Consider the following 51,870-nt stretch of genomic DNA (forward strand, 5'->3'; position numbering starts at 1 on the left):
GAGGAGAGAGAGGATGGAGGCGAGAGAGGATGGAGGAGAGAAAGAGGATGGAGGAGAGAGAGGATGGAGGAGAGAGAGAGGATGGAGGAGAGAGAAGGATGGAGGAGAGAGAGGATGGAGGAGAGAGAGGATGGAGGAGAGAGGATAGGAGGAGGAGAGAGAGGATGGAGGAGAGAGGGGATGGAGGAGAGAGAGGATAGAGGAGAGAGAAGATGGAGGAGAGAGAGGATGCAGGAGTTGAGCAAATCTAGTGAGGTAAGGACATTGACATTATGGGCCGCATTTGTCTCCAGCTGCCTCTGGGTGGCGACATTTACCACCGTTTCATATGAATGGCAGGAGAGACACCAGGACCAGGAGAGACACCACTGTTTCATATGAATGGCAAGGAGAGACACCAGGAGAGACACCACTGTTTCATATGAATGGAAAGGAGAGACACCAGGATATGACACCAGGAGAGACACCAGGAGAGACACCAGGAGAGACACCAGGAGAGACACCACCGTTTCATATGAATGGCAAGGAGAGACACCAGGAGAGACACCACCGTTTCATATGAATGGCAGGAGGAGAACACCACCCGTTTCATATGAATGGCAAGGAGAACAACCACCGTTTCATATGAATGGCAAGGAGAGACAACACCGTTTCCTTATGAACAGCAGAAGACACCAGGATAGACACCAGGAGACACCACCGTTTCATATGAATGGCAAGGAGAGACACCAGGAGAGACACCACCGTTTCATATGAATGGCAAGGAGAACACCACCGTTTCATATGAATGGCAAGGAGAGACAACACCGTTTCATATGAACAGCAGAGGAACCGTTTCATATGAACACCAGGAGAGACACCAGGAGAGACACCACCGTTTCATATGAATGGCAAGGGGCAAGGAGAGACACCACCGTTTCATATGAATGGCAGAGGAACACCACCGTTTCATATGAATGGCAGGAGAGACACCACCGTTTCATATGAATGGTAAGGAGAACAACACCGTTTCATATGAACAGCAGGAGAGACACCAGGAGAGACACCAGGAGAGACACAAGGGGAACACCACTGTTTCATATGAATGGCAGGGAGAGACACCAGGAGAGACCAGGAGAGACACCAGGAGAGACACAGAGAGACACCACCGTTTCATATGAACAGCAAGGAGAGACACGTTTCAGGAGAGACACAGGAGAGACACAAGGAGAGACACCACCGTTTCATATGAACAGCAAGGAGAGACACCAGAGACACCAGGAGAGACACCAGGAGAACACCTGCGTTTCATATGAACAGCAAGGAGAACACCACCGTTTCATATGAATGGCAAGGAGAGACACCAGGAGAGACACCACCGTTTCATATGAACAGCAGAAGAAGACACCAGGATAGACACCAGAGAGACACCACCGTTTCATATGAACAGCAGGAGAGACACCACCGTTTCATATGAACAGCAGGAGAGACACCAGGAGAGACACAAGGAGAGACACCACCGTTTCATATGAATGGCAGGAGAGACACCAGGAGAGACACCAGGAGAGACACCACCGTTTCATATGAATGGCAAGGAGAACACCACCGTTTCATATGAATGGCAAGGAAGAGAACCACCGTTTCATATGAATAGCAGGAGAACACCAAGGAGAACACAAGGAGAGACACCAGGAGAACACCACCGTTTCATATGAATGGCAAGGAGAGACACCACCGTTTCATATGAATGGCAGGCACCACCGTTTCATATGAACACCAGGAGAGACACCAGGAGAACACCACCGTTTCATATGAACAGAAGAGCACCAGGAGAGACACACCACCGTTTCATATGAATGGAAAGGAGAAGACACCACCGTTTCATATGAACGGCAGGAGAGACACCAGTTTTATATGAATGGCAGACACCACCGTTTCATATGAATGGTAAGAGAGACACCAGGAAGACACCGGGATATGAACGGCAGGAGAGACACCAGGAGAGACACCGTTTTCAGGAGAGACACAAGGAGAGACACCACTGTTTCATATGAACAGAGGGTACCAGGAGAGACACAAGGAGAGACACCACCGTTTCATATGAGCGGCAAGAAGGAAGACACCAGGATATGAATGGCCAGGAGAGACACCACCATTTCATATGAATGGCAAGGAGAGACACCACCGTTTCATATGAACAGCAAGGAGAACACCAGGAGAGACACCAGGAGGAGACACCACCGTTTCATATGAATGGCGAGACACAAGGAGAGACACCACCGTTTCATATGAATGGCAAGGAGAGACACCAGGAGAGACACCACCGTTTCATATGAATGGAAAGGAGAGACACCAGGGAGAGACACCAGGAGAGACACCACCGTTTCATATGAAGGAGGACACCAGGAGAGACACCAGGAGAGACACCACCGTTTCATATGAACGGCAAGGAAGAGAGACACCACCGTTTCATATGAACAGCAGGAGAGACACCAGGAGAGACACCACCGTTTCATATGAATGGCAAGGGAGACACCACCGTTTCATATGAATGGCAAGGAGAGACACCACCGTTTCATATGAACAGCACCAGGAGAGACACACAAGGAGAGACAACACCGTTTCATATGAATGGCAAGGGAGAAGACACCAGGATATGAACAGCCAGGAGACACCAGGAGAGACACCGTTTCATATGAATGGCAAGGAGAACACCAGGAGAGACACCAGGAGAGACACCACCGTTTCATATGAATGGCAAGGAGAGACACCAGGAGAACACCACCGTTTCATATGAACGGCAAGGAGAGACACCAGGAGAGACACCACCGTTTCATATGAATGGCAAGGAGAGACACCAGGAGAAGACACCGTTTCATATGAATGGCAAGGAGAGACACCAGGAGAGACACCGTTTCATATGAATGAGAGACACAAGGAGAGACACCACAGTTTTCATATGAACGGCAAGGAGAGACACCAGGAGAGACACCAGGAGAGACACCACCGTTTCATATGAATGGCAAGGAGAGACACCACGTTTCATATGAATGGCAAGGAGAGACACAGGAGAGACACCAGGAGAGACACCACCGTTTCATATGAATGGCACCGTTACATATGAACGGCACCAGGAGAGACACCAGGAGAGACACCACCGTTTCATATGAATGGCAAGGAGAGACACCAGGAGAGACACCAGGAGAGACACCACCGTTTCATATGAATGGAAAGGAGAGACACCAGGAGAGACACCACCGTTTCATATGAATGGCAAGGAGAGACACCAGGAGAGACACCAGTTTCATATGAACAGCAAGGAGAGACACCACCGTTTCATATGAACTAGGAGAGACACCAAGGATAGAACAAGGAGAGACACCACCGTTTCATATGAACAGCAAGGAGAGACACGTTTCATATGGAGAGACACCAGGAGAGACAACACCGTTTCATATGAATGGCAAGGAGAGACACCACCGTTTCATATGAATGGCAAGGAGAGACACCACTGTTTCATATGAATGGCAAGAGACACCAGGAGAGACACCAGGAGAGACACCAGGAGAGACACCACCGTTTCATATGAATGGCAAGGAGTGACACCGTTTCATATGAATGGCAAGGAAGAGACAACACCGTTTCATATGAATGGCAGCAAGGAGAGACACCAGGATGAGACACAAGGAGAGACACAAGGAGAGACACCACCGTTTCATATGAACGGCAAGGAGAGACACCACCGTTTCATAGAAGGCACAAGGAGAGACACCAGGAGAGACACCGTTTCATATGAACAGCAAGGAGAGACACACCGTTTCTTATGAACAGCAAGGAGAGACACCAGGAGAGACACCAGGAGAGACACCACCGTTTCAAGGCAAGGAGAGACACCACCGTTTCATATGAACAGCAGGGAGACACCAGGAGAGACACCACGTTTCATATGAATGGAAAGGAGAGACACCACCGTTTCATATGAATGGCAAGGAGAGACACCAGGAGAGACACCACCGTTTCATATGAATGGCAAGGAGAGAAACCAGGAGAGACACCAGGAGAGACACCACCGTTTCATAGACACCAGGAGAGACACCAGGAGAGACACAGGAGAGACACCACCGTTTCATATGAACGGCAAGGAGAGACACAAGGAGAGACACCACCGTTTCATATGAACGGCAAGGAGAGACACCAGGAGAGACACCAGGAGAGACACACCGTTTCATATGAACGGCAAGGAGAGACACCACCGTTTCATATGAATGGCAGGAAGAGACACTGGACAAGGAGAGACACCACCGTTTCATATGAGCGGTAAGGAGAGACACCACCGTTTCATGGCAAGGAGAGACACCAGGAGAGAACCAGGAGAGACACCACCGTTTCATATGAATGGCAAGGAGAGACACAGAACAGGAGAGACACCACCGTTTCATATGAACAGCAAGGAGAGACACCAGGAGAGACACCACCGTTTCATATGAATGGAAAGGAGAGACACCAGGAGAGACACCAGGAGAGACACCACCGTTTCATATGAATGGCAAGGAGAGACACGTTTCATATGAATGGAGAGACACCACCGTTTCATATGAACAGCAAGGAGAGACACCACCGTTTCATATGAACAGAATGGAGACACAAGGAGAGACACACCACCGTTTCATATGAATGGCAAGGAGAGACACCACCGTTTCATATGAATGGCAAGGAGAGACACCACCGTTTCATATGAACAGCAAGGAGAGACACAAGGAGAGACACCACCGTTTCATATGAATGGCAAGGAGAGACACCAGGAGAGACACCAGGAGAGAACACCGTTTCATATGAACGGCAGGAGAGACACCAGGAGAGACACCAGGAGAGACACCAGGAGAGACACCACCGTTTCATATGAATGGCAAAGAGACACCACACCGTTTCATATGAACAGCAAGGAGAGACACCAGGAGAGACACCACCGTTTCATATGAATGGCAAGGGAGACACCAGGAGAGACACCACCGTTTCATATGAATGGCAAGGAGAGACACCACCGCTTTCATATGAATGGCAAGGAGAACACCACCGTTTCATATGAATGGCAAGGAGAGACACACAGGAGAGACACCAGGAGAGACACCGTTTCATATGAATGGCAAGGAGAGAGACACCAGGAGAGACACCACCGTTTCATATGAACGGCAGGAGAGACACACCGCTTCATATGAACGGCAGGAGAGACACCACCGTTTCATATGAACGGCAAGGAGAGACACCATCGGATATGACGGCAAGGAGAGACACCACCGTTTCATATGAATGGCAAGGAGAGACACCAGGAGAGACACCACCGTTTCATATGAATGGCAGGAGAGACACCAGGAGAGACACCACCGTTTCATATGAATGGCAAGAGAGACACCAGGATATGACGGCCAGGAGAGACACCACCGTTTCATATGAATGGAAAGGAGAGACACCAGGAGAGACACCACCGTTTCATATGAATGGCAAGGAGAGACACCAGGAGAGACACCACCGTTTCATATGAATGGAAAGGAGAGACACCAGGAGAGACACCACCGTTTCGAACAGAATGGAGACACCAGGAGAGAATGGCACCAGGAGAGACACCACCGTTTCATATGAACGGCAAGGAGAGACACCAGGAGAGACACCAGGAGAGACACCACCGTTTCATATGAATGGCAGAGAGACACCAGGAGAGACCACCGTTTCATATGAATGGTTGGTGAACACCAGGAGAGACACCACCGTTTCCATATGATTGGAAAGGATGAAGACACCAGGATGGTTTAAGTACAAACACCGTTTCATATGAATGGAAGTACTCAACACCAGGAGAGACACCAGGAGACCAACACTAGGGATGGGTTCCGCTTGAATATGAATGGCAGGAGAGACACCGTTTCATATGAAAGGAGAGACAACACGTTTCATATGAATGGTTTAAGGAGAACAACACCGTTTCCTATGAATGGCAAGGAGAGACAACACCGTTTCATACCCAACGGCTAGGGGAGGGTTCACCAGGAAGACACCAGGATGAACCCAAGGAGAGACACCACCGTTTCATATGAACAGCAGGAGAGACACACCGTTTCATATGAATGGCAAGGGAGACACCGTTTCATATGAATGGCTAGGATGGACACCAGGATAGACACCAGGAGAGACACCTAGGAGGAGACACCACCGTTTCATATGAACAGCTAGGAGAGACACCATCGTTTCATATGAATGACACCAGGAGAGACACCACCGTTTCCATATGAATGGCAAGGAGAGACAGGAGAGACACCACCGTTTCATATGAAGCAAGGAGGACACCAGGAGAGACACCAGGAGAGACACAAGGAGAGACACCACCGTTTCACTCCTAGAATGGCAAGGAAGTACAACACAGGGATTGGTTCCCACCATGAAGTTTCATATGGATGGTTTAAGTACTAAACACACCTAGGGATTTTCATATGAATGGAAGTAGAACACCTAGGATGGAGACACCAGGATGAGACACCAGGAGAGACACCAGGAGAGACACCAGGAGAGGTTTAACACCACCGTTTCATATGAGCGGAAGGAGAGACACCAGGAGAGACACCAGGAGAGAAGTACCAACACGTTTCCTATGGATGGTTTCCAAGGAGAGACACCAGGAGGACACCACCGTTTCAGTATGAACACACCTAGGAGAGACACCACACCAGGAGAGACACCAGGAAGTAGACACCTAGGAGAGACACCACCGTTTTCCTAGGGATTGAGACACCAGGGATGGGTTCCATGAAGTACTCAACACTCCTGAATGGGCTGGATGAAGTACCCAACACTCCTAGGGATTTCCAGTACTCAACACCCTAGGGGATTTCATATGAATGGCAACACTTTAGGATGGACACACCAGGAACACTCCTAGATGGTTTCATATGAACAAGGATGGTTCCTGATGAAGTACACAACACGTTTCATAGGGAATGGTTTAAGTAGAGACACCAGGAGAGACACTCCAGGAGAGACACCAGGGATATGGGTTCAAGGAGAAGACACCAACACACCAGGGATGGGTTCCCTATGAAGCAGGAGAACACCTAGGATGGACACCAGGAGAGACACCACACCGTTTCATATGAATGGAAGGAGAACACCAGGAGGGACACCACCGTTTCAGTATGAACAGCAGGATGGACACCAGGAGAGACACCACTGTTTCATATGAATGGCAAGTAGAGACACCAGGAGAGACACCAGGAGGTTTCCCAGGAGAGACACCAGGAGAGACACCAGGAGAAGCACACCAGATGGTTTCATATGAATGGCAAGCAAACACCAGGGATTGGTTCCTGAGGAGACACCTAGGGATGGCCACCAACACTCCTAGGGATGGCTGATGAAGACACGTTAGGATGGGAGACTAAACACCAGGGTTTCATATGAAGTACTCAACACTCCTAGGATGGTTTAAGTACACCAAGTTTCCAGGAGGTTGACATGATGAAGTACTCAACACCTAGGGATTTTATAGTAACAACACTCCTAGGGAGACACCAGGATGAAGTACAACACTCGTTTCATATGAACGGCAAGGAGGTTCCTGATGAAGTACTCAACACACCTAGGATGGCTTCAAGACACCAACCGTTTCATATGAATGGTAAGTACTCAACACCTAGGAGGACACCTGATGGAGTAACACCCTATGATGGCACCAGGACTCAACACTCCTAGGATGGTTCATATGAAGTACTAGGAGAGACAACACCGTTTCCATATGAATGGCAAGGATGGTTCCAGGAAGAGACACCTGGATGAAGTAGGTGACACTCCTAGGGATGGTTTGATGAAGTACTCAACACTCCTAGGGATGGGTTCCCTGATGAAGTACTCAACACTCCTAGGGATGGTTTTAAGTACACCAACACTCCTAGGGATGGTTTAAGTACTCAAGGAACACTCCTAGGGATGGTTCCCCTGATGAAGTACTCAACACTCCTAGGGATGGTTTATGAAGTACTCAACACTCCTAGGGATGGGTTCCTGATGAAGTACTCAACACTCCTAGGGATGGGTTCCCTGATGAAGTACTCAACACTCCTAGGGATGGTTTGATGAAGTACTCAACACTCCTAGGGATGGGTTCCCTGATGAAGTACTCAACACACCTAGGATGGTTTAAGTACCCAACACTCCTAGGGATGGGTTCCCTGATGAAGTACTCAACACTCCTAGGGATGGTTTCTGTGACCCAACACTCCTAGGGATGGGTTAAGTACTCAACACTCCTAGGGATGGGTTATGAAGTACTCAACACTCCTAGGGATGGTTTCCTGATGAAGTACTCAACACTCCTAGGGATGGTTGAAGTACTCAACACTCCTATGGGATGGATGAAGTACTCAACACTCCTAGGGATGGGTTGATGAAGTACTCAACACTCCTAGGGATGGTTTGATGAAGTACTCAACACTCCTAGGATGGGTTCCCTGATGAAGTCAACACTCCTATGGGATGGGTTCCCCTGATTAAGTACTCAACACTCCTAGGATGGGGTTCCCTGATGAAGTACTCAACACTCCTAGGGATGGTTTAAGTACTAAACACCTCCTAGGGATGGGTTGAAGTACTCAACACTCCTAGGAGGGATGGGAAGTACTCAACCGTTTCATATATGGGATTTAGCAGACGTTCTATGGATGCTACAGTCACTGACAGATGGGTGGTCCTGGGAATTGTAAAGACCCTGGATGGTTTATGGTAAATGCAACATTCCTAGGAACACTCCTAAAATGGTTGTGCACCCCAGTCATCACAAACGCATTATCAGTGCCAACACCCTGAAGAGTATCTTTTTAAGGTTACACTTACCTTACCGCCTTTACTATTGGGATGGCATCGCCCCCTTCCCCCTCCAATTCAACCAGCCCGGGAAATGGACACAACGGTTCGTTTTTTAGCGTTGAAATACCAAATCACCACACCCAGGTATTTGAGGACATCAGTGGTTCCAAAAGGAGACTGAACTTCATCCATCCCCCTCACATCTGATGTTACCCTTTTCAGGAAAATAAGGAGCCAGTACTCCCCTAATCATTCTGTGCACTTGGTGCGGTCCATTTGAAGTTTGTTGCTGCCACAGAATCTGAAAAGGCAGCTTTGCAAGCCATACTTTAAATGGTCGTCCTAGCATGGAATAAATGATGAATGCAGTGGCCATTGCTATCGTGGCTTCTGCAGTTCTCCACTTTCTTAACCACCTGTGGTAATGTAACACGGCGTTGACACCAGGGGTTGAAAGGTTTTGATTTATTTATATACTTTGCTGTAGCACAATATTTTTTGATGTCATACATTTTTTTGCAAAGCATTTCTAGGGATTTTAAGTACGAAAGGATTGCCTGATCAATCATCCCCAATTACCGGCTCCAGACACCCTTTAAATTCAGGTACAGACTCCCACTCCTTTCTGTACAATTTTGATTGAGACATGTTGATTGATGTTGTAAGTTATGTCCAGGATCAAAACATTTGTGACCATCTATATTCATTGGGTTTTGTCTCGTGGAAGTACTACCACCACCACCACCACTACTACTACTGCTGCAGTCAGGGATGATTAAGTTTGCAATTTACCGAAATGGCTGCTGACGTCACTCACAACGCATTTTAGCAGCCAGACACGTGTTGTGACCGAGAACATCGTTTTTTTTTCATTTAGAGGAAAAATGCATTTTAGCGTTTGAGTCACTCATCAAAACTCCTAAAATTTTTTTTTTTTTAAGTATCTAAATTTGTTGCTAGGTGCTACATTTTGGGATGGTACCCTGAAAAGTTTCTAAATCTAGCAACAAAATTAGCTAAATTGGCATCACTGATCTCAATACTGCCGGTTGATGAGATGGTTTGCAGCCTCTTTATCCGTTCATCTGTGCACGACAATCAATCACACTATAAGATCATTTTCCATAACAATTTAACAGAAAACGCGGACAGTTTGTTAACATAACATTTATAAAGGATTTCAAAAAAGGTAAGGTAGCAACAACAACATAATAAGGTCTGTGGATATATTATCCAACTCTAAACTTAATCAAGTATCTAAAAACAGCTAAATCAGTGCTCGGTAGCCATCTTGTTGTTGTCGACCGATATAACTCTTAATAACCCGTGTAGTGTCTTATTATTATTATTATTATTGGATATAACCCATTAATACACCAGGATGTCCAGACGAGGCCAACCGGTCCGGGATGGCCCGGAGTGAAACGGGACACGGAGGAGCACCGGAAGGAGAGAAGACGGGCTCTGCAGGCCCGACACCGGGCCAACCTGGCCACCCTGTTCGAGACGCTCAACACCGTGGTCTGTCCCACATCCGACAAGATGCCTGCCAAGGTGAGAGAAATATAGAGATGGCTAAACAATCTGAAATTATCTTCCTCAGTTCCCTCCTTCATGTGGGTGTGATTAGGGGCCAACTGGTTAACTGTTGCTGGGTAGAGAGGGTGTGATTAGGGGTTAACTGTTTCTGGGTAGAGGGTGTGATTAGGGCCAAACTGGGTAGAGGGGTGTGATTAGGGGCTAACTGTTGCTGGGCAGAGAGGGGTGATTAGGGGGCTAACTGGTTAACTGTTGCTGAGAGAGGGTTGTGATTAGGGGCTAACTGTTGCTGGGTAGACAATATTGTTTTAGGGCTAACTAGGGATGGTTAACTGATTTTGCTGCAAGAGAGGGTGTGATTAGGGTTAACTGTTTCTGGGTAGAGAGGGTGTGATTAGGGGCCAACTGTTGCTGGGCCACCCTTGTGATTAGGTACTCAACTTTGGGTTAACTGTTTCTGTAGAGAGGGTGTGATTAGGGTTAACTGTTGCTGGGTAGAGAGGGTGTGATTAGGGGCTAACTGGTTAACTGTTGCTGGGGTAGAGAGGGTGTGATTAGGGGCCAACTGTTTTGGGCAGAGAGGGTGTGATTAGGGCCAACTAGGGTTCCCACCACCACTCCTAACTGTTTCTGCAGAGAGGGTGTGATTAGGGGGCTAACTGGTTAACTTTTGCTGGGAGAAGGTGTGATTAGGGGCTAACTGTTTTGGGTAGAGAGGGTGTGATTAGGGGTTAACTGTTGCTGGGTAGAGAGGGTTTGATTAGGGGCTAACTGTTTCTGGGCAGAGAGGGTGTGATTAGGGGTTTAACTGGTTAACTGTTGTTGGGTAGAGAGGGTGATTAGGGGCTAACTGGTTTAGGGATGGTGGATGAGGAGGCTAACTGTTGCTGGGTAGATTTGTGATTAGGGGCCAACTGTTTCTGGGCAGAGAGGGGGTGATTAGGGCTCAACTGGTTAACTGTTGCTGGGCAGAGAGGGTGTGATTAGGGGCCAACTGTTGTTGGGTAGACTGGGTGTGATTAGGGGCCAACTGTTTCTGGGCAGAAGGGTGTGATTAGGGGCTAACTGATAAATTAACTAACTGTTTCTGGGTAGAGAGGGTGTGATTAGGGGCTAACTGTTTCTGGGTAGAGATTTGTGATTAGGGCTAACTGGGTAGAGAGGGTGTGATTAGGGGCTAACTGTTGTTGGGTAGAGAGGGTGTGATTAGGGTTAACTGCTCCAGAGAGGGTGTGATTGGGGCTAACTGTTTCTGGGTAGAGAGGGTGGATTAGGGGGCTAACTGTTGTTGGGCAGAGAGGTTGTGATTAGGGGCAATAACTGTTAAATGCCATAGAGAGGGTGTGATTAGGGCTAACTGTTGTCTGGGTAGAGAGGGTGTGATTATGGGAAATATAAGTTGTTGGGTAAGAGGCCATGATTAGGGGCTAACTGTTTTGGGTAGAGAGGGTGTGATTAGGGGCTAACTGTTGTTGGGTAGAGAGGGTGTGATTAGGGGCCAAACCCTGGGTAGAGAGGGTGATTAACTGTTGCTGGGTAGAGAGGGGTGATTAGGGCCAACTTTAACTGTTGTTTTAGAGAGGGTGATTTGGGCCTAACTGTTGTTGGGTAGAGAGAGGTGTGATTAGGGGCTAACTGTTGCTGGGTAGAGAGGGTGTGATTAGGGTTAACTGTTTCTGGGTAGAGAGGGTGTGATTAGGGGCTAACTGTTGCTGGGTAGAGAGGGTGTGATTAGGGCTAACTGTTGCTGGGTAGAGAGGGTGTGATTATTGGCCACTGGCTAACTGTTTCTGGGTAGAGAGTGTGTGATTAGGGCCAACTGGTTAACTGTTGCTGGGTAGAGAGAGGGTGATTATTTATAACTGTTGCTGGGTAGAGAGGGTGTGATTAGGGGCTAACTGGCTAACTGTTGCTGGGTAGAGAGGGTGTGATTAGGGGCCAACTGGTTAACTGTTTCTGGGTAGAGAGGGTGTGATTAGGGGCTAACTGGCTAACTGTTGCTGGATAGAGAGGTGTGATTAGGGGCAAAACTGGTTAACTGTTGCTGGGATAGAGAGGGGTGATTAGGGCTAACTGGCTAACTGTTCTGGATAGAGAGGGTGTGATTAGGGCCAACTGGTTAACTGTTGCTGGATAGAGAGGGTGTGATTAGGGAAAAACTGGTTAACTTTGCTGGGTAGAGAGGGTGTGATTAGGGCTAACCTAACTGTTGCTGGGTAGAGAGGGTGTGATTAGGGCCAACTGGTTAACTGTTGTTGGGTAGAGAGGGTGTGATTAGGGGCTAACTGGCTAACTGTTGCTGGGTAGAGAGGGTGTGATTAGGGGCTAACTGTTGTTGGGTAGAGAGGGTGTGATTAGGGGCTAACTGTTGTTGGGTAGAGAGGGTGTGATTAGGGGCTAACTGGTTAACTGTTGTTGGGTAGAGAGGGTGTGATTAGGGGCCAACTGTTGCTGGGTAGAGAGGGTGTGATTAGGGGTTAACTGTTTCTGGGTAGAGAGGGTGTGATTAGGGGCCAACTGTTGCTGGGTAGAGAGGGTGTGATTAGGGGTTAACTGTTTCTGGGTAGAGAGGGTGTGATTAGGGCCAACTGTTTCTGGGCAGAGAGGGTGTGATTAGGGGTTAACTGTTGCTGGGTAGAGAGGGTGTGATTAGGGGCTAACTGTTGTCTGGGTAGAGAGGGTGTGATTAGGGGCTAACTGTTGTCTGGGTAGAGGGTGTGATTAGGGCTAACTGTTTCTCCTTCAGAGAGTGTGATTAGGGGCTAACTGTTGCTGGGTAGAGAGGGTGTGATTAGGGGCTAACTGTTGTTGGGTAGAGAGGGTGTGATTAGGGGCTAACTGGTAACTGTTGCTGGGTAGAGAGGGTGTGATTAGGGGCTAACTGTTGTTGGGTAGAGAGGGTGTGATTAGGGGCTAACTGTTGTTGGGTAGAGAGGTGTGATTAGGGGCTAACTGGTTAACTGTTGCTGGGTAGAGAGGGTGTGATTAGGGGCTGGTTAACTGTTGCTGGGTAGAGAGGGTGTGATTAGGGGCTAACTGTTGGGTAGAGAGGGTGTGATTAGGGGCTAACTGTAACTGGGTAGAGAGGGTGTGATTAGGGGCTAACTGTTGTTTTGGGTAGAGAGGGTGTGATTAGGGGCTAACTGTTGCTGGGTAGAGAGGGTGTGATTAGGGGCCAACTGTTTCTGGGTAGAGAGGTGTGATTAGGGGCTAACTGGTTAACTGTTTCTGGGTAGAGAGGTGTGATTAGGGCTAACTAACTGTTGCTGGGTAGAGAGGGTGTGATTAGGGGCTAACTGTTGCTGGGTAGAGAGGGGTGATTAGGGGCTAACTGTTGCTGGGTAGAGGGTGTGATTAGGGGCTAACTGTTGTTTCTGGGTAGAGAGGGTGTGATTAGGGCTAACTGTTGTTTGGGTAGAGAGGGTGTGATTAGGGGCTAACTGTTTGCTGGGTAGAGAGGGTGTGATTATGGGCTAACTGTTGCTGGGTAGGTGTGATTAGGGGCTAACTGTTGCTGGGTAGAGAGGGTGTGATTAGGGGCTAACTGTTTCTGGGTAGAGAGGGTGTGATTAGGGGCTAACTGTTGCTGGGTAGAGGGTGTGATTAGGGGCTAACTGTTGCTGGGTAGAGAGGGTGTGATTAGGGGCTAACTGTTTCTGGGTAGAGAGGGTGTGATTAGGGGCTAACTGGCTAACTGTTGCTGGGTAGAGAGGGTGTGATTTGGGGCTAACTGTTGTTGGGTAGAGAGGGTGTGATTAGGGGCTAACTGTTGCTGGGTAGAGAGGGTGTGATTAGGGGTTAACTGTTGCTGGGTAGAGGGGTGTGATTAGGGGCTAACTGTTGCTGGGTAGAGAGGGTGTGATTAGGGCTAACTGTTGCTGGGTAGAGAGGGTGTGATTAGGGGCTAACTGGCTAACTGTTGTTGGGTAGAGAGGGTGTGATTAGGGGCTAACTGGCTAACTGTTGTTGGGTAGAGAGGGTGTGATTAGGGGCTAACTGTTGCTGGGTAGAGAGGGTGTGATTAGGGGCTAACTGGCTAACTGTTGCTGGGTAGAGAGGGTGTGATTAGGGGCTAACTGGCTAACTGTTTCTGGGTAGAGAGGGTGTGATTAGGGGCTAACTGGCTAACTGTTGCTGGTAGAGAGGGTGTGATTAGGGGCTAACTGGCTAACTGTTGCTGGGTAGAGAGGGTGTGATTAGGGGCCAACTGGCTAACTGTTGCTGGGTAGAGAGGGTGTGATTAGGGGCTAACTGGTTAACTGTTGCTGGGTAGAGAGGGTGTGATTAGGGGCTAACTGGCTAACTGTTGCTGGGTAGAGAGGGTGTGATTTGGGGCTAACTGGCTAACTGTTGCTGGGTAGAGAGGGTGTGATTAGGGGCTAACTGTAACTGTTGCTGGGTAGAGAGGGTGTGATTAGGGGCTAACTGGCTAACTGTTGCTGGGTAGAGAGGGTGTGATTAGGGGCTAACTGTTGTTGGGTAGAGAGGGTGTGATTAGGGGCTAGCTGGCTAACTGTTGCTGGGTAGAGAGGGTGTGATTTGGGGTTAACTGGTTAACTGTTGCTGGGTAGAGAGGGTGTGATTAGGGGCTAACTGTTGCTGGGTAGAGAGGGTGTGATTAGGGGCTAACTGTTTCTGGGTAGAGAGGGTGTGATTAGGGGCTAACTGTTGCTGGGTAGAGGGTGTGATTAGGGGCTAACTGTTGCTGGGTAGAGAGGGTGTGATTAGGGGCTAACTGTTGTTGGGTAGAGAGGGTGTGATTAGGGGCTAACTGTTTCTGGGTAGAGAGGGGTGTGATTAGGGGCTAACTGGCTAACTGTTGCTGGGTAGAGAGGGTGTGATTAGGGGCTAACTGGCTAACTTCTGGGTAGAGAGGGTGTGATTAGGGGCTAACTGTTGCTGGGTAGAGAGGTGTGATTAGGGGCTAACTGTTGCTGGGTAGAGAGGGTGTGATTAGGGGCTAACTGTTGCTGGGTAGAGGGTGTGGGGTAACTGTTGCTGGGTAGAGAGGGTGTGATTAGGGGGCTAACTGTTGCTGGGTAGAGGGTGTGATTAGGGGCTAACTGTTGCTGGGTAGAGAGGGTGTGATTTGGGGCTAACTGTTGCTGGGTAGAGAGGGTGTGATTTGGGGGGCTAACTGTTGCTGGGTAGAGAGGGTGATTTGGGGTTAGCTGGCTAACTGTTGCTGGGTAGAGAGGGGTGTGATTTGGGGCTAGCTGGCTAACTGTTGCTGGGTAGAGGTGTGATTTGGGGCTAACTGGCTAACTGTTGGGTAGAGGGTGTGATTAGGGGCTAACTGGCTAACTGTTGCTGGGTAGAGAGGGTGTGATTAGGGGCTAACTGTTGCTGGGTAGAGAGGGTGTGATTTGGGGCTAACTGGTTAACTGTTGCTGGGTAGAGGGTGTGATTGGGGCTAGCTGGCTAACTGTTGCTGGGTAGAGAGGGGTGTGATTGGGGCTAACTAGCTAACTGTTGCTGGGTAGAGAGGGGTGTGATTGGGGGCTAACTGTTGCTGGTAGAGAGGGTGTGATTGGGGGGGCTAACTGTTGCTGGGTAGAGAGGGTGTGATTAGGGGCTAACTGTTGCTGGGTAGAGAGGTGTGATTAACTGGCTAACTGTTGCTGGCTAACTGTTGCTGGGTAGAGAGGGTGTGATTTGGGGCTAACTGGCTAACTTTCTGGGTAGAGAGGGTGTGGGATTAGGGGCTAACTGTTGCTGGGTAGAGAGGTGTGATTTGGGGCTAACTGTTTCTGGTAGAGAGGGTGTGATTTGGGGTTAGCTGGCTAACTGTTGCTGGGTAGAGAGGTGTGATTAGGGGCTAACTGTTGCTGGTAGAGAGGGGTGATTAGGGGCTGGCTAACTGTTGCTGGGTAGAGAGGGTGTGATTTGGGGTTAGGGGCTAACTGTTGCTAGAGAGGTGTGATTAGGGGCTAACTGGACTTTTCTGGGTAGGGTGTGATTTGGGGCTAACTGTTTCTGGGTGAGGGTGTGATTAGGGGGGCTAACTTTTACCTGGGTATGCAGGTGTGATCTTAGGGTTAACTGGCTAACTGTTTCTGGGTGAGGCAGTGTGATTAGGGGCTAACTGTTGCTGGGTAGAGGGTGTGATTAGGGGCTAACTGTTTCTGATCTTAAAGGGTGTGATTAGGGGTTGACTTTCTAACTGTTTCTGGGTAGGAAGTCTTGATTATGCAGGCTAACTGTTGCTGGGAGAGAGGTAGATTAGGGGCTACCTGGCTAACTGTTGCAGGTAGAGGGTGTGATTAGGGGCTAACTGGTGATGCTGGGTAGATCTTGATTAGGGGTGATGCTGGCTAACTGTTGCTGGTAGAGAGGTGTGATTTGGGGTTAGCTGGCTAACTGTTGAGGGTAGAGTGTGATTTGGGGCTACTAGCTACCTGGCTGGGAAGAGAGGGTGTGATTTGGGGTTAGCTGGCTAACTGTTGCTGGACCTAGAGAGTGTGAGCAGGCTAGCTAGCTAACTGTTGCTGGGTAGAGAGGGGTGATTTCAGCTACTAACTGTTGCTGGGTAGAAGGGTTGATTTGGGGCTAGCTAGCTAACTGTTGCTGGTAGAGGCAGTGTGATTTGGGGTTGGGCTAACTGTTGCTGGGTAGAGTGGGTGTGATTTGGGGCAGCTAGCTAACTGTTGCTGGGTAGAGCAGGTGTGATTTGGGGCTAACTGTTGCTGGATAGGTGTGCAGGGCTAGCTAGCTAACTGTTGCTGGGTACAGAGGGTGATTGTGGCTAGCTGGCTAACTGTTGCTGGATAGAGAGTGTGATTTGGGAACAGCTATTAACTGTTGCTGGGTAGAGAGGGTGTGATTTGGGGCTAGCTGGCTAACTGTTGCTGGGAAGAGGGTGATTTGGGAACAGGGGCTAACTGTTGCTATAGAAGGGGGTGATTTGGGGGCTATTTAACTGTTGCTGGGTAACAGGGTGTTATTTGGTCTAGCTGGCTAACTGTTGGGTTAACTGGTTAGAACAGCTGGTTAACTGTTGCTAGGAACAGGGGTTAACTGGTCTAGCTGGCTAACTGTTGCTGGGAACAGTGGGGGTGATTTGGTCTGGCTAACTGTTGCTGGTTAAGAGAGTGATTGGGGCTAGCTGGCTAACTGTTGCTGGATAACAGTGTGATTGGGTTAGCTGGTCTACTGGAACTGGGTTAACTGGTGATTTGGGGAACAGGGGGTTAACTGTTCTAGGAACAGGGTGATTTGGGCTAGGAACTGTTGCTGGGTTAGGGTGATTTAGGAACAGTGGCTAACTGTTGCTGGGTACAGGGGGTGATTTGGGTCTAGCTGGCTAACTGTTGCTGGGAACAGAAAGTGTGATTTGGTAGGGAGGGTAACTTTTCTGATTCAAAGTTACTGGGGTTACTTTCTCTAGTGGGTTAACTGGTCTAGGAACAGTGGGTGATTAACTGGTGATGAACAGTGGGTTATCTGGTTAGGAACAGTGGGTTAACTGGTCTGGTGAACAGGTTGTTAACTGGTGATGAACAGTGGGTTGAACAGGGGTTAACTGGTAGGAACAGGGGGTTAACTGGTGATGCAGGAACTTCACCTACCTGGTGTGGGTTAACTGGTCTAGGTGAGTGGGTTTGATCTTCACCTACCTGGTCTAGGAACAGGGGTCTTCATACAGGTTATCTTCTACCTGATCTTCACCTACCTGGTGGTAGAACAGGGATCTTCACCTACCTGGTGAGGCAGGTAGATCTTCAACCTGGTGATGCAGGTAGATCTTCAACCTGGGTGTATTATGGAGGTGGAAACCTCAGTTGAATGTGTTGTGTAGGTGTGGTTAATGTTGTCTGGTCGGTCAGTGGAAGATCTTGGACCACGCCAAAGGATTTCTGAAAGAGCAGGAAGCCCACCTGAGCAGACTGATGCTACTGAAAGGTGAGAGGGCCCAATGCCCTTTTGATGTGTACAGAAAAGCTCTGGATTAAGGGCACGGTTTCTTATTGACCGACATGTGTTTTAGGGATATTCCTCGGTCTAGGAAGACGGGGTGCAGCTTGGAGGAAGTGAGGGCAGGTAACAGGAGGCTGCAGTCACACAGCAGGTACACTACTACCATTGACATACACCAGGAACCCACTGTTCCTAGGAGTCAGTTAAGAACTAATTCTTATTTACAATGACGGCCTACCGGGGGAACAGTGGGTTAACTGGTCTAGGAACAGTGGGTTAACTGGTCTGGGAACAGTGGGTTAACTGGTCTAGGAACAGTGGGTTAACTGGTCTAGGAACAGGGGGTTAACTGGAGGAACAGTGGGTTAACTTGGTCAGGAACTACCTGGGTTAACTGGTCCAGGAACAGTGGGTTAACTGGTCTAGGAACACTGGCTACCTGGCTGGAACAGTGGGTCCAACGCTCTAACCACTAGGCTACCTGCTGGTTACTGGGTCCAACGCTCTAACCACTAGGCTACCTGCTGGTTACTGGTCCAACGCTCTAACCACTAGGCTACCTGCTGGTTACTAGTCCAACGCTCTAACCACTAGGCTACCTGCTGGTTACTAGTCCAACGCTCTAACCACTAGGCTACCTGCTGGTTACTAGTCCAACGCTCTAACCACTAGGCTACCTGCTGGTTACTAGTCCAACGCTCTAACCAGTAGGCTACCTGCTGGTTACAGTCCAACGCTCTAACCACTAGGCTACCTGCTGGTTACTAGTCCAACGCTCTAACCACTAGGCTACCTGCTGGTTACTAGTCCAACGCTCTAACCACTAGGCTACCTGCTGGTTACTAGTCCAACGCTCTAACCACTAGGCTACCTGCTGGTTACTAGTCCAACGCTCTAACCACTAGGCTACCTGCTGGTTACTAGTCCAACGCTCTAACCACTAGGCTACCTGCTGGTTACTAGTCCAACGCTCTAACCACTAGGCTACCTGCTGGTTACTAGTCCAACGCTCTAACCACTAGGCTACCTGCTGGTTACTAGTCCAACGCTCTAACCACTAGGCTACCTGCTGGTTACTAGTCCAACGCTCTAACCACTAGGCTACCTGCTGGTTACAGTCCAACGCTCTAACCACTAGGCTACCTGGCTGGTTACTAGTCCAACGCTCTAACCACTAGGCTACCTGGCTGGTTACTAGTCCAACGCTCTAACCACTAGGCTACCAGGCTGGTTACTGGTCCAACGCTCTAACCACTAGGCTACCTGCTGGTTACTGGTGCAACGCTCTAACGGGTTAGGCTACCAGTGGAACTGGTTACTGGTTTCCAACGAGTCTGAACAGGTGGGAGGAAAAACCTACCTGCTGGTTACTAGTCCAACGCAGTCTAACCACAGGCTACCTCCCTAGGGCCCTAACCATGGCTACCTGGGTTACTAGTCCAACGCTCTAACCACAGGCTCCCTGGGCTGAGTCAACGCGATGACCGTGGGCTACCTGGGTTAAGTCCAAGCTCTAGCCCCCAGGGCCTACCTGCTGGTTAAGACAGTTAACAACAAGCCCCTGGGCCCCTACGTGGGTTACTAGTTAACAACAGCAGCTCCCAGGGCTACCTGCTGGGTTAAGGCAACGTTAACCACAGCAGCTCCCTGGGCCCCGATGCCGTGGGTTAAGGCAGTTAACAACAGCAGCTCCCAGGGCTACGATGCGTGGGTTAAGGCAGTTAACCACAGCAGCTCCCTGGGCCCGATGACGTGGGTTAAGGCTGGTTAACAACAGCAGCTCCCTGGGCCCCGATGCGTGGGTTAAGACAGTTAACCACTAGCTCCCTGGGCCCTGGTTACGTGGGTTAAGACAGTTAACAACAGCAGCTCCCTGGGCCCGATGACGTAGGTTACCCTGGTTAACAACGCAGCTCCCTGGGCCCTGCTGATTACGTGGGTTAAGACATTAACCACAGCAGCTACCCTGGTTACCCATAACCGTATTGATCATCAACAGTTCTATACCACTAGGCCCCCATGTGGGTTAAGATCAACAGCAGCTCCCTGGGTTATGCGTGGTTATCTACCCACGTTAACCACAGCAGCTACCCTGTTATTGATCATTTACCCAGGTTATTGAGTTCAATCTCCCTACCCATGGGTTATTGACGTTAACACAGCAGCTCCTGGGCCCCGATGTTATTGATCAGTTACCCATGTTAGCTTGATCCCGATGAAAGGTTGTTATTGATCAGCTACCCGATGGCGTGGGTTATTGATCAGCTCCCTGGGCCCCATGACGTTATTGAGCCCCTGCCCCTACTGGGTTGAGCCAGCTCTGGGGTTTTGGTTCACTGCCCCTCTCTGACCCATGAGGGTTTGAGCCCATCTGCCCCATGTTATTGATCCAGAGGGTTTGTGGGTCTAAGTTATTGCCATTTGATGTTCTGAGTCAGTAGGGTTTTGGTCATCTACCCATGTTATTGATCATTTCATGTTATTGATCATCTACCCTTTATTGATCATCTACCCATGTTATTGTCATACCCATGTTATTGATCATCTACCCATGTTATTGATCATCTACCCATGTTATTGGTCATCTACCCATGTTATTGATCATTTACCCATGTTATTGATCAACTACCCATGTTATTGCTCATCTACCCATGTTATTGATCAACTACAGTTGTTTAAATACATCTACCCATGTTATTGATCATCTACCCATGTTATTGATCATCTACCCATGTTATTGATCATCTACCCATGTTATTGATCATCTACCCATGTTATTGATCATCTACCCATGTTATTGATCATCTACCCATGTTATTGATCATCTACCCATGTTATTGATCATCTACCCATGTTATTGATCATCTACCCATGTTATTGATCATCTACCCATGTTATTGATCATCTACCCATGATCATTATTGATGATCATCTACCCATGTTATTGATCATCTACCCATGTTATTGATCATCTACCCATGTTATTGATCATGTTATTGATCTACCCATGTTATTGATCATCTACCCATGTTATTGATCATCTACCCATGTTATTGATCATCTACCCATGTTATTGATCATCTACCCATGTTATTGATCATCTACCCATGTTATTGATCATCTACCCATGTTATTGATCATCTACCCATGTTATTGATCATCTACCCATGTTATTGATCATCTACCCATGTTATTGATCATCTACCCATGTTATTGATCATCTACCCATGTTATTGATCATCTACCCATGTTATTGCTCATCTACCCATGTTATTGATCATCTACAGTTGTTTAAATACATCTACCCATGTTATTGATCATCTACCCATGTTATTGATCAACTACCCATGTTATTGATCATCTACCCATGTTATTGATCATCTACCCATGTTATTGATCATCTACCCATGTTATTGATCATCTACCCATGTTATTGATCATCTACCCATGTTATTGATCATCTACCCATGTTATTGATCATCTACCCATGTTATTGATCATCTACCCATGTTATTGATCATCTACCCATGTTATTGATCATCTACCCATGTTATTGATCATCTACCCATGTTATTGATCAACTACCCATGTTATTGATCATCTACCCATGTTATTGATCATCTACCCATGTTATTGATCATCTACCCATGTTATTGATCATCTACCCATGTTATTGATCAACTACCCATGTTATTGATCATCTCAGTTGTTTATTGATCATCTACCCATGTTATTGATCATCTACCCATGTTATTGATCATCTACCCATGTTATTGATCATCTACCCATGTTATTGATCATCTACCCATGTTATTGATCATCTACCCATGTTATTGATCATCTACCCATGTTATTGATCATCTACCCATGTTATTGATCATCTACCCATGTTATTGATCATCTACCCATGTTATTGATCATCTACCCATGTTATTGATCAACTACCCATGTTATTGATCATCTACCCATGTTATTGATCATCTACCCATGTTATTGATCATCTACCCATGTTATTGATCATCTACCCATGTTATTGATCATCTACCCATGTTATTGATCATCTACAGTTGTTTGATCATCTACCCATGTTATTGATCAACTACCCATGTTATTGATCAACTACCCATGTTATTGATCATCTACAGTTGTTTATCATCTACCCATGTTATTGATCAATTTCTATTGTTATTGATCATGTCAATTGTTTATTTTCATCTACATGTTATTGATCAACTACCCATGTTATTGATCATCTACTCCTATTTCATCTACCCATGTTATTGATCATCTACCCATGTTATTGATCTCTACAGTTGTTTATATACATCTACCCATGTTATTGATCAACTACCCATGTTATTGATCATCTCCCTCCTCCCCTCCCTACCCATGTTATTGATCATCTACCCATGTTCCCCTCCCTACCCATGTTATTCTCTCCCAGTTGTCCCTCCCCCCCATCCTTGATCCCCTACCCCTGTTATTGATCATCTACCCATGTTATTGATCCCCTACCCTTATTGATAAACCCCCCATGTTATTGATCATCTACCCCTGTTATTGATCATCTACCCATGTTATTGATCCCTACCCATCCCCTGATCATCTACCCATGTTATTGATCATCTACCCATGTTCCCCTCCCTACCCATCCCTTATTGATCATCTACCCATGTTATTGATCCCTACCCCTCCTCCTTCTCTCCCCTCCCCCCCTTCCTTCTTGATCCCCTCCCTCCCTGATCTCCCCATGTTATTGATCATCTACAGTTGTTATTGATCTACCCCCTGCTCATCTACCCATGTTATTGATCAACTACCCATGTTATTGATCCCCTACCCATGTTATTGATCAACTACTCATGTTATTGATCATCTACCCATGTTATTGATCATCTACCCATGTTATTGATCATCTACCCATGTTATTGATCATCTACAGTTGTTTATACTCATCTACCCATTGTATTGATCATCTACCCATGTTATTGATCATCTACCCATGTTATTGATCAACTACAGTTGTTTATACTCATCTACCCATTGTATTGATCAACTACCCATGTTATTGATCAACTACCCATGTTATTGATCATCTACAGTTGTTTATACACAACACTTACATGTAAAATCAATTTCTATTGTTATTGTAGATGTCAATTAGCTTATTTTTTCAGTTTTTTTTTCTCAGTCTTTTCAGTCTTTTCAGTCTCTTTCTCCTCCCCCTCCCCTCCCCTCCTCTCCTCCTTCCCCCCCTCCTCCTCCCCCCCCCTCCCCCCCTCCCCTCTCCCTGCGCTCCAGAAGACCTGGTGGCCACAGACGTCATGACGGAGCTGACGGAGAGGACCTGACTGAGACCAGTGAGGAAGACTCTGCGGAGGAGACTCTGGATGACTCCGCCCCTCTCAGACCTCCATCAACTCTCTAACCAACATCCTGGAGTTTGAAGGGTGGGGGCTCGCGCCAGGGTTAACGAGTAGCGAACAGCAACATCGCTAGCCTATGGCAATCTACTATAGGAGAAAAGTTTAGGCCACCTATTCTATTGGTCAGCTTGTCGAGAAAGAAATAGCCTGTGACAAACAGACTCTGGGACAGTTTTGGGACGATAGATCCCAGATTCATACGACCAATAGGATTTATATATAAGGAATATGTGTATATATATATTTATATATAAGCAATATATGTATATATATTTATATATTTATATGTATATATATTTATATATTTATGTATACAGTTGAAGTCGAAGTTTACATACACCTTAGCAAAAAATATATTTAATAATAATAATAATAATAATAATAAATATATTTAAATATATTTAAACTTAAACTTTAAACTTAAAGTTTTTCCACAATTCCTGACATTTAATCCGAGTAGAAATTCCCTGTCTTCGGTCTGTTAGGATCACCACTTTATTTTAAGAATGTGAAATGTCAGAATAATAGTAGAGAGAGTGATTTATTTCAGCTTTTATTTCTTTCATCACATTCCCAGTGGGTCAGAAGTTTACATTCACTCAATTAGTATTTGGTAGCATTGCCTATAAATTGTTTAACTTGGGTGAAAAGTTTCAGGTAGCCTTCCACAAGCTTCCCACAATAAGTTGGGTGAATTTTGTCCCATTCCTCCTGACAGAGCTGGTGTGACTGAGTCAGGTTTGTAGGCCTCCTTGCTCGCACACACTTTTTCAGTTCTGCCCACAAATGTTCTATGGGATTGAGGTCAGGGCTTTGTGATGGCCACTCCAATACCTTGACTTTGTTGTCTTTAAGCCATTTTGCCTCAACTTATGCTTGGGGTCGTTGTCCATCTGGAAGACTCATTTGCAACCAAGCTTTAACTTCTGTGAACTGGTATTTACATCAGTGTAGAGGCTATACAGCTGACCATCAGTGTAGAGGCTATACAGCTGACCATCAGTGTAGAGGCTATACAGCTGACCAGTCAACTGGTATTTCCATCAGTGTAGAGGCTATACAGCTGACCATCAGTGTAGAGGCTATACAGCTGACCATCAGTGTAGAGGCTATACAGCTGACCATCAGTGTAGAGGCTATACAGCTGACCATCAGTGTAGAGGCTATACAGCTGACCATCAGTGTAGAGGCTATACAGCTGACCCTCAGTGTAGAGGCTATACAGCTGACCATCAGTGTAGAGGCTATACAGCTGACCATCAGTGTAGAGGCTATACAGCTGACCATCAGTGTAGAGGCTATACAGCTGACCATCAGTGTAGAGGCTATACAGCTGAGGCCAGCCGACCTCAGTGTAGAGGCTATACAGCTGACCCTCAGTGTAGAGGCTATACAGCTGACCATCAGTGTAGAGGCTATACAGCTGACCATCAGTGTAGAGGCTATACAGCTGACCATCAGTGTAGAGGCTATACAGCTGACCATCAGTGTAGAGGCTATACAGCTGACCATCAGTGTAGAGGCTATACAGCTGACCATCAGTGTAGAGGCTATACAGCTGACCATCAGTGTAGAGGCTATACAGCTGACCATCAGTGTAGAGGCTATACAGCTGACCATCAGTGTAGAGGCTATACAGCTGACCATCAGTGTAGAGGCTATACAGCTGACCATCAGTGTAGAGGCTATACAGCTGACCATCAGTGTAGAGGCTATACAGCTGACCAGTCAACTGGTATTTCCATCAATGTAGAGGCTATACAGCTGACCATCAGTGTAGAGGCTATACAGCTGACCATCAGTGTAGAGGCTATACAGCTGACCAGTCAACTGGTATTTACATCAGTGTAGAGGCTATACAGCCGACCATCAGTGTAGAGGCTATACAGCTGACCATCAGTGTAGAGGCTATACAGCTGACTATCAGTGTAGAGGCTATACAGCTGACCATCAGTGTAGAGGCTATACAGCTGACCATCAGTGTAGAGGCTATACAGCTGACCAGTCAACTGGTATTTACATCAGTGTAGAGGCTATACAGCCGACCATCAGTGTGGAGGCTATACAGCTGACCATCAGTGTAGAGGCTATACAGCTGACCATCAGTGTAGAGGCTATACAGCTGACCCTCAGTGTAGAGGCTATACAGCTGACCAGTCAACTGGTATTTCCATCAGTGTAGAGGCTATACAGCTGACCATCAGTGTAGAGGCTATACAGCTGACCATCAGTGTAGAGGCTATACAGCTGACCAGTCAACTGGTATTTCCATCAGTGTAGAGGCTATACAGCCGACCATCAGTGTAGAGGCTATACAGCTGACCAGTCAACTGGTATTTCCATCAGTGTAGAGGCTATACAGCTGACCATCAGTGTGGAGGCTATACAGCCGACCATCAGTGTAGAGGCTATACAGCTGACCATCAGTGTAGAGGCTATACAGCCGGCCATCAGTGTAGAGGCTATACAGCCGACCATCAGTGTAGAGGCTATACAGCTGACCATCAGTGTAGAGGCTATACAGCTGACCATCAGTGTAGAGGCTATACAGCTGACTATCAGTGTAGAGGCTATACAGCTGACCATCAGTGTAGAGGCTATACAGCTGACCATCAGTGTAGAGGCTATACAGCTGACCATCAGTGTAGAGGCTATACAGCTGACCATCAGTGTAGAGGCTATACAGCTGACCATCAGTGTAGAGGCTATACAGCTGACCATCAGTGTAGAGGCTATACAGCCGACCATCAGTGTAGAGGCTATACAGCTGACCATCAGTGTAGAGGCTATACAGCTGACCATCAATGTAGAGGCTATACAGCTGACCATCAGTGTAGAGGCTATACAGCTGACCCTCAGTGTAGAGACTATACAGCTGACCATCAGTGTAGAGGCTATACAGCTGACCATCAGTGTAGAGGCCATACAGCTGACCATCAGTGTAGAGGCTATACAGCTGACCATCAGTGTAGAGGCTATACAGCCGACCATCAGTGTAGAGGCTATACAGCTGACCATCAGTGTGGAGGCTATACAGCCGACCAGTCAACTGGTATTTCCATCAGTGTAGAGGCTATACAGCTGATCATCAGTGTAGAGGCTATACAGCTGACCATCAGTGTAGAGGCTATACAGCTGACCCTCAGTGTGGAGGCTATACAGCCGACCATCAGTGTGGAGGCTATACAGCCGACCATCAGTGTGGAGGCTATACAGCTGACCATCAGTGTGGAGGCTATACAGCCGACCATCAGTGTGGAGGCTATACAGCTGACCATCAGTGTGGAGGCTATACAGCCGACCATCAGTGTAGAGGCTATACAGCTGACCATCAGTGTAGAGGCTATACAGCTGACCATCAGTGTAGAGGCTATACAGCTGACCATCAGTGTAGAGGCTATACAGCTGACCATCAGTGTAGAGGCTATACAGCTGACCATCAGTGTGGAGGCTATACAGCCGACCATCAGTGTGGAGGCTATACAGCTGACCATCAGTGTAGAGGCTATACAGCTGACCATCAGTGTAGAGGCTATACAGCCGACCATCAGTGTGGAGGCTATACAGCTGACCATCAGTGTAGAGGCTATACAGCTGACCATCAGTGTAGAGGCTATACAGCCGACCATCAGTGTAGAGGCTATACAGCCGACCATCAGTGTAGAGGCTATACAGCCGACCATCAGTGTAGAGGCTATACAGCCGACCATCAGTGTAGAGGCTATACAGCCGACCATCAGTGTGGAGGCTATACAGCCGACCATCAGTGTGGAGGCTATACAGCTGACCATCAGTGTAGAGGCTATACAGCCGACCATCAGTGTGGAGGCTATACAGCCGACCATCAGTGTGGAGGCTATACGGAGGCTATACAGCTGACCATCAGTGTAGAGGCTATACAGCTGACCATCAGTGTAGAGGCTATACAGCTGACCATCAGTGTAGAGGCTATACAGCCGACCATCAGTGTAGAGGCTATACAGCCGACCATCAGTGTAGAGGCTATACAGCTGACCATCAGTGTAGAGGCTATACAGCTGACCATCAGTGTAGAGGCTATACAGCTGACCATCAGTGTAGAGGCTATACAGCTGACCATCAGTGTAGAGGCTATACAGCTGACCATCAGTGTAGAGGCTATACAGCTGACCATCAGTGTGGAGGCTATACAGCTGACCATCAGTGTAGAGGCTATACAGCTGACCATCAGTGTAGAGGCTATACAGCTGACCATCAGTGTAGAGGCTATACAGCTGACCATCAGTGTAGAGGCTATACAGCTGACCATCAGTGTAGAGGCTATACAGCTGACCATCAGTGTAGAGGCTATACAGCTGACCATCAGTGTAGAGGCTATACAGCTGACCATCAGTGTAGAGGCTATACAGCTGACCATCAGTGTAGAGGCTATACAGCTGACCATCAGTGTAGAGGCTATACAGCTGACCAGTCAACTGGTATTTCCATCAGTGTAGAGGCTATACAGCTGACCATCAGTGTAGAGGCTATACAGCTGACCATCAGTGTAGAGGCTATACAGCTGACCCTCAGTGTAGAGGCTATACAGCTGACCCTCAGTGTAGAGGCTATACAGCTGACCCTCAGTGTAGAGGCTATACAGCTGACCATCAGTGTAGAGGCTATACAGCTGACCATCAGTGTAGAGGCTATACAGCTATCCATCAGTGTAGAGGCTATACAGCTGACCATCAGTGTAGAGGCTATACAGCTGACCAGTCAACTGGTATTTCCATCAGTGTAGAGGCTATACAGCTGACCCTCAGTGTAGAGGCTATACAGCTGACTCTCAGTGTAGAGGCTATACAGCTGACCATCAGTGTAGAGGCTATACAGCTGACCATCAGTGTAGAGGCTATACAGCTGACCAGTCAACTGGTATTTCCATCAGTGTAGAGGCTATACAGCTGACCATCAGTGTAGAGGCTATACAGCTGACCATCAGTGTAGAGGCTATACAGCTGACCATCAGTGTAGAGGCTATACAGCTGACCATCAGTGTAGAGGCTATACAGCTGACCAGTCAACTGGTATTTCCATCAGTGTAGAGGCTATACAGCTGGTCATCAGTGTAGAGGCTATACAGCTGACCATCAGTGTAGAGGCTATACAGCTGACCATCAGTGTAGAGGCTATACAGCCGACCATCAGTGTAGAGGCTATACAGCTGACCATCAGTGTAGAGGCTATACAGCTGACCATCAGTGTAGAGGCTATACAGCTGACCATCAGTGTAGAGGCTATACAGCTGACCATCAGTGTAGAGGCTATACAGCTGACCATCAGTGTAGAGGCTATACAGCTGACCATCAGTGTAGAGGCTATACAGCTGACCATCAGTGTGGAGGCTATACAGCTGACCATCAGTGTAGAGGCTATACAGCTGACCATCGGTGTAGAGGCTATACAGCTGACCAGTCAACTGGTATTTCCATCAGTGTAGAGGCTATACAGCTGACCATCAGTGTAGAGGCTATACAGCTGACCATCAGTGTAGAGGCTATACAGCTGACCATCAGTGTAGAGGCTATACAGCTGACCATCAGTGTAGAGGCTATACAGCTGACCATCAGTGTAGAGGCTATACAGCTGACCATCAGTGTGGAGGCTATACAGCTGACCATCAGTGTGGAGGCTATACAGCTGACCATCAGTGTAGAGGCTATACAGCTGACCATCAGTGTAGAGGCTATACAGCTGACCATCAGTGTAGAGGCTATACAGCTGACCATCAGTGTAGAGGCTATACAGCTGACCATCAGTGTAGAGGCTATACAGCTGACCATCAGTGTAGAGGCTATACAGCTGACCATCAGTGTAGAGGCTATACAGCTGACCATCAGTGTAGAGGCTATACAGCTGACCATCAGTGTAGAGGCTATACAGCTGACCATCAGTGTAGAGGCTATACAGCTGACCAGTCAACTGGTATTTCCATCAGTGTAGAGGCTTTACAGCTGACCCTCAGTGTAGAGGCTATACAGCTGACTCTCAGTGTAGAGGCTATACAGCTGACCATCAGTGTAGAGGCTATACAGCTGACCATCAGTGTAGAGGCTATACAGCTGACCAGTCAACTGGTATTTCCATCAGTGTAGAGGCTATACAGCTGACCATCAGTGTAGAGGCTATACAGCTGACCATCAGTGTAGAGGCTATACAGCTGACCAGTCAACTGGTATTTCCATCAGTGTAGAGGCTATACAGCTGACCATCAGTGTAGAGGCTATACAGCTGACCCTCAGTGTAGAGGCTATACAGCTGACCCTCAGTGTAGAGGCTATACAGCTGACCATCAGTGTAGAGGCTATACAGCTGACCATCAGTGTAGAGGCTATACAGCTGGCCATCAGTGTAGAGGCTATACAGCTGACCATCAGTGTAGAGGCTATACAGCTGACCATCAGTGTAGAGGCTATACAGCTGACCATCAGTGTAGAGGCTATACAGCTGACCATCAGTGTAGAGGCTATACAGCTGACCATCAGTGTAGAGGCTATACAGCTGACCATCAGTGTAGAGGCTATACAGCTGACCATCAGTGTAGAGGCTATACAGCTGACCATCAGTGTAGAGGCTATACAGCTGACCATCAGTGTAGAGGCTATACAGCTGACCATCAGTGTAGAGGCTATACAGCTGACCATCAGTGTAGAGGCTATACAGCTGACCATCAGTGTAGAGGCTATACAGCTGACCATCAGTGTAGAGGCTATACAGCTGACCATCAGTGTAGAGGCTATACAGCCGACCATCAGTGTAGAGGCTATACAGCTGACCATCAGTGTGGAGGCTATACAGCTGACCATCAGTGTAGAGGCTATACAGCTGACCATCAGTGTAGAGGCTATACAGCTGACCATCAGTGTGGAGGCTATACAGCTGACCATCAGTGTAGAGGCTATAGAGCTGACCATCAGTGTAGAGGCTATACAGCTGACCAGTCAACTGGTATTTCCATCAGTGTAGAGGCTATACAGCTGACCATCAGTGTAGAGGCTATACAGCTGACCATCAGTGTAGAGGCTATACAGCTGACCATCAGTGTAGAGGCTATACAGCTGACCATCAGTGTAGAGGCTATACAGCTGACCATCAGTGTAGAGGCTATACAGCTGACCATCAGTGTAGAGGCTATACAGCTGACCATCAGTGTAGAGGCTATACAGCTGACCATCAGTGTAGAGGCTATACAGCTGACCCTCAGTGTAGAGGCTATACAGCTGACCAGTCAACTGGTATTTTTGTTTATAGACCAAACTATTGACAGTCTGATTATATTATAATATATAATATATAATTCTGTCCCTGCCTTCGTCTCAGTTGAAGCTACTCCCCAAAATCCAAATTAAACTGAAGTCATATTTTTTTTTATTAACAATCTGCCAGAATTTCAGCCTTGTCTGGTTGCTTCTATTGGATGTCTCCGTTGAGATGTTTTAACTGTCCATAGTGCGTTGAGTTAGTGCTCTCCTGGCCTGTGACTGGGGATCAAGGATTCAGCACGAGGGGATTTATAGCTGGGGGCACTGAGGTGCACCTCTGACCATGGGAGAGGGGTTTAAAAAAGGAACTCGTTCTTTTCACCAAATTAATGTATAACCTCCATAAAACAATGATCTATCTCTCTCTCCCCATCACCCTCTCTCTCCCATCCCTATCTCTCTCTCTCCCCAATCACCCTCTCTCTCTCCCCATCACTCTCCCCAATCCCTCTCTCTCTCCCCATCACTCTCTCCCCCATCCCACTCCACCATCTCTCTATTTCTCCCCAGGTACTTGTTGTTCTACAGACAGACACTGGAGAAGTTGGTTTGTAGCGGTGTGCTGAGCCCGGGACAGACTGGTCTGGCTGTAGTATCTGAAGCTATCTCAGGCCTGTGGGATAGCTTCTCTCCAGAGCGCCGGGCAGCCTACCAGACCTGTCCCCCCCAGCAGAGCACCCTGGGCTGGGAAGGGCCGCCAGAGACACCCCCTAATCTTGTTCCAGACACCCACCTCCACCTCACGCTCCACCCCTCCACTCAGGCAAACAGCCAGGGAGCCTCTTCTCCTTCTAGCTATGAAGAGGTGGGTACAGCTTTCCTTAATCAATTAGTTAATCAATTGTTTAATTGATTACTGGATTTGAATTGATTTGGCCAAGTGGCGCGGCGGTCTAAGGCATTGCATCTCCGTGCTAGAGGCGTCACTACAGACCCTGGTTCGATCCCCAGGCCGTTTTCTTGAAGATTACTCCGAGACCCATCCGCTGCAGCTCTGTCGGCGTCACTACAGACCCTGGTTCGATCCCCAGCCCGTTTTCTTGAAGATCACTCCGAGACCCATCCGCTGCAGCTCTGTCGGCGTCACTACAGACCCTGGTTCGATCCCCAGCCCGTTTTCTTGAAGATCACTCCGAGACCCATCCGCTGCAGCTCTGTCGGCGTCACTACAGACCCTGGTTCGATCCCCAGGCCGTTTTCTTGAAGATCACTCCGAGACCCATCCGCTGTCGGCCATTGACTTGTCGTTCCCACCAGCCATCCACACAGCCATCCGCTGTCATCAAATGGACTCATGGTATAAGCTACTAGTTCTGACTGAGCTCGATCGTCATGAAACGCAAATACAGCGATGAGTTTCTCTCTCTTAGTGTCACCGCAAACGTTGAGGAATAAACGGGAGCGCCCACAAGGGGAAGTGCTGAGTAATGAGTCTCTGAAAACCAAATAAATTAATAAAACGACACGTCCTGATCAAACACAGTGTGACGGTAAACCCAGGGAGGTCGTTCAGAGCAGGATGCTTCTGGGAAACGGTCCTTCTGGGAAACGGTCCTTCTGGGAAACGGTGCTTCTGGGAAACGGTCCTTCTGGGAAACGGTCCTTCGGGAAACGGTCCTTCAGGGAAACGGTCCTTCGGGAAACGGTCCTTCTGGGAAACGGTCCTTCTGGGAAACGGTCCTTCTGGGAAACGGTCCTTCTGGGAAACGGTCCTTCTGGGAAACGGTCCTTCTGGGAAACGGTCCTTCTGGGAAACGGTCCTTCTGGGAAACGGTCCTTCTGGGAAACGGTCCTTCTGGGAATCGGTCTTTCTGGGAATCGGTCATTCTGGGAAACAGTCCTTCTGGGAAACAGTCCTTCTGGGAAACAGTGATTCAGGGAAACAGTAGCTCTGGGAAACAGTCCTTCAGGGAATCTGGGAAACAGTCCTTCTGGGAAATGGTCTTTCTGGGAAACGGTCTTTCTGGGAAACGGTCCTTCTGGGAAACAGTCTTTCTGGGAATCGGTCATTCTGGGAAACGGTCATTCTGGGAAACAGTCCTTCTTGGAAACAGTCCTTCTGGGAAACGGTGATTCAGGGAAACAGTAGCTCTGGGAAACAGTCCTTCAGGGAATCTGGGAAACAGTCCTTCTGGGAAACAGTCCTTCTGGGAAACAGTCCTTCTGGGAAACAGTGCTTTGACAGTGGATAGTAGTAGATGTTTCTCTTTCTAACAATCCCCTGGCCTTGTACACAGCTAATAGCTGACTGAGAACCCACTCACACAGTTCTGGCTGGTTCATATACCACAGGAAGTGGTATCCTGTCTGACGGAGAACCTACTCACACAGTTCTGGGTTCATCTACAACAGGAAGTGGTCTCCTGTCAGACTGAGAACTCACTCACACAGTTCTGGGTTCATCTACAACAGGAAGTGGTCTCCTGTCTAACTGAGGACCCACTCACACAGTTCTGGGTTCATCTACAACAGGAAGTGGTATCCTGTCTGACTGAGAACCCACTCACACAGTTCTGGGTTCATCTACAACAGGAAGTGGTATCCTGTCTGACTGAGAACCCACTCACACAGTTCTGGGTTCATCTACAACAGGAAGTGGTATCCTGTCTGACTGAGAACCCACTCACACAGTTCTGGGTTCATCTACAACAGGAAGTGGTATCCTGTCTGACTGAGGACCCACTCACACAGTTCTGGGTTCATCTACAACAGGAAGTGGTCTCCTGTCTGACTGAGAACCCACTCACACAGTTCTGGGTTCATCTACAACAGGAAGTGGTCTCCTCTGACTGAGAACCCACTCACACAGTTCTGGGTTCATCTACAACAGGAAGTGGTCTCCTGTCTGACTGAGAACCCACTCACACAGTTCTGGGTTCATCTACAACAGGAAGTGGTCTCCTGTCTGACTGAGAACCCACTCACACAGTTCTGGGTTCATCTACAACAGGAAGTGGTCTCCTGTCTGACTGAGAACCCACTCACACAGTTCTGGGTTCATCTACAACAGGAAGTGGTCTCCTGTCTGACTGAGAACCCACTCACACAGTTCTGGGTTCATCTACAACAGGAAGTGGTCTCCTGTCTGACTGAGAACCCACTCACACAGTTCTGGGTTGTTCATCTCCAACAGGAAGTGGCCTCCTGCCTGACTGAGGAAGCAGTAAATGTTCTGGTCCAGCACCACGTACCCGTGTCAGTCCGGGTTCTCAACTCTGGCGGCGTACTTAAGAAAAAACAAGTACAGAAACAGACTCAATGCCGAGTATCACCTCGTCTGAAATGTATCACCTCTGAGTCTAAAACCTGAGCCCAGAATAGATGGGTTTGTTGAAAACTTCAACCTGTGGGATTTAATCAATCGGTTTATTCATGTTCAGAATTTAAAACAAATATTGTATTTTTAAACAGCACCAGTTCCAACTTAGACAGATAAAGAGTGTTTTTAACGAGGAGCAATGCTGCCCTACCAAGCCACAAGGCACTAACTGCTCGTTTGGTCTAAAATGAGTTTGTGTCATGTTCTGCTACATTAAATACAAGTTTAATCACTTGGACAAGTATCCTGCCTCGTATTGTGGTCAGGAGAAGATGAAAATGTTAACAGTAACTGGATGAAGATACTATGAATAGATAGAGATACTATGAATGGATATGAATAGATAGAGATACTATGAATAGATAGAGATACTATGAATGGATATGAATAGATAGAGATACTATGAATGGATAGAGATACTATGAATAGATAGATATACTATGAATAGATAGAGATACTATGAATAGATAGAGATACTATGAATGGATATGAATAGATAGAGATACTATGAATGGATAGAGATACTATGAATAGATAGATATACTATGAATAGATAGAGATACTATGAATGGATAGAGATACTATGAATGGATAGAGATACTATGAATAGATAGAGATACTATGAATAGATAGAGATACTATGAATAGATAGATATACTATGAATAGATATGAATAGATAGAGATACTATGAATGGATAGAGATACTATGAATAGATAGATATACTATGAATAGATAGAGATACTATGAATGGATATGAATAGATAGAGATACTATGAATGGATAGAGATACTATGAATAGATAGAGATACTATGAATAGATAGAGATACTATGAATGGATAGAGATACTATGAATGGATAGAGATACTATGAATGGATAGAGATACTATGAATAGATAGAGATACTATGAATAGATAGAGATACTATGAATAGATAGAGATACTATGAATGGATAGAGATACTATGAATGGATAGAGATACTGTGAATAGATAGAGATACTATGAAAAAATAGAGATACTGTGAATAGATAGATATACTATGAAAAAATAGAGATACTGTGAATAGATATGAATATATAGAGATACTATGAATAGATAGAGATACTATGAATGGATAGAGATACTATGAATAGATAAGAGATACTATGAATAGATAGAGATACTGTGAATAGATAGAGATACTATGAATAGATAAGAGATACTGTGAATAGATAGAGATACTATGAATAGATAGATATACTATGAATAGATAGAGATGCTATGAATAGATAGAGATACTATGAATGGATATGAATAGATAGAGATACTATGAATGGATAGAGATACTATGAATATATAGAGATACTATGAATGGATAGAGATACTATGAATGGATAGAGATACTATGAATAGATAGAGATACTATGAATAGATAGAGATACTATGAATAGATAGAGATACTATGAATGGATAGAGATACTGTGAATAGATAGAGATACTATGAATAGATAGAGATACTATGAATAGATAGAGATACTATGAATAGATAGAGATACTATGAGTAGGTCCTTCTGTGGCTCAGTTGGTAGAGCATGGCGCTTGTAATGCCAGGGTAGTGGGTTCGATTCCCGGGACCACCCATACGTAGAATGTATGCACACATGACTGTAAGTCGCTTTGGATAAAAGCGTCAGCTAAATGGCATATATTATTATTATTATTATTAATAGATAGAGATACTATGAATAGATAGAGATACTATGAATAGATAGAGATACTGTGAATAGATAGAGATACTGTGAATAGATAGAGATACTATGAATAGATAGAGATACTATGAATAGATAGAGATACTATGAATAGATAGAGATACTGTGAATAGATAAGAGATACTGTGAATAGATAGAGATACTATGAATAGATAGAGATACTGTGAATAGATAGAGATACTGTGAATAGATAGAGATACTATGAATAGATAGATACTGTGAATAGATAGAGATACTATGAATAGATAGAGATACTGTGAATAGATAAGAGATACTATGAATAGATAGAGATACTATGAATAGATAGAGATACTGTGAATAGATAGAGATACTATGAATAGATAGATACTGTGAATAGATAGAGATACTATGAATAGATAGAGATACTGTGAATAGATAAGAGATACTATGAATAGATAGAGATACTATGAATAGATAGAGATACTATGAATAGATAGAGATACTATGAATAGATAGAGATACTATGAATAGATAGAGATACTATGAATAGATAGAGATACTATGAATAGATAGAGAGATACTATGAATAGATAGAGATACTATGAATAGATAGAGATACTATGAATAGATAGAGATACTATGAATAGATAGAGATACTATGAATAGATAGAGATACTATGAATAGATAGAGATACTATGAATGGATATGAATAGATAGAGATACTATGAATGGATAGAGATACTATGAATAGATAGATATACTATGAATATATAGAGATACTATGAATGGATAGAGATACTATGAATAGATAGAGATACTATGAATAGATAGAGATACTATGAATAGATAGAGATACTATGAATAGATATAGATACTATGAATAGATAGAGATACTATGAATAGATAGAGATACTATGAATGGATAGAGATACTATGAATGGATAGAGATACTGTGAATAGATAGAGATACTATGAATAGATAGAGATACTATGAATAGATAGAGATACTATGAATAGATAGAGATACTATGAATAGATAGAGATACTATGAATAGATAGAGATACTATGAATGGATAGAGATACTATGAATGGATAGAGATACTGTGAATGGATAGAGATACTGTGAATAGATAGAGATACTATGAATAGATAGAGATACTATGAATAGATAGAGATACTATGAATAGATAGAGATACTATGAATGGATAGAGATACTGTGAATGGATAGAGATACTGTGAATAGATAGAGATACTGTGAATAGATAGAGATACTATGAATAGATAGAGATACTATGAATAGATAGAGATACTATGAATAGATAGAGATACTATGAATAGATAGAGATACTGTGAATAGATAGAGATACTATGAATAGATAGAGATACTATGAATAGATAGAGATACTATGAATAGATAGAGATACTATAAATAGATAGAGATACTGTGAATAGATAGAGATACTGTGAATAGATAAGAGATACTGTGAATAGATAGAGATACTATGAATAGATAGAGATACTGTGAATAGATAGAGATACTGTGAATAGATAGAGATACTATGAATAGATAGATACTGTGAATAGATAGAGATACTATGAATAGATAGAGATACTGTGAATGGATAGAGATACTATGAATGGATAGAGATACTATGAATGGATAGAGATACTATGAATGGATAGAGATACTATGAACGGATAGAGATACTATGAATAGATAGAGATACTATGAATAGATAGAGATACTGTGAATGGATAGAGATACTATGAATGGATAGAGATACTATGAATGGATAGAGATACTATGAATGGATAGAGATACTATGAACGGATAGAGATACTATGAATAGATAGAGATACTGTGAATAGATAAGAGATACTATGAATAGATAGAGATACTATGAATAGATAGAGATACTATGAATAGATAGAGATACTATGAATGGATAGAGATACTATGAATGGATAGAGATACTGTGAATAGATAGAGATACTGTGAATAGATAGAGATACTATGAATAGATAGAGATACTATGAATAGATAGAGATACTATGAATAGATAGAGATACTATGAATAGATAGAGATACTATGAATGGATAGAGATACTATGAATAGATAGAGATACTGTGAATAGATAAGAGATACTATGAATAGATAGAGATACTATGAATAGATAGAGATACTATGAATAGATAGAGATACTATGAATAGATAGAGATACTATGAATAGATAGAGATACTATGAAACCAAAGGTAAATTAAAGCCCATTTTCCTCAGTTTCACGCTATGAGAAGTTACTGCCTTTTAGCTTAGAAGGGCAGAATAAACATGATTAGATATTTAAATTGATATTTTATGGCATTATTATTTGTTTTAGTCTATATTGCATTTGTTTTTAGGAATAAGGGTAATGAAATTGACCAATATTTGCATATAGTTGCATATTTCCGTGAGCTTGGGTCCCAGGAAAACACAGAATTTCTCTTTGGGTCCCAGGCTGAAAACGTTAAAGAACCCCTGGGTCAGGGCTCAGCCTCCTCTCCTTCCTATGGAGAGGTTAGGGGTCACACTGTCTCACAGCCTCCTCTCCTTCCTATGGAGAGGTCAGGGGTCACACTGTCTCACAGCCTCCTCTCCTTCCTAAGGAGAGGTCAGGGTCACCGTCTCACAGCCCCTTCTCCTTCCTATGGAGAGGTCAGGGTCTCAGACAGTGAGCTCTCACAGCCTATGGAGAGGTCAGGGGTCACACCGTCTCACAGACTCGTCTCCTTCCTATGGAGAGGTCAGAGGTCACACCGTCTCACAGCCTATGGAGAGGTCAGGGGTCACACTGTCTCAGACAGACTCCTCTCCTTCCTATGGAGAGGTTAGGACAGTGACACACGGTCTCACAGCCTCCTCTCCTTCCTATGGAGAGGTTAGGGGTCACACTGTCTCACAGCCTCGTCTCCTTCCTATGGAGAGGTCAGGGGTCACACCGTCTCACAGCCTCCTCTCCTTCCTATGGAGAGGTCAGGGGTCACACCGTCTCACAGCCCCTTCTCCTTCCTATGGAGAGGTCAGGGGTCACACCGTCTCACAGCCCCTTCTCCTTCCTATGGAGAGGTTAGGACACACGGTATCACAGACTCGTCTCCTTCCTATGGAGAGGTTAGGACACACAGTGAGCTGCTCTGTTTCTCCACACAGTGAGCTGCTCTGTTTCTACAGACAGTGAGCTGCTCTGTTTCTCCAGACAGTGAGCTGCTCTGTTTCTCTAGACAGTGAGCTGCTCTGTTTCTACAGACAGTGAGCTGCTCTGTTTCTCTAGACAGTGAGCTGCTCTGTTTCTACAGACAGTGAGCTGCTCTGTTTCTCCAGACAGTGAGCTGCTCTGTTTCTCTAGACAGTGAGCTGCTCTGTTTCTACAGACAGTGAGCTGCTCTGTTTCTACAGACAGTGAGCTGCTCTGTTTCTACAGACAGTGAGCTGCTCTGTTTCTACAGACAGTGAGCTGCTCTGTTTCTCTAGACAGTGAGCTGCTCTGTTTCTCTAGACAGTGAGCTGCTCTGTTTCTACAGACAGTGAGCTGCTCTGTTTCTCTAGACAGTGAGCTGCTCTGTTTCTACAGACAGTGAGCTGCTCTGTTTCTCTAGACAGTGAGCTGCTCTGTTTCTCTAGACAGTGAGCTGCTCTGTTTCTCTAGACAGTGAGCTGCTCTGTTTCTACAGACAGTGAGCTGCTCTGTTTCTCTAGACAGTGAGCTGCTCTGTTTCTCCAGACAGTGAGCTGCTCTGTTTCTCTAGACAGTGAGCTGCTCTGTTTCTACAGGTAGTGTTCAGAGTGTCTGGAGAGAAGGGGCTTTATCTCATAACACCGGGTGGCTCATATTTTTCTCGCTCTCCATTTCTCTCTCCATTTCTCTCTCCATTTCTTTCTCCCTTCATTGGTGGACAAGTGATGATTTTCTGGCTGTATCTCTCTCTGTGTCTTTACCCCCCCCCCCCCCACCACTCTCCGTCTGTCTCTCCATCCCTGTGGCTCTCTCTCTCTCCTTCGTTTCATCCCTCTCTCCCAGTAGGCTTCTCCCAGGACAAGATGCCACTACTAATCCATCTGACAGGGGGAGGAAGGGAGGGAGAGATGGATTAGTAGTGGCTAGCATCCTGTTTTAGTCTTCAGGGGTAAAAGACAATAGACAATAGGCTTAGCCGTTTTTAAGAGCCAGGATTGTGACGGCTTTGGTGGTTTGGCTCCCCGTCTAGAAGACACCCCTCGTCACTCTATTGTACTGACACACTACCCACAGTCATACCCCTGGAGAAATGGGACAGAGACCCCATAGTGATGGAAGAGAGACAGTCAGTCATACCCCTGGAGGAATGGGACAGAGACCCCATAGTGATGGAAGACAGACAGACAGTCATACCCCTGGAGGAATGGGACAGAGACCCACCCCATAGTGATGGAAGACAGACAGTCAGTCATACCCCTGGAGGAATGGGACAGAGACCCCATAGTGATGGAAGACAGTCAGTCATACCCCTGGAGAAATGGGACAGAGACCCCATAGTGATGGAAGACAGTCAGTCATACCCCTGGAGGAATGGGACAGAGACCCCATAGTGATGGAAGACAGTCAGTCATACCCCTGGAGAAATGGGACAGAGACCCCATAGTGATGGAAGACAGTCAGTCATACCCCTGGAGGAATGGGACAGAGACCCCATAGTGATGGAAGACAGACAGTCAGTCATACCCCTGGAGAAATGGGACAGAGACCCCATAGTGATGGAAGACAGTCAGTCATACCCCTGGAGGAATGGGACAGAGACCCCATAGTGATGGAAGACAGACAGTCAGTCATACCCCTGGAGGAATGGGACAGAGACCCCATAGTGATGGAAGACAGTCAGTCATACCCCTGGAGGAATGGGACAGAGACCCCATAGTGATGGAAGACAGTCAGTCATACCCCAGGAATCATAGTGATAGTCCCCTGGAGGAATGGGACAGAGACCCCATAGTGATGGAAGAAGACAGTCATACCCCTGGAGGAATGGGACAGAGACCCCATAGTGATGGAAGACAGACAGTCAGTCATACCCCTGGAGGAATGGGACAGAGACCCCATAGTGATGGAAGACAGTCAGTCATACCCCTGGAGGAATGGGACAGAGACCCCATAGTGATGGAAGACAGTACCCATGGGACAGAGACCCCATAGTGATGGAAGACAGGAGGAATGGGACAGAGACCCCATAGTGATGGAAGACAGTCAGTCATACCCCTGGAGGAATGGGACAGAGACCCCATAGTGATGGAAGACAGTCAGTCATACCCAGTCATGGGACAGAGACCCCATAGTGATGGAGGAATGGGACAGAGACCCCATAGTGATGGAAGTCAGACAGTCATACCCCTGGAGGAATGGGACAGAGACCCCATAGTGATGGAAGACAGTCATACCCCTGGAGGAATGGGACAGAGACCCCATAGTGATGGAAGACAGTCATACCCCTGGAGGAATGGGACAGAGACCCCATAGTGATGGAAGACAGTCATACCCCTGGAGGAATGGGACAGAGACCCCATAGTGATGGAAGACAGTCATACCCCTGGAGGAATGGGACAGAGACCCCACAGATCTACACCTTGTAGTTTCCTCTTGTTTCAGCCATGTTGTTACAACCAGAATGTTGTTTGTTTGTTTGTTTGTTGTCAGGACCTGCTTCAGGATGCCTATGATGTGGTGAAGAAAGAGATGGACTCCACTTCAGACCACAGGTAGATTCACCTATAACATTACGCTGACTGAACTACACAGCTGTCAATACAGTACGATGTCACCTGGAATCACCTGGAATGGTGTCCTTCAGAGTCATCAAATATCAATCAATCAATCAAATTGTATTTATATAGCCCTTCGTACATCAGCTGATATCTCAAAGTGCTGTACAGAAACCCAGCCTAAAACCCCCAAACACCAAGCAATGCAGGTGTAGAAGCACGATGGCTAGGAAAAACTCCTAGAAAGTCCTCTTCTGGCTGGCCAAAACCCTGAGGGGTGGAAGATTATAAACCTAGAGAGGAACCAGGCTCTGAGGGGTGGCCAGTCCTCTTCTGGCTGTGCCGGGTGGAGATTATAAACCTAGAGAGGAACCAGGCTATGAGGGTGGCCAGTCCTCTTCTGGCTGTGCCGGGTGGAGATTATAAACCTAGAGAGGAACCAGGCTATGAGGGGTGGCCAGTCCTCTTCTGGCTGTGAACCAGGCTATGAGGGGTGGAGATTATAAACCTAGAGAGAACCAGGCTCTGGGGTGGCCAGTCCTCTTCTGGCTGTGCCCGGTGGAGATTATAAACCTAGAGAGGAACCAGGCTATGTGGGGTGGCCAGTCCTCTTCTGGCTGTGCCGGGTGGACATTATAAACCTAGAGAGGAACCAGGCCATGAGGGGTGGCCAGTCCTCTTCTGGCTGTGCCGGGTGGAGATTATAAACCTAGAGAGGAACCAGGCTATGAGGGTGGCCAGTCCTCTTCTGGCTGTGGGTGGACATTATAAACCTAGAGAGGAACCAGGCTATGAGGGGTGGCCAGTCCTCTTCTGGCTGTGCCGGGTAGTCCTCTTCTGGCTGTGCCGGGTGGAGATTATAAACCTAGAGAGGAACCAGGCTATGAGGGGTGGCCAGTCCTCTTCTGGCTGTGCCGGGTGGGATTATAAACCTAGAGAGGAACCAGGCTATGAGGGTGGCCAGTCCTCTTCTGGCTGTGCCGGGTGGAGATTATAAACCAGAACAGGAACCAGGCTAGGGTGGTGGCTGTGCCGGGTGGAGATTATAAACCTAGTTCTTGAAACAGTCTTGAGGGTGGCCAGTCCTCTTCTGGCTGTGCCGGGTCAGGAACCAGACTATGAGGGATGGCCAGTTTTCTTCTGGCTGTGACTGTGGAGATTATAACAGAACATGGCCAAGATGTGGAAAAAAACCTGTTCTTGGGAAACAGTCTTGATATGTTCGTTAATAGAGATCAGCCATCCACTTCCAGAGTAACTTAGGTCCTTCACAGTTTTATTTGAGCGACTGTACAACCATTAAGATTAATTGTCAGATTCAAAAAGATCTCTTTGTTTCTTGGGACCTAGAATAGCATCTCTGTTTTGCCAGTTTAATAGTAGAACGTTTGCAGCCATCCACTTCAGTCATGTCTGAAATACATTCTACTAGCGAGGGCAATTTTGGGGCTTCACCATGTACAAAAAATGCTCTACCAACTGAGCTACCAAGGACTGTATATATATATATGTATATAAAAATAGAAATAGTGAAAACAATAGTAATCCTATAACGGAACCTTGAGGAACACCGAAACTTCCAATTGATTTTGACAGAGGACAAACCATTCACAGAGACAAACTGATATCTTTCCGACAGATAAGATCTAAACCAGGCCAGAACTTGTCCTTGGAGACCAATTTGGGTTTCCAATCTCTCCAAAAGAATGTTGTGATCGATGGTATCAAAAGCAGGATCTAGTGGGTTCTGGTCGTCTTTATTAATAGTTCATCCATTGGGAGAATCTAGTGGGTTCTGGTCGTCTTTATTAATAGTTCATCCATTGGGAGAATCTAGTGGGTTCTGGTCGTCTTTATTAATAGTTCATCCATTGGGAGAATCTAGTGGGTTCTGGTCGTCTTTATTAATAGTTCATCCATTGGGAGAATCTAGTGGGTTCTGGTCGTCTTTATTAATAGTTCATCCATTGGGAGAATCTAGTGGGTTCTGGTCGTCTTTATTAATAGTTCATCCATTGGGAGAATCTAGTGGGTTCTGGTCGTCTTTATTAATAGTTCATCCATTGGGAGAATCTAGTGGGTTCTGGTCGTCTTTATTAATAGTTCATCCATTGGGAGAATCTAGTGGGTTCTGGTCGTCTTTATTAATAGTTCATCCATTGGGAGAATCTAGTGGGTTCTGGTCGTCTTTATTAATAGTTCATCCATTGGGAGAATCTAGTGGGTTCTGGTCGTCTTTATTAATAGTTCATCCATTGGGAGAATCTAGTGGGTTCTGGTCGTCTTTATTAATAGTTCATCCATTGGGAGAATCTAGTGGGTTCTGGTCGTCTTTATTAATAGTTCATCCATTGGGAGAATCTAGTGGGTTCTGGTCGTCTTTATTAATAGTTCATCCATTGGGAGAATCTAGTGGGTTCTGGTCGTCTTTATTAATAGTTCATCCATTGGGAGAATCTAGTGGGTTCTGGTCGTCTTTATTAATAGTTCATCCATTGGGAGAATCTAGTGGGTTCTGGTCGTCTTTATTAATAGTTCATCCATTGGGAGAATCTAGTGGGTTCTGGTCGTCTTTATTAATAGTTCATCCATTGGGAGAATCTAGTGGGTTCTGGTCGTCTTTATTAATAGTTCATCCATTGGGAGAATCTAGTGGGTTCTGGTCGTCTTTATTAATAGTTCATCCATTGGGAGAATCTAGTGGGTTCTGGTCGTCTTTATTAATAGTTCATCCATTGGGAGAATCTAGTGGGTTCTGGTCGTCTTTATTAATAGTTCATCCATTGGGAGAATCTAGTGGGTTCTGGTCGTTCTTTATTAATAGTTCATCCATTGGGAGAATCTAGTGGGTTCTGGTCGTCTTTATTAATAGTTCATCCATTGGGAGAATCTAGTGGGTTCTGGTTCTTTATTAATAGTTCATCCATTGGGAGAATCTAGTGGGTTCTGGTTGTTCTTTATTAATAGTTCATCCATTGGGAGAATCTAGTGGGTTCTGGTCGTCTTTATTAATAGTTCATCCATTGGGAGAATCTAGTGGGTTCTGGTTCTTTATTAATAGTTCATCCATTGGGAGAATCTAGTGGGTTCTGGTCGTCTTTATTAATAGTTCATCCATTGGGAGAATCTAGTGGGTTCTGGTTGTCTTTATTAATAGTTCATCCATTGGGAGAATCTAGTGGGTTCTGGTCGTCTTTATTAATAGTTCATCCATTGGGAGAATCTAGTGGGTTCTGGTCGTCTTTATTAATAGTTCATCCATTGGGAGAATCTAGTGGGTTCTGGTCGTCTTTATTAATAGTTGGTTCTAAGTTTTCATGTTTATGTTTTAGGTATAAAAAAAAAATAGATTGTAGAAGTGGTTTTTCCAGACATCTCCGTGTTGAATAGATAACTCTTCCTGTTGTTGTTTGTTATAGAGCCAATCAGATTGGAGAAGTGGTTTACCCAGACATCTCCGTGTTGGATAGATAACTCTTCCTGTTGTTTGTTATAGAGCCAATCAGATTGGAGAAGTGGTTTACCCAGACATCTCCGTGTTGAATAGATAACTCTTCCTGTTGTTGTTTGTTATAGAGCCAATCAGATTGGAGAAGTGGTTTACCCAGACATCTCAGTGTTGAATAGATAACTCTTCCTGTTGTTGTTTGTTATAGAGCCAATCAGATTGGAGAAGTGGTTTACCCAGACATCTCAGTGTTGGATAGATAACTCTTCATGTTGTTGTTTGTTATAGAGCCAATCAGATTGGAGAAGTGGTTTACCCAGACATCTCCGTGTTGAATAGATAACTCTTCCTGTTGTTTGTTATAGAGCCAATCAGATTGGAGAAGTGGTTTACCCAGACATCTCCGTGTTGGATAGATAACTCTTCCTGTTGTTGTTTGTTATAGAGCCAATCAGATTGGAGAAGTGGTTTACCCAGACATCTCCGTGTTGGATAGATAACTCTTCCTGTTGTTTGTTATAGAGCCAATCAGATTGGAGAAGTGGTTTACCCAGACATCTCCGGTTTGAATAGATAACTCTTCGTGTTGTTGTTTGTTTAGTGTTTGTCACATTTTCCCAGAAGTCATTTGATTCTAAGGGTTCTTATCCTATCCTAGGTATTCCCAGAAGTCATTTGATTCTAAGGGTTCTTATCCTATCCTAGGTATTCCCAGAAGTCATTTGATTCTAAGGGTTCTTATCCTATCCTAGGTATTCCCAGAAGTCATTTGATTCTAAGGGTTCTTATCCTATCCTAGGTATTCCCACAAGTCATTTGATTCTAAGGGTTCTTATCCTATCCTAGGTATTCCAGAAGTCATTTGATTCTAAGGGTTCTTATCCTATCCTAGGTATTCCCAGAAGTCATTTGATTCTAAGGGTTCTTATCCTATCCTAGGTATTCCAGAAGTTCATTTGATTCTAAGGGTTCTTATCCTATCCTAGGTATTTATAGAGTCATTTGATTCTAAGGGTTCTTATCCTATCCTAGGTATTCCCAGAAGTCATTTGATTCTAAGGTTCTTATCCTATCCTAGGTATTCCCAGAAGTCATTTGATTCTAAGGGTTCTTATCCTATCCTAGGTATTCCCAGAAGTCATTTGATTCTAAGGGTTCTTATCCTATCCTAGGTATTCCAGAAGTCATTTGATTCTAAGGTCATTTGTCATTTGATTCTAAGGGTTCTAGGTAGGGAAGTCATTTGATTTATCCTATCCTAGGTATTCCCAGAAGTCATTTGATTCTAAGGGTTCTTATCCTATCCTAGGTATTCCCAGAAGTCATTTGATTCTAAGGGTTCTTATCCTATCCTAGGTATTCCCAGAAGTCATTTGATTCTAAGGGTTCTTATCCTATCCTAGGTATTCCCAGAAGTCATTTGATTCTAAGGGTTCTTATCCTATCCTAGGTATTCCCAGAAGTCATTTGATTCTAAGGGTTCTTATCCTATCCTAGGTATTCCCAGAAGTCATTTGATTCTAAGGGTTCTTATCCTATCCTAGGTATTCCCAGAAGTCATTTGATTCTAAGGGTTCTTATCCTATCCTAGGTATTCCCAGAAGTCATTTGATTCTAAGGGTTCTTATCCTATCCTAGGTATTCCCAGAAGTCATTTGATTCTAAGGGTTCTTATCCTATCCTAGGTATTCCCAGAAGTCATTTGATTCTAAGGGTTCTTATCCTATCCTAGGTATTCCCAGAAGTCATTTGATTCTAAGGGTTCTTATCCTATCCTAGGTATTCCCAGAAGTCATTTGATTCTAAGGGTTCTTATCCTATCCTAGGTATTCCCAGGAGTCATTTGATTCTAAGGGTTCTTATCCTATCCTAGGTATTCCCAGAAGTCATTTGATTCAGTTTGATTCTAAGGGTTCTTATCCTATCCTAGGTATTCCCAGAAGTCATTTGATTCTAAGGGTTCTTATCCTATCCTAGGTATTCCCAGAAGTCATTTGATTCTAAGGGTTCTTATCCTATCCTAGGTATTCCCAGAAGTCATTTGATTCTAAGGGTTCTTATCCTATCCTAGGTATTCCCAGGAGTCATTTGATTCTAAGGGTTCTTATCCTATCCTAGGTATTCCCAGAAGTCATTTGATTCTAAGGGTTCTTATCCTATTCCTAGGTATTCCCAGGAGTCATTTGATTCTAAGGGTTCTTATCCTATCCTAGGTATTCCCAGAAGTCATTTGATTCTAAGGGTTCTTATCCTATCCTAGGTATTCCCAGAAGTCATTTGATTCTAAGGGTTCTTATCCTATCCTAGGTATTCCCAGAAGTCATTTGATTCTAAGGGTTCTTATCCTATCCTAGGTATTCCCAGAAGTCATTTGATTCTAAGGGTTCTTATCCTATCCTAGGTATTCCCAGAAGTCATTTGATTCTAAGGGTTCTTATCCTATTCCTAGTCATTTGATTCTAAGGGTATTCCCAGAAGTCATTTGATTCTAAGGGTTCTTATCCTATCCTAGGTATTCCCAGAAGTCATTTGATTCTAAGGGTTCTTATCCTATCCTAGGTATTCCCAGAAATCATTTGATTCTAAGGGTTCTTATCCTATCCTAGGTATTCCCAGAAGTCATTTGATTCTAAGGGTTCTTATCCTATCCTAGGTATTCCCAGAAGTCATTTGATTCTAGGGTTCTTATCCTATCCTAGGTATTCCCAGAAGTCATTTGATTCTAAGGGTTCTTATCCTATCCTAGGTATTCCCAGAAGTCATTTGATTCTAAGGGTTCTTATCCTATCCTAGGTATTCCCAGAAGTCATTTGATTCTAAGGGTTCTTATCCTATCCTAGGTATTCCCAGAAGTCATTTGATTCTAAGGGTTCTTATCCTATCCTAGGTATTCCCAGAAGTCATTTGATTCTAAGGGTTCTTATCCTATCCTAGGTATTCCCAGAAGTCATTTGATTCTAAGGGTTCTTATCCTATCCTAGGTATTCCCAGAAGTCATTTGATTCTAAGGGTTCTTATCCTATCCTAGGTATTCCCAGAAGTCATTTGATTCTAAGGGTTCTTATCCTATCCTAGGTATTCCCAGAAGTCATTTGATTCTAAGGGTTCTTATCCTATCCTAGGTATTCCCAGAAGTCATTTGATTCTAAGGGTTCTTATCCTATCCTAGGTATTAGTCATTTGATTCTATATCCCCAGGTATTCCCAGTCATTTGATTCTAAGGGTTCTTATCCTATCCTAGGTATTCCCAGAAGTCATTTGATTCTAAGGGTTCTTATCCTATCCTAGGTATTCCCAGAAGTCATTTGATTCTAAGGGTTCTTATCCTATCCTAGGTATTCCCAGAAGTCATTTGATTCTAAGGGTTCTTATCCTATCCTAGGTATTCCCAGAAGTCATTTGATTCTAAGGGTTCTTATCCTATCCTAGGTATTCCCAGAAGTCATTTGATTCTAAGGGTTCTTATCCTATCCTAGGTATTCCCAGAAGTCATTTGATTCTAAGGGTTCTTATCCTATCCTAGGTATTCCCAGAAGTCATTTGATTCTAAGGGTTCTTATCCTATCCTAGGTATTCCCAGAAGTCATTTGATTCTAAGGGTTCTTATCCTATCCTAGGTATTCCCAGAAGTCATTTGATTCTAAGGGTTCTTATCCTATCCTAGGTATTCAGAAGTCATTTGATTCAGGGTTCTTATCCTATCCTAAGTCATTTGATTCTAAGGGTTCTTATCCTATCCTAGGTATTCCCAGAAGTCATTTGATTCTAAGGGTTCTTATCCTATCCTAGGTATTCCCAGAAGTCATTTGATTCTAAGGGTTCTTATCCTATCCTAGGTATTCCCAGAAGTCATTTGATTCTAAGGGTTCTTATCCTATCCTAGGTATTCCCAGAAGTCATTTGATTCTAAGGGTTCTTATCCTATCCTAGGTATTCCCAGAAGTCATTTGATTCTAAGGGTTCTTATCCTATCCTAGGTATTCCCAGAAGTCATTTGATTCTAAGGGTTCTTATCCTATCCTAGGTATTCCCAGAAGTCATTTGATTCTAAGGGTTCTTATCCTATCCTAGGTATTCCCAGAAGTCATTTGATTCTAAGGGTTCTTATCCTATCTAGGTATTCCCAGAAGTCATTTGATTTTGATCCTATCCTAGGTATTCCCAGAAGTCATTTGATTCTAAGGGTTCTTATCCTATCCTAGGTATTCCCAGAAGTCATTTGATTCTAAGGGTTCTTATCCTCCCAAAAGTCCTAGGTATTCCTAGGTAAGTCATTTGATTCTAAGGGTTCTTATCCTATCCTAGGTATTCCCAAAGTCATTTGATTCTAAGGGTTCTTATCCTGTCCTAGGTATTCCCAGAAGTCATTTGATTCTAAGGGTTCTTATCCTATCCTAGGTATTCCCAGAAATCATTTGATTCTAAGGGTTCTTATCCTATCCTAGGTATTCCCAGAAGTCATTTGATTCTAAGGGTTCTTATCCTATCCTAGGTATTCCCAGAAGTCATTTGATTCTAAGGGTTCTTATCCTATCCTAGGTATTCCCAGAAGTCATTTGATTCTAAGGGTTCTTATCCTATCCTAGGTATTCCCAGAAGTCATTTGATTCTAAGGGTTCTTATCCTATCCTAGGTATTCCCAGAAGTCATTTGATTCTAAGGGTTCTTATCCTTCTAGGTAATTCATTTGATTCTAAGGGTTCTTATCCTATCCTAGGTATTCCCAGAAGTCATTTGATTCTAAGGGTTCTTATCCTATCCTAGGTATTCCCAGAAGTCATTTGATTCTAAGGGTTCTTATCCTATCCTAGGTATTCCCAGTTCTTATCCTATCCTAGGTATTCAGAAATCATTTGATTCTAAGGGTTCTTATCCTATCCTAGGTATTCCCAGAAGTCATTTGATTCTAAGGGTTCTTATCCTATCCTAGGTAGTCATTTGTAGGGTTCTTATCCCAGAAGTCATTTGATTCTAAGGGTTCTTATCCTATCCTAGGTATTCCCAGAAGTCATTTGATTCTAAGGGTTCTTATCCTATCCTAGGTATTCCCAGAAGTCATTTGATTCTAAGGGTTCTTATCCTATCCTAGGTATTCCCAGAAGTCATTTGATTCTAAGGGTTCTTATCCTATCCTAGGTATTCCCAGAAGTCATTTGATTCTAAGGGTTCTTATCCTATCCTAGGTATTCCCAGAAGTCATTTGATTCTAAGGGTTCTTATCCTGTCCTAGGTATTCCCAGAAGTCATTTGATTCTAAGGGTTCTTATCCTATCCTAGGTATTCCCAGAAGTCATTTGATTCTAAGGGTTCTTATCCTATCCTAGGTATTCCCAGAAGTCATTTGATTGAGGGTTCTTATCCTATCCTAGGTATTCCCAGAAGTCATTTGATTCTAAGGGTTCTTATCCTATCCTAGGTATTCCCAGAAGTCATTTGATTCTAAGGGTTCTTATCCTATCCTAGGTATTCCCAGAAGTCATTTGATTCTAAGGGTTCTTATCCTATCCTAGGTATTCCCAGAAGTCATTTGATTCTAAGGGTTCTTATCCTATCTAGGTATTCCCAGAAGTCATTTGATTCTAAGGGTTCTTATCCTATCCTAGGTAATCCCAGAAGTCATTTGATTCTAAGGGTTCTTATCCTATCCTAGGTATTCCCAGAAATCATTTGATTCTAAGGGTTCTTATCCTATCCTAGGTATTCCCAGAAGTCATTTGATTCTAAGGGTTCTTATCCTATCCTAGGTATTCCCAGAAGTCATTTGATTCTAAGGGTTCTTATCCTATCCTAGGTATTCCCAGAAGTCATTTGATTCTAAGGGTTCTTATCCTATCCTAGGTATTCCCAGAAGTCATTTGATTCTAAGGGTTCTTATCCTATCCTAGGTATTCCCAGAAGTCATTTGATTCTAAGGGTTCTTATCCTATCCTAGGTATTCCCAGAAGTCATTTGATTCTAGGGTTCTTATCCTATCCTAGGAGTCATTTGATTCTAAGGGTTCTTATCCTATCCTAGGTATTCCCAGAAGTCATTTGATTCTAAGGGTTCTTATCCTATCCTAGGTATTCCCAGAAGTCATTTGATTCTAAGGGTTCTTATCCTATCCTAGGTATTCCCAGAAGTCATTTGATTCTAAGGGTTCTTATCCTATCCTAGGTATTCCCAGAAGTCATTTGATTCTAAGGGTTCTTATCCTATCCTAGGTATTCCCAGAAGTCATTTGATTCTAAGGGTTCTTATCCTATCCTAGGTATTCCCAGAAGTCATTTGATTCTAAGGGTTCTTATCCTATCCTAGGTATTCCCAGTCATTTGATTCTAAGGGTTCTTATCCTATCCCTAGGTATTCCCAGAAGTCATTTGATTCTAAGGGTTCTTATCCTATCCTAGGTATTCCCAGAAGTCATTTGATTCTAAGGGTTCTTATCCTATCCTAGGTATTCCCAGAAGTCATTTGATTCTAAGGTTCTTATCCTATCCTAGAGTATTCCCAGAAGTCATTTGATTCTAAGGGGTTCTTATCCTATCTAGGTATTCCCAGAAGTCATTTGATTCTAAGGTTCTTATCCTATCTAGGTATTCCCAGAAGTCATTTGATTCTAAGGGTTCTTATCCTATCCTAGGTAT

General features: G+C 45.1%; 1 pseudogene; it reads left to right on the forward strand.

The window, feature by feature from the left end:
- Positions 1-10,207: 10,207 nt before the first annotated feature.
- LOC127925710 (stimulated by retinoic acid gene 8 protein homolog) lies at positions 10,208-41,792 on the forward strand (annotated as a pseudogene).
- The last annotated feature ends 10,078 nt before the right edge of the window (positions 41,793-51,870 follow it).

This window comes from Oncorhynchus keta, unplaced genomic scaffold (assembly GCF_023373465.1).
Source record: "Oncorhynchus keta strain PuntledgeMale-10-30-2019 unplaced genomic scaffold, Oket_V2 Un_contig_6133_pilon_pilon, whole genome shotgun sequence".
In the NCBI taxonomy this organism is placed as follows: Eukaryota; Metazoa; Chordata; class Actinopteri; order Salmoniformes; family Salmonidae; genus Oncorhynchus; species Oncorhynchus keta.